The sequence below is a fragment of the Pleurodeles waltl genome, chromosome 1_2, assembly GCF_031143425.1.
Source record: "Pleurodeles waltl isolate 20211129_DDA chromosome 1_2, aPleWal1.hap1.20221129, whole genome shotgun sequence".
NCBI lineage: Eukaryota > Metazoa > Chordata > Amphibia > Caudata > Salamandridae > Pleurodeles > Pleurodeles waltl.
The window spans coordinates 304,573,047-304,645,135 of record NC_090437.1 but is presented as its reverse complement, the minus strand read 5'-3'; the positions used below and the strand labels follow the sequence as shown (position 1 = coordinate 304,645,135).

The 72,089-nt window shown below is 44.7% G+C and overlaps 1 protein-coding gene across 1 annotated transcript; it reads left to right on the top strand.

Moving 5' to 3' along the window:
* The first annotated feature begins 40,939 nt into the window (after positions 1–40,939).
* On the top strand, positions 40,940–49,682 carry LOC138254154 (mucin-4-like). The gene is made up of 5 exons (XM_069205810.1): positions 40,940–40,997; positions 43,501–44,174; positions 44,460–45,464; positions 45,800–46,997; positions 47,419–49,682. Exons 1-5 carry the CDS (start codon positions 40,940–40,942, stop codon positions 49,680–49,682), a joined length of 5,199 nt encoding a protein of 1,732 aa, XP_069061911.1.
* Positions 49,683–72,089: the final 22,407 nt, after the last annotated feature.

Genomic DNA, 72,089 nt, shown 5'->3' with positions numbered 1-72,089 from the left:
AGCATTAAGCGGCAACCGCGGCTATCTAGCCACGCTGGACTGGGTCAAACTCAAAAGTTCAAGTCTTCGGTGATGGAGCACGCATCAGATACAGTCCCAGCTTAGTCCCAATGAAGGTTAGCCTTCTCAACTTTTGTGCCAAGAGTCCCGTTAATGGGTAAGGAGCTCGAGAGGAGCAAGGAGAGCATCGCTGGTGACGGTCGACAGGGTGCGAAGAGAAGGCCAGGCAGACTGGAGCCTTGTGGTGGCAATGCACTCCACTGGACGATGCTTGTTGATTCTCTATGCAAGTGGCTTGGTTACTGTGTGATTGGGCTCATTTACGGTTGAAAAGACCCCAAAACCTTGAATTAAAGGTCTAGAGCCACGCCAAAGGCCCAGGACCTGAGAGACGCCTATTGGTGGTCAGAAACTCAATGAAGACGGTTCCAGGAGCTGTGATGAATCTGTTATATCCCCGAGGCTATGATCAGGAAGCCAACAGATGAGCCTGTTGAGTCACTCTGGGGTCCTGGTGCAAGAAGGCAGGTCCAGTTCTTCCCTGAGCAAGAGGGCATAAGGCAGCAGGTCTGCAGTTTCTTGTAGAGTAGGAGTCCAGCAGACAGGCAGTCCTTGTAGCAGCATATCAGTCCTTCTTCCAGGCAGAGTATCCACAGGTCCAGAAATGAACTGGGTTGGTGGTCTCATAGGTCCAAAACCTATACGCAGTTGGACCTTTTGAAGTGGGGGAGAGTTCAAAGATAGGCCCAGAGGTCCTGTCCTGGTTCCATACTCACCACAGGGGGTTATGCAGCTCTTCGTGTGGGAACAGGACACGGGATTTTCAGATGTAAGTGAGGCTGGATCCAGCTCCTCCCTCCCATCCTGCCAGTAATGGTCCATTAAGACCCATCAAGTCACATCTCAGCCCCCATTCTGTGTTGCTGTCTAGGGGGAATTCACAAAGCCCAGCTATCACCCACCCCAGACAAGTGATCAGAGGCAGGCAGCAGGCACCAAATGGCTAAAGTAAGACAATGACAACTTTCTAAAAGTGGCATTTTCAGAACTGCACTTTAAAATCCAACTTCACCATAAACTGTATTTTTTTTTTTTTAGACCCACATTTTTATTATTTTCGGTAAATTGAAAACAGTGCACTCACAATAAGCTTCAACAACGGCAATATTGTGGATACAGCGCATAGGATACAGGCCATCGCTGGATAACCAGAGCATTGCAGCACATTACAATAAAACACCATGATAGGCCCACCATTTCCCCCATATTTTGTCATGTTTTTCCAGGCACCCTCTAGCCTCATAGATCGTTTTTTTCTGACGTGCACACCAATCCACTCCCACCCCCCCACACCCCCCCCCACCCCCCTGCCAGAGAAGGAGCCCCGGTAAGCTTCCATCCACGAGCAATATCTGTTTTGGCAACCATGCACGCAACACCTACAAATGTCCGGTCAGCCCATGGGCCCCTTAATTCGTCCAAAAGCCCTAGCAGCACAACCTTAGATCTTAATTCTATGGGATGCCACAGGACCTCTGCCATTTCCTTACTAACCCCCTCCCAAAAGTCCAAGTCCAAGTCATATGGAGGAAATCTCCCCCAGGAGGCCACATTCAGCACACGCTGCTCCAGCCCCACCTGATATCTCTGACATTATTGCAGGGGACAGATAAGAAGCATGAAAGTAGTTGAACTGCAGCATTCGCAGCCTAGCCGAAATGGCTAACTCACAGGGGGCCAACAATGCCTCCTGCCAATCGTCCTCGTCTAATTCCCCTACCCAATGCGCCCATTTTGGCGCAGGTGGTCTAATCCATCTGGGGCGTTTGTAAGCAGCAATTTGTAAATTTGGGACGCTGCCTTCTTCCCCAGGTTCCCGGTTAACAACTTGGCCTCGATCGGGTTATAGAGGGGGAGCTGGGTGTGCGCAGAAACATTGGTACCCAAGGCATGGCGCATCTGCTGGTATCGGAAGAACTGTGTCTGGTGCAGCCCATAGTGTTCTCTCATGTCCTGGAATGACATAAGATTATCTCCTGTGTATACATCCCCTAAGTAAGTAACCCCAACTAAATCTCACTGTTGAAAGCCCTTTAGAGCAGTGAGCTGACGCAGCCAGTCTCTGTGCCACAGTGGGGTCATTCAAGTAAGCCTTCGGTCCCATGTGATAAGCTATAGGGCTGCCCTCCAACAATTCACCACCTGGGTGCAAGACGCAATCTGGACAGGAACCCCACTGCCATAAAGCATATCCAATAGGTTTCCAAAGCCCGCCTCTTGGATCTCAAGTCGATACGCCGGGTCATCCCAACCCCCCGCAAACCAATCATTTGTAGGGACCACCTGGACAGCCAGGCAGTAAATATATAAATCTTGGATACCCATGCCCCCCTCATATGGGGACTTCCGCACTGTATGAAATGCCACCTTGTGCCGCCCTCCATTCCAAATGAAGTTGGTAAACTTAGATGTGAGAGGGCGGAACCACACCTTTGCTAATTGGTAAGGATAATTCACAAGGGTATACAGGTATCAAGGTAGCCACATCATTTTAAGGAGGCAGTGCACCCCAGGGGGTTGAGAGGGCTATCTTTCCAATGCAGCAAGTCCCTGTCCACATGTGCCAACAAGGTCCCGAAGTTCAGCACCCACGCCAAGTCAGGTAGAAGGGAAACATGGACTCCCAAGTATTTGAAGACGTTCCTCCACACGGGGACCTGGGGACACCCCTGACCTCATCCAAGGCAGACTTTCGAGCATTAACACAGAGCCCAGACACCTCCCCAAATTGTTCCAGCAACTCCATGCATCTGGGTCCCGATGCGGGCGGATCACTAAGAAACAACAGCACATCATCTGCATGCAGCGCCACTCTGTCCTCAATTCCCTCTCCACATCTCCAACCCCACATCAGGGAGTCCCTCCGCAGCTAGCACGCCAGAGGCTCAATCACCAACACGAAGAGCAGTGGACATCCCTGCTGCGTTCCCCGACAAATTGGAAATTTCTGGGAGAGCATCTCATTCATCCGAACTTGGGCCATGGGGTGACGATACAGGAGACGGATCATCTGGCGGAGAGAGGGTCCCAACCCCATGCGTGCCAGGATAACTTCCATATATTCCCATAAGACAGTATCAAATGCCTTACAAAAATCTATGCGCAGAAGGGCCAAGGGGCTATCGGCGCAGGAGCTGTGGAATAAAGCCACTTGGACTCGCCGATACAGTGACGGGTGCTCCTGCTGGGCATAAAGCCACATTGATCCGGATGAATAAGGTGGGGCAGCGTACATGTGAGATGCAGAGCCAAGGCCTTAGCATATATCTTTATATCATCGTTGATAGGGGGGATTTGCTGATATGACGCACACTGGTCCTGAGCATAGATTGTAATTTTAAATTGTGATTCCAGAAACACCAATCTTGTAAGCATAATTGTGAATTACACTTTTAAGATCTAAGATGGTAATTCAAATGTTATCCTTGGGAATAGAAAGGCCTTGCTCTAGTGCAAAATGTCTTTGGGAGTTTTTCACTACCAGGTCATGTAAACGTAAGAGTGTATGTCCTGCTTTTGAAATACATTGCACCCTCCCCTTTGGGCCGTCCAGGGCCTACCCTATGGGTGACTTATATGTGTTAAAAAGGAAGGTTTGGGCCTGGCAAAACGTTTATTCTGCCAAGTCGACATGGCAGTGGGAGGCACGATCAGTGCTGCAGGCCACAAGTAGCATTTAATCTACAGGCCATAGGCACATGTAGTGCAGTTTACTACGGATTTATAGGTAAATTATAGATGCCAATACTGGTCTTGAGCAGGTGAACAGAATGCCCCCCCCCCCCCCCCCCTGGGAGTCACATGTGCGTGGAAGGGTCCAAGGTCAATGGGTGTCCCTGGCTGGGGAGCACCTCGGCGGCTGTAGGTCAAGTCTTAGGGGTAACGGTCACTAGTTAGTGGGTGCCATTTTAGGTTGCGTCATTTTACCGGTCATCACTTGAGAAAAATTCCTTTATATTTGCAAATTTTCACTTTGTGTTTCGCTGTTTGTGAGATTAGTGGTTGTCTAGTGATTTGATGGAGAACTTGCAGTAGCAGTTGGTAAAGCAGACGCTTCAGACCCTGCACGCGCAGGGAGGGCCAACTTGCTGTCAGCAGGGGTCCTTTGGGAGCTGGAGAAGGCGTGGCCGCGTCAGCGATCGGTCGTGGGAGTGGAAGCAACCGTTATGGCTTGCACTTACCCTGTGTGCAAGTTACTGAGGTGAGCTAAGAATTCCATAGGCAGTGGCTCTGACCAGTGTGGTGGGTCGGTCCTCGTGCGCCAATCTACCGTGCCATCTGGCTGGGTGGGATGCGGTGATTGAGCACACTGCCCCAGCACTGCTTCTAGTGCCGGGACCGGAGTGGTGCGGGCATCAGTTGTGGCTCAGGATCTGTTTACAACCCTGATACGCTGTGTGGGAAGCCACTCGTGGGGCTAAAAAAAGCGGCACACTGTGGCAGCTGAGGTTGCGGGCACAGTGGGGCTGCGCGGCCCCTGCCAGAAAGCTTACCGGGGCTGATTGCGACTTCCTTGGGCAAGTTTACAAGCACCGGCCCCTGCTTTTGATGGAGAGTGCAGTGGGCCGGCACTCATGCGGCTGGAGAGTGCGGTGACGCCTCTCAGCTGCGCAAGGAAGAAAGAGCAGACTCTGGGAAACCCCTTGGAAGCAGGCATTGCACCGGAAGGCGCTGGGAAACCAAGATTGCAGGGAGAGGGAGGGAGGGGAAGAGGGGCAATTTGGATATGGAGGTACATGTTTGTAGGGAGGGGAAAGTGGGGGTGTCAATTTGGAAATGCAGGTGGATTCTGCCCACAGGTAGGGTTTGCTAGAGTTGAGTGGGTGGGGTTAGGCTGCAGGTAGGAACTCCTTTGGAGACTGAGGATTTTGGGGGGAGTGATGTGTCTGGAAGGGTGGCAGCCCAACTAGTACAGGGGGACAGGTTGGCATTTTGGGGGATAGTGGGGGTAGGCTCAGGGGAAAGGTAGGGGTGGTATAGGGGGGATGGGCATGCTGTGCCTAGGGTGCATCCTATAACAGGGACCAGTGCTTGTGGGAATTCTGTAGGCACTGGCATGAATGTTCGAAGTGCGGGTGAAAACACATGCTTACCCAGTCTGGACCACAGGGTAATGGGTTTACCCAACACTGGGGTCAGTAGTCATGTCCCAGTGAGCGTGGCAGGGGATTGGGGGGCAGAACCATTTGGGCAAAGGCATATACGCCAGTTAAGTTGGGCAGGTCGCAGGTGTGGCTTGGGCTGTTGGGAATGGGACCTGCTGTGGTCCGGTTTTAGGTTTGGTTTTCAGTTGTGCTATGAAGGCCTGTAAGTGCAGCATTGGGCAGACAATTTAAAGTCGGTGAAGGGATGGGAACAGTTGGTGTGGGGCAGATTGATGAAGGAGGTACAGGAGGGGAGGATGGAAGGGCCTTTTTCAAATTGAGTTTTTGGAATCTGAGTTTTTGGAAAGGATTTTGGAGAGAAGGAAGGTACTGGTGAAAGACATAGAAGTTTTGTTGGGGCATTTGAATTTTGCTTGTAGAGCGTGTGTGGACAGGCAGGACGTTTTGCAGGTGGCTTGGTTGGGCTCTCTCGAGGACTGGCCTCCCTCATCACGGTCTTCGTCTGACGACAGGGGTTGAGGTAAGCTTTGCAGCTATGGCAACTTTTCCTGACTGAGTGTAATGGGATTCTCATGGCAGGATTGGGGTAGGAACTTAAGTGGTCTATCCAACTGTTCTAAGATGCAGCAGAAGGGCATGGCTTCAGTCTTTTCTGGCAGGGTCGTTGGTGTACAGAGGAGTGGCCTCAGGCTTGGAAGGGGGGGTGTATTGCCGTCCCCCAGTTCTTCCTGTTGAGGGTGGCTGTCTGTTTGCCGGGGCGGCATTTTGGCAATAAAATTGTGCTGTTCAACATTGATAGCATGGCAGGGGTGAACATTGTTAATTGGCAGTCAGCATGGGATCCAAAGGTATGGCAACATTTGCGTGTTTTTGTGCTAAAATGCTTGCGCACCAATGTCCGCTATAAAGCGCGTCATGTGGCAAGACCAGTCAAGGAGATTGCTGATGCCGTTTCTCGTTTTCTGTGGATGAGATTCCGTGGGCTTGCACCATGGGCCGACAAGGTGAAAACGAGGATGCCAGCCCACCTGAGGTCAGTCGGCGACAACGTGTGTGACAGCTGATTTTGCACTTAATGTTGGCTTCTACCCGCAAGTCATACAGGCTCCCATAGGAGGAGATTCTCCGGTCTGGGGCAGTGCAACGTAGCGGGGAGGACAGTAGGCTAACATGGCGGAATGATGTGACTTTCATATTGTCATTAATTGACAGGGGGCTTCCGGCTGTCACTGTAGCAGGTAGTTTGGACGGCGTCGCATTCTGTGGGAAGCTGTTGTGGGGGTACGAGCAGTCAGTGGGAGAAATGGAGAAGAGAATACTGGAGGGATGGGCCAGGGAGAGGGGTAATGGACTTAGAGTTAGGCGTGCACTCATGCTGGACATACTGAAGAGGGTAATCGCAGCGCTGCCTAAAGTTTGTAATAACGACGGGGTTTCACAGTGATCATGGTTTGGTTATTTTTCTGTGCCTTTCAGGTTACAGAAGTGGTGAGATTGAAGGCTCGAACAGGATTCCATTGGCAGAACGTCCGGGTGTTATAAGGTGCAGTTCAGGTGTTGATTCCCAGGTCTAATACGGATCAGTCAGACAGGGGCATGTGTGTAAGTAACACCGAGGGCATGCCCAGACCCAGGGATTTCCCCCGGACATGATTGATTACATTATATAGGTGGCGGGTAGGTTTCGGGGAGGTTTTTTGTCACAAGGATGGGTCGCGTTTTTCTGCGGCTCAGGTTTTGGGGTTCCGTGAAAGGTGCTCAGAGTTTTGACATATGGAATGCGAGATTTCAGGACCCAATCGTTATGTATTGGGATGACGAAGGAGGTGAATTTTGGGATTGGTCAGCGGCTGACATTTGGAGGGCAGGGCAATGGCTTTTGGACTTTTATCAGATCTATTGGTGTTTCGGTTGGTTGTTTCACAGTCCTTACTAATATGAGTTTGTTATCTTCTGGGTTGCATTGCAGGCCCAGAGAGAGGCTATATGGAGGTTTGGATATGTGGGCATTCATATGTGAAGTGGGTGGCGAAGCAAGCCGTCACCCAAAAAGGAGGATGACAATTAGGATTGTCTGACATGGTGGTCCAGTTGAAATGGTTTGGAAAAGGTGGCATGCGCTGGCACAAATTCTCGCCGAAAACTAAATTTCCTTGTGCGGGGTACCTCTTGTCTGGTCATATTGCTCCTACACCTAGGAGAAAATTACTTGGTCCAGCTAAAAAGTTTGGCTCTGGTAATAACAATAAAAAACGATTTGCTGGAGATCAAGGCATCATGGGCTGGCACTGCAGTGGTTCTTACAAAATTCATGCCGAGGAGGAGTTGGCAGGGGCTGTAAAACCAGGGGCAATTGATAGAGCACAAGGGAAGGGGATAAGAAACTTGAGGAAGTTCTGCAGGGCAGAAGGTTTCTTTTTATTGGCGCATGGTGATAACCAATAAGAAATAGTGGAGTTTTTTAGGGATGATGGGGTTAATCTTTCGGTTTTTGGTGTGGAGCTGTACTTCATGCAAATCAGGAATGTTTTAGCAGAGTTGTTACACTTACCTTGTGGGGGTGTGGATCTGTCTCAGGGGAGGGGCAGGCAGAAACAAACCGTAGTTTCTCTGGTGGTGCGTGTAGATAAATTTAAGTTTAAGAAGTTATTGCAACAGAAATGTTGGACAGTTTGAGACCTAGTTGAAATTTTGGGGGGCGAGAAGGAGCAACATTTTGAGGAACTGAACAGAGACAATAGCAATTTTGGCTGCACGAGGTCTGGGTGCAGAGATTTGATTGGTGAGATGGCGATTGGACTTTTAGTTGATTTTGGTTGTGAAGGGTTACTTAGGGGAGGTAGTTGGATAGTTAAGAAATGTATATTGAGGGTGGGATAGTATTAGGATGTGAGGCATTCGCGCCAAGGTTTTGATATAAGATTTGTGCACCTGTCTCATTAAAGCGGCCTTTTACACATGAGTAAGAGTCACTCTGGGATGAGCTGTCCGGCCTGATTGGGTATAAGCCAATCTTTACATATTTTAAGGAGGGAGCACACGCACTTTAGCATTGGTTGGTTATGGTAAAGTGCACAGAGTAGTAAAGCCAGCACAAACGAGGTCTGAAAAAAAAGGAGGAGGAAGGCAAAAGGTTTGGGCATGACCCTGTAGGAAGAGGCAGGTCCAACACCCATAAACCACCTGAGAATGGTGTGTTCTGGGCAAAAATCAGTCCTGTGAGACTCACAAGAGTATATATTGTTAGTAGGTGCCGAACCTCCCTTCTCAATGAATGAACACACACAAGAATGCACAACATTCTTATCACATTTATTTAAATCAAAATGTTGTCCTAGTACCTATTGTTTGTATAGCTGTGACTGTAAAAATAAAGAAAATAGCAGCTAATAAACAGTTTTAGCTTAAATTCTCCTTTCGGATTGTTTTGAAACGAATAAGCCTCTTAGTGAACGTTATCAACAACAACAATCAATATGCTCCTTCACCTTTTATTGACTAGTTGAATTTCATATAAACAATTGTTCAACCAAACATGAAACAATATAAGACATTGTTGACAGTTTGAAATAAATAGACAAATAATTTCTGAACTATCAAGTCATACTGCAACATTAAACAATATATGTGTGCTAGCAATACTAAATAGAATATGCATCTATAATTGAAAAATATGCACTCAAATAAATGAATATATGAAACGCGAAGGGAGGACATAAACATGACAAAAGTGAAGAGTGTGTCAACCTCAACAATGTAATTATTGACAATGTCCATTGTTAATTGCATCTTGCAGACAATGCCTGCAACAATACATAGCTTCTTCCAAGCGAATGTGTTGATTAACAAAGTTACATGTGTTTTTCGAAATTTCTACATTCTTAATCTCATAATTATTTTTCTAGTTGTTTTCACACAGACAATAACAACAGCAAGCACAATAATTCTGTATTTTGCTTACTGACTTCCATAAGCATTTCCCAATTTACCCAAACAATATCATGATACCAACTTCTAAAAAACTTGTAATATAAAATACACATAATGGTGAACAAGCGTAACATTCTCCTGTATTGCCATCTGCAGCAAAAAATGATCTTTTTTTTTTTATTTGCTCATGGAAGTTAGGAAAAAATGGTTTAGTGTGTGAATTGATGTGAGTAATGCTGTACAGACATGGTAACAAACATGTTGTATTCCGTCTTTATAGAGAAAAAAGAATTATGCTGAGGACTGTTGGTGAGATCACTGCGTTAATACCACCTGACTTCCCAGAGGAAAACACAAACATTTGCCGGAGATGAATATCAAGCATTATGACATACCAATGGAGCAAATTTTTGTAGCAGAGGTGAAGTTGAAGTAATGTATTGTAGTACACAATTCCTATCTTGAGTGAGAGGGGTTTAGATGTGTTCTCCTTACTGCTGCAAAAACTGTATGTCTAGGTGTTTGTAGCATAAAGTTGCAATTACTGATGCAGAACTAAAGCAGACATGCACCAAACCGAGTCTAATTGGGCTAATGTGATATTATATAGTGTCCTGGCAATTAGCTTTTTCTGTCTTGAAAGAGAGCAGGACAGCTGCTTCTGACATTGGCCCAGAAGCTGCATCTAAAACCCAGATTTTAGGAATAAGCTCGTGAGACAGACACCTATAATTAATCTAAATGGAAATCATCTAAAATAATAAAAAAATTGAAAGTTTGGCTTTTCTTTGGCTTTCATGGACAGTTTTCAGACAAGCCCAGACCAACAGAATTATGTGTGAAGGTTGTAATCCCCGCACAATCACATGGGCGAAAAAAGTACTGATACTTCAGCACAAAACTGGCCCTTCCACATCCCCTTTAGGCCAGTGCACCTACCAGTTCTGACCAGTGGTGTAACGAAACTTGAGGAGATCCCCCTGCAAAGTACATGGAGGTTCCCCCAGGCCCAGTCAGGAGCTCTCAGGCCAGGGGCCCGCATTTGCACAGTGCTGGCTGTGCTGAGGGGCATCCTGGAGCTCGGGGGCCCCCGCAACACTGGTTCTGACCTCATTGGTTGGTACATCTTCAGTGTCCTGACAATTAGAATGTTTGTTGTTTTATGATTATTTTGTTTTTTTCATGACCTCTTGTAGGAGGGCTTTGTTATCCTGTGCGTTTTCCTTATGTGTTTTAAAATTATTGAAGTAAATATACTACTGCAAAGCACCAACTAAGTCTTTCCCTATTCAAGATCTATTCCTGTATTTTCTCCTCCGAAACATTTTAAGAGATGAGTACACCAGTTTTTTGAGGCACTTAAAATCAATGCATATGGTTACTGAAAATAAACCCTGTTCTTCTTTTGTTTCTGAACAGTGCATGAGCAAAATGCTAACTTTAATGATAAACCTTAAGACAGGCACATTTGAGTGCTAGAGCAACCGCCCATGAATTTGTTCTTGCGGGTAAGGAATCATCGGAAGCACATGTAACCTAGTCATTTTAGTGAGGCATACCTTTGCATATCATACGTTTTTTTTAAATGTATACTTTAAATTGACTGTTAACAACTTCTTATGTGTTTGAGGTTGTTTCAACTCACAAAGTTAATACTTATGGAACATTTAAAACTTCCCTCTTCAAAATATTGTGAATATTGTGAGGTGATATGATTAGCTTTTATTAAGGTGTTTGCATGTTTCCTTGTGTCTCTATCAACCTTTTTGTAGGGCAGAATACTGAAGGAGTATAAATAGCAAAAAGCCAACACCAATGTTTTCTGGAAGCTTTTCTTTGCCACATTGCTAAAATCTATTAGCCAACAAGAGTACCCTTACCCAGGCGTCCTCAAATAAGAGTTGTACTGTTCCTACACTCGCCACACCCACATCGCTTGAGTTAATTTTTGGCTTTTCACCCACATATAAGGAAAGAGCCAAGGAGGCTTTGGTGAGACCCCATTTCTGTTGCAGACTTAGTACGTTTAGCACTGGTTTCCAGTGCCTCTCCTCTTCCTCTCTTTACAAGTGTTTAGTTAGCACTAAAAATTGTGTATGGTGGCAGAGCTGACCTGAAAATGCAAGGTGTCTAGAAGGTTTGAAAATCATAGGTTTCATTGTTGTACAGTTTTTTTGTACACCTGTTTCCAAGTAGCTAAGCTGTAACCTTAGGCCTAGTCTAAATGTACAATTGCACATGTTTCCTAATTTTGTCTCCACTCCCCATACCTTCAAAATTTATCAACATATTTAGAACACCTTTCCAGACTAACTGCATGCTTAATGCAATGTTAAATAATTGTCTTATGATGGTGGAAAAAGTTGCAATGTTTTTAAATAACTAGAGAGTCATGTCTTTGTAGACATGACCACCATTCCCACGATCCACTTCCTGCATCCTCTTTTGATGTTGATGTTGGTGTCATCCGCACCAATAATTAAGGGAAGACCATTTCCTCCTATCAAGATAAGTAATTTGAAGGTGCACATGACACCTATGCTTTACTTTAAGTGTGCAAAAATATATGTGGATCAGGCCCTTTTCACATTTCAAGAGTGGCACTTATATCGAAAATAGGTTGAAAGCCAAATCAAGCTGTGTGGTACAGTTATGGTTTTACGCATTCTCTGCCTCTGAAAAACACAACAAACCTCTCTCATCTAAGAGAGAGGGACTGATATGTGATAACCCAGAACCTTGTCGGACCAAGTTCCATTCTGTTCTTCTAGATGCACAGGTTATCGTGCCAAATCAAATGCTGTTAAATATCCAGTTCAAGCCCAGAATACACTGTAGGCATTCCTTTAATGCGAGTGTTAATTACTCATCTCTTCCTTAAGTTGTTGTGTGGAGAATTATGAGGAGAATCGAATTTCACAGCTCCTATCCCTCCATAAATTCATTCCAGTTAAGTTAACGAAGAAGAAAATCAATCACAATTTTACATCACAGTATCTAGTTGGTAGAACTACATATACAGCATGATCGATAATACGAGACAGCAGCAAAGAGGATGAGAGAAAGAATCTGAAAGAGAATGAATATGTGAGAGAGGGTGATGGAGCGCTTTGCCTCACGCAAATTCTTGTGTACATTCAGGTTCCTAAAGTACTCTTCGATTAATCTTTAGTTCCAGCTGAGGCCTGCAACAAAATTCAGTACATTTAAATAACGTGGAGCCCAATACGTTGCACAAGGAAGACAGAGAGTGGTTAAGGTTCAACACTATAAAGGTTCTTTAAAAGATTAGTAGAATTACAAATCCAAATAATCAATTTAGTCATATTCTATAATCAATATATGAATGTATTGGTCAATATATAGTTCAATGTGATTCAAAGCTATATTAGAAAAGGAAAACTATATAACGTTGTCTCCAAGGAAATGTTAAGTAAAACCAGTTCTCTCATAAAGAGAGTACCCTCCTCTGCTAAGGAAAGATGTTTGCTACCAAGTGAAGAAAAATAGTTCTCACTAAGAGTCAGACAAAGAGGCTTTTGTAGAATTTTCTTCATTGCATTAGCTTGAATCACACTATTTTAGCACATGGTACACCTGCACATGGTTCCCAGACAAATTGCTGATCACGTTAAGGCACAAGTAGCATCCCATTATTTTCTCAAGCTACTTTAGAACAAGGCTACTTTAAATGTCCTTCACATTTTTAGTTATCTGCAACATAATGTAATACAATGGTCCAAGATGTACCCTGCAGATGCATTGCAACAACTCCTTGGCAAATTCCACAACGATTGCATATAAGAAAAACTTGCACATAGGAACACAAAACAAAGATACATAATTTGAGATTGCTAGGCTTCTCTTTGAAGGAAAAAAGATACATGCCATGGAACAAGATGGGAACCAGGCGTTGACCATTTTAAAATACAGCTCTATATTACTTTGGTAAATTTAAACGTAACAAATACACACTTAGTTTACATGGAAGTTACATGGAAAGTTTGATATAAGGGCAAAGCAATTCATTACAAAAGGATTGCCATCGAGGGACAGACAGGTCACATAAGAAATTAATTTTCTTATATGTTAATACTGATTACTGGTCTGGAGATAACCATATTTTTTAGTATTTACTTGCATATTTTGGTTTAGACCCAGAAGATTTTGGCCCTCATTCCAACCCTGGCGGTCATAGACCGCCAGGGTGGCTGTCCACGGAAGCACCGCCAACAGGCTGGCGGTGCTTCATGTGGTATTCCGACGGCGGCTGTAAAGCCGCGGTCGCCCAGCCGGATTAGCCCCGGCTGGGAGAATCCTCCATGGCGGCGCTGCAAGCAGTGCCGCCATGGGGATTCCGACCCCCTTCCCGCCAGCCTGTTTCTGGCGGTTTTCACTGCCAGAAACAGGATGGCGGGAACGGGTGTCCTGGGGCCCCCTAACAGGGCCCCAGCATGATTTTCACTGTCTGCATAGCAGACAGTGAAAATCGCGACAGGTGCAACTGCACCCGTCGCAACCCTGCAACACCGCCGGCTCCATTCGGAGCCGGCTTCTGTGTTGCAGGGCCTTTCCCGCTGGGCCGGCGGGCGCTCCCTTGGCGGGCGCCCGCCGGCCCAGCAGGAAAGTCTGAATGGCCTTCGCGGTCTTTTGACAGCGGAGCGGCAAATTGGCGGGTTAAGTTTGGCGGGCGGCAATCGCCGCCCGCCAAACTTGGAATGACCCCCTTTGTGTTAGTAACTAATTGAAGGACACGCTTCTCTAAATGTGCCCCAAAGTTGGGATGTGAAAGAGCGTTTAGGACCCCACCTTTTACAGTAATGATACATTTTTTTAAATTGAATATATGGACTTCAGAGGGAGTGATCATTTATTCCTGTAGGTATAATGAGTTCATGTACCATTTGCAACGCCTTTTGAATTTTGGGACACAGCCCTCAGTTGAGAACCAACATATATAGCGTAGAGGTGTGCTGTGCTCCCAAGTAGGCTGCTTAGTGCTCTTTTTGTCTTCAGTGTTGTTCACATTTTTTCTCTTCTTTGTAGGCTTTCAGGGAGCCAACAAGAAGCTTTTTGGAAAAGGAAACCAATACTTTGGTTCTCAAAAGCCTTATGATGCTGGGTAGCCATAGAAATTACTGCTAGAGCAATATTTCTATGTTGTAGTTGATCGCTTGTTCTCAATTTACTTGCCATTGTATAAGTCAGAACATAGGATTTTATCAACAGAAGTCCATTTTAATGTCTTCTTCTAATGCCATCAACCTTCATCTTTAGCTAATCATTCCAAGGAGATAGTAGTGGGAGTGCTAAGAAAAAAAGCTGAACATTGCACAGATGAACAATGCTGAATTTTCTGCAGCCTCATTTGACAAAACAGTAGCTGATCTTAAGATTGCCTGACTTTTCAAAAACTCAACAGTTTTACTTAGGGTTGCCAGGCTTACCATGATTTGATAGTACCTTTTGACAGAAAAAACACTTCTACTTACCCAGCCATCACAGAACACACACTGCACAGTGCAGAACTGCATATAAATCGATAGTAGACTTATGCCACAACTGCCTAAAAGAACATATAGGGTTACCATAATTTGTTCGTAGTGTACAATATTCATTGTACTCTTCTGCAACCCAGACAATGAGCAACAACCTCCCAGGGCTGTATTTATGAACCATAGCACCCAGTCGAACAATTCAGATTGTCCACTAATGACACAAGAGAGCTGGGTCTGACCTGGGAACATTATATACAGTCAACTGGTTAAGCCTGTGTGTTTTTCAGGATAGGAACTGATAGAACTTCGCTGCAAGTTAATGAATTGCAGCAAGAGTGTCTTCACCACACCACGTGGAACACATAGGTAAATTGAAAGTTAAATGCACCTCTATGTGTAGGAATGTAAGAAATGGTCTTTGGGAGTGGTAATGGCACTATTCGGTGTCTGCAAACTGATGTTCTCTGGTCCCTTGACCTGGTTGGTTGATTTTTCCCCCCCTGATTCTCTCACAATTTGCCTGTAGATTGAGGTCCTATTGTGCTTTAAATTAGCGCTTTAGTTAGGATATGAACCGTGGGGTAGAGGAATATTGAATAAATGCATGTAATATGCATTTAAAAGAATAGCATAAAATCAGGCACATTTTATCAAATGTGTAACTAAGCTCCCCGTGTAAGATGTGTTTCATATGAAACAAATGAAATGGCTTAGATGAAGTGGTAAAGTAATCAGTGTTTGATGAATGTCCAATTAATTCCACTTCTCTAGTGCAAAGCAATCAACAGTAATTAAACCAACAACATATTTTTTTAGCAGATACATCACACTTAAACACGAAGCATTTAACAAGCACAAGTTACTCTACAGGCATGCAGGTTGTTTCACATTTTCCAGGTTTCATATATCAGCAGTCATAACAACCAAAGTAAGCCACCTCACCAGCATCTGATGAACATTGCAAGATGTCAACAAACAAAATATTTTGGAAGATTACACAGCTGGTAAAGTTAATTCAAAGTTTACACAGTATGAATGGGTGAAATTTCTCAACTTCATCGAGCCCAAATAACCAGTTCATGTTGACGTTTTTTTAAAGGAACACTAATGTAATTTGACAAAAAAAGATGGCAAAATATTTTTTTAAAGGACAGTAAAAGAGTACCAACAAATATAGTTTGCTGAATATGCTTGCAAGACCTTACACCATTTTTAGTGTGAAACTTATCCCAGGAGTCAATTCTGTTGGAAGTACACAACAGTGGCCATGAGTAGGCTACCATGGACTTGTAGACGACTGTTGCATTTGAATATCACAGAAATTGATGTGTATCCGCCTTCGGCCTTTCCAGTGGGTGTGGGGATGCTGTCACCCAAAAGGAATTGTGGTTCTGGATATTTTGGCATGACTGGGTTGTGATGACTCTGGAATTCTGCCCCCTAACAATGTAGCATGAGTGATGCACTATGGTATACATTTTGGAATATTCGATTCGAAAAAGAAGTACCTCCGCACTACTTCTTGGATGGAGGACAGTAATAATAGATACTACAGCATTGGGGTCTTATGAATACCTTGGCCTTAGAAAGTGACTAAGCACTGAAATGGTAAGTAGAACTGGATGCTTGCGTCACATTAATAGATGGTTTAAGTTGTCCGATGACCTCACCATGGTGATTATGGAATATAGAGAGCTTCTACACACTGAAAAAGTAACTCAAATATGATGTATGGTTCCAGATTAAATTTAATTTGTATCTGCTCTAGGGGTTTGCTGAATTACTTTCAACCCCTTGCAGGGGACAGAAGTAAATATTAGACCCCTATGGGAGGCTGTTTTTCTTTTACCAGAGAGGATGATGTCAGAGCAGCTGGCAAGGAAGAGGCTGTAATATCCACGAGAGGCCATGTTCCTGTCAGGAGTGTTCAGAGGGGGCTGTTCCTGCTGACCATCCATTGGTCAATATTATAGGAGTCATTCTCACAGAGGTCCAGGTAACACACAACTCAACCTTAAGGTGGTGCTGGAATGCTACCTTATAGGTCCACCAATATAAGTATTTCTTATCATAGTTTGATTTATAATCATAGTTGTATTCAGCATTTCCCTAGGAAGTAGAGTGACTTTCCCAGATCTTTGATTATATTCACACCAGTTTTACGATACAAACCTCATTTTATCAACAGTTTCCTTCAAACATCATCCCTGCAATTATATAGACCTCCGTTCCTCATCTGTCAAAAAGTTTGGAAGCGCTCTTCCTCTACAAAAGGCATAACACATGTACATCATTGAAACACAAACTCTGAGGGTGGGTGTTGCTCTTAGAAGGGTGAATCCAATCAGCACCAAGAGCACAAAACCTTGCACTGATGCTGTGGCCAGTCACCTTTTTAGTTGCAATTGATGGAACGTACATGATTTTGATGTAGTTAAGATCAGTGCTGTGGGGTGGAGGGTGGTAGGTATTATGACATAACTACTGTTATTTTGCAGTAAATGTGTAGTGCCTTTGACAATATTTAATGGGGACTGTAATAAATAGGTATTTGGTTTTCTGAATTTTGGCAATAATGATTTTGGAAATATGTTGCTCCCTTGGGCAGTGGTTGCAGAACTCCCTTTATCAAAACTATAGTGTGTCATTCATTGGCAAAGGTCACTTATGCACAAACACATTTTAATCAGCCCTGTTGCAACAAAACTCAGGACAACACCTGGGTGCAAAATATAGTAAATCTTGAAATTCTTATGAATATATCTGAGCATTTTTATCATATAATGTGTTTAGCACACTTTGCTGACAATGGTCAGTAATGCCAGTGATGCACAAATTTCATTTTAATTTCCAGTTTTCTTTGCTTTTCTGTACCTGACGACGGGCCTCTGGGAGCATATTATGAGTACGTTTTGTGTACTTTGAATATATTGATGACCCCAGAAGATGGATGATTATCATGCTTCTCCTGCCACTGTGAGAACCCTTTTAAAAATTAGACTCTATCCTAATTTTTACATATTTAATCTTAGCAAATTATATCAACTGCTATAACTATTCCAGAAGCTTTCAGGGCGCAACATCTCGGAATCCACTTTAACCGCCAGTACTGTATCCAGGCACCACTCAGCATGCCTGCTTCAAAGCCGCTAACTGTAGTAAATCCTCTTCCACATCAGTCTCCAGAGGAGACTCCATTTTCGATATTTACTGAATCTGTCACGTTAAAGGATCGGATAGCCAAGGGCAGGAAATAAGGTGCTTCAGGCCCCAGTGGACTTCCCCCTGTGGTCTTCAAGCACAACGGGTCCTTCTGGGGTATGATATTAGCACCTCTCTACCAGGAAATAGGCCGCACAGACATCATCCCCCAGTCCTGGAAAGGGCCCATAATTTCACCCATCTTTAAAAAGGGTGATAGATCACTCCCAAACAGCTATCGCTTAATATCCCTAATGGAGAATGAAGCAAAGTACTTTGCAGGCCTGCTGTTGGAGCATCTGTCGTCCTGGATTGCCGAAAAGGGAATAATCCCCAAGTTCCAAACAGTGTTCTCAAAACTAACTGGTACTATAATGAATATTATGGCCATCGGACTCCTTATCGACAAAGCAAAGATACAGAAACGGCAGCTCCACCTATGCTTTGTTGACTTTAAGGCTGCATTTGACCACGTGGAGAGGAATCTGCTGTGGAAGAAGCTCTCAAACTGGGGACTCCCACATCTGCTTCTACACCTGATTATAGCCCTTCGTACGGACACCTGGGTCCAGATAAAACTGGGAATGGGCTCTTACCTCTTGAGGAGGATACAAACTACTAAAGGTCTTAAACAGGGCTGTGTTCTGGCCCCCACACTTTTTAATCTATTCTTAGCAGACCTGGCAGGTTCACTTGCTCTTACAAACCCGCACACCCCAAAAATAGGAGACCTGTAATTACTATGTCTAATGTTTGCTTATGATCTTGTGTTGATTAGCCACAAGAAAATAGGGCTCCAGAGATTAATACATGCCACACAACAGTACTCGTCTGCCAACTCCCTGACCGCCAACTTTGAAAAAATACTCACGCTGTCAGTCACACCCAAGACTCCCTCTAGAAAGTTGTTTTGAGGCAAAACACAGCTTTTGCAAACAGAAAAGTACAAATACCTCGGCATCACCATTGACAAATCCGGGAATTTTGGGCATCAAAGAGGGTGTATTATGGGAAAAGGCTTTGCCTTAGCACTATCCTTAAAAAGGCTAAAACCAGACTTGAATGGTCCCTCATTTAGCCCCCTGTTACAGGTACTGAAAGCCACACTCTTGCCCACAATAACATATGGAAGTGAAGTACAAAGAGGCAGAGACTCAGAAACCCTCAACCCTCAGTGAGCAAAGCCTGTCGGATCATCTTCAACCTTCCTAAATTCACTTCCCCAGCTCAACTGAGATTTGAGTTCGGCCTACTGGATCAGTACCTGGCCAGACAAGGTGCATATGTAAACTTCTGTAGCAAAGTCCAAAGGTTCTAACTCAGACTCTCTTAACTACCACGTATGACAGGAGCTCGAATGTAAAAACTCCTCCCCATCCAGAGCTTACCTAGAGGGCTCACTTAGGAAGACTGAGCTTACCGATCTCTAGAAGGCCTCAATCTCGCACAGCGTTTTCAAAAAATCTGTCTGGAAATCAATCAGACTTCAATCCCTGCTGGAGAACAAAGCACCCTTCTCACGGAGATCTCATGCTTGGATGACTGAATACTTACACAACTCTGGTCCCACAAGCATATCTTGGCTATGGCTTTTCGAGGCAAACTAAAGCGCAATTTTTAAGGTATCAACTAGGGCTTCTATCATCTGCTTAAATGCTGCCCTTTGGCTGAAAAATGCGACAAACACTACCTGTTGTTTCTGCAGAGAAGGCACATAAGATCTTCCACACGTCCTCTGCTCATGTGAACATCTTGTGTCAGAAAGAAAAGCTTTACTAAAGAACAAGTTCAATGATAGATGCCTACGGACAAGGAGGCCAGCCGTGCTGGTGTGTTTTGCACTTGGGGACCTGCAACTGAACTGCGCCCTAGTGAAATTTCTATCCCAGGTAACACAGATACATCACCTAACACAACAAGCCATCGACTCTACACATCATCTTTCTCCAATCCTCAACACAGACCCTTAGGCACAAGACCTCTGTTAGCATGACAAACTGGGCTCTTAGTCTCCACACACGCCTAAGCAACCAACCAGTGAAAAACCTATGACCCAAAGACTGCATACATTTCAGATTCTAAACAAAAAGTGTGTACATTTGTGGTAACTATTTAAGTAATGGCTGTGCTAGCGTTTTATGCAATGGTTTTAGTTAATTATGCAAATAAAGTAAGTAAGGTCCCAAAACAATGATACACATAAATCTGTCTATGCAAATCCACACTAGAGGATCAAACAACGTACAACTGCATGGGAATACGCCGCCTTAGACAGGCCATTACAGCCTGCTTTAAATCAATGGTCACAAATCCAACTAACTGCAGGCTAGTGAAATACCTCATGAAGGTTGAGTGAAAAACTGAAAAAACTACCCCTGCAACTGAGACAAGCCTATATTCCTCACAGACGAAGTCCATTGGCTGCCAGACCTAACTTGAAACAATGAACAATAAAAAGACAGGAGGCCTAATCTCACTTTGCACTGGCAGATAGAAGAGCTTGGTCACTTTATTGCATTTTTGTACAGCATAAGACACAACAACATATGGGTATGGAGTTCACCTGCCTTCTATGACTATTTGCTGTTAGTCAGCCGACAACAGACTAGCAACACAAATTTAGATACAACTCCACCCCAAATTGAGTCTCAAAATAAAAGAAAGCAGTTTAACTAAGTCTGGCACAGATGGCTGCGGCTGGACCTTGCCATCACATTTAAACTGACACTTTGTTAAAACTGCAGAGAGATGACTGTGGCCAGCACTGATATCTAGGCACATCTGCACAGCCAAGCTTAACTTTGTACCTTAATAAATAGTGTGCAATTTACTTTTATTTCAAGGTTTACAAATAGAAATGAGTAAGACAATATTCAGTAATTATTAATGATTTAATGATAGCATGTTGCACTTTATTTGTATTCCAATGTCTTTTAACATAAACAAATGAGAAATTACTATGTAACTTATAACAGTTAATTTACCCATTTTCTCTTTCTCATTTTTAATACCTTCCTTGCTTTTGTTTGTGTAATGGTTTTAACTAACTATGCATCTCATAAATAAACTAACTAATGGGAAAGGTTAACTTTCTTCCAGCAGGCCAACTATCTCCAGGAGACAACAAAAATTACATGTTTAATTTTAAATTTCTTAGCATGAAAGCACACAGTACAATTACTTACCATTAATCTTCACTACCCCAATTTGTAGTCTTTCTTGTCCCAGTCCTAACATTCTGAGGGGGCTCTGCCTCTGACTAGACATAGGGGGTCATTACAACTTTGGCGGCCGCACTCCCGCGGTGCCCATTTGGACATCCCCACTGGGCCGCAACATGGGAGCCGGCTCCAAATGGAGCCGGCGGTGTTGCGGCTGTGCGACGGTTGCATTTGCACCCGTCGTGCTTTTCACTGTGTGCATAGCAGACAGTGAAAAGCTGCATGGGGCCCTGTCAGGGGGCCCCACGACTCCCTGTACCGCCAGCCTTTTCCTGGCGGTTCATACCGCCAAAAAAAGGCTGGCGGTCGGGGACTCGTAATCCCCTGGGCAGCCCTGCAAGCAGCGCTGCCCAGGCGGATTATCACCGCCGGGCCAAAAGTGGCGGAATACCGCCAGCCTCAGCGGTGCGACTGCGGCGCTTCCGCCACGGTCGTAATAGGCCAGGAAGCACCGCCAGCCTGTTGGCAGTGCTTCTGTCATTTTAGCCCTGGCGGTCTCGGACCGCCAGGGTCAAAATGACCCCCATAGTATGTTTTTAGCCCTGCAATATTACTCCTCCCCCCTCTTTATGAACCTTTACAAGTAGATTATTGGAGGTGCAAGGGGAAGGGATGGAGGGTAATGGCCTGGGACGAGGAGGGCTACAAAGTGGGGTAAGATAATTATGACATTAATCCTTCATTCTATGTCCTTCTCACCCCAGGCCTAACACTATGAGGATCTACTAAGTGAAGAACCGGGAAAGGCGGCCTCACCTCTCCCAGCGGTGGAGGGGACACCCTAAGTCTTCAGGGTCTCTTACCAGCAAAGAACACAACAGGCTGAGTCACAACTGATGAAGAAGAGAAGAGTTTTATTAACAAACAGATAATAGCTTGAGCTAAGCACATAGTCCCAGGACAGTCTGATGGACTTTCCTACGGAGGCTGGCTGCTTCATTCCGCAGCGTACAGTCTTGTATAGTTAAGCTGCCCCCCTTCAGTCAGGAAGCCACCCCTCCCCATCTTGTGAACACAAAAGCTTCAAACAGCTCTCCCTTTGACCCGGGAGCATCCTGCTGACGTACACACGTTAGATTAGCTTTTCCTGCCTGCACTCCCACCGTCTCTGGAGTATCCTGCTGATACACTGCAAAGTGACAGTTCATCTATCAAAAGTTAGTCTTTCAAAGCCTGTCTGATAATTTACAAGGATAGCCCGTGCTAGAGGCCCCTGGAATGTGGTGGTACGAAGTACAGTTTTGTTTGCGCACAGAGATAAGCAGGATGCAGCTGCGGTTCGGTATTTCTGAGAGTCCGCTCAATTAGATAAGTGGAGAGGCCTGGACCACGAGATGGTTTAGAAAAAACAGAGTTCACGGAAAAGTCAACTTGCATGGTTCAATGAAGGGTCAGCTTTGTCGAGCACATGGCAATAGAAAATGAATACTCAAAATGGAGCCTGAGGGAGACCATTTTGGATTACTATTTAACAATCCCTCCTTTTGCCATAGCGAGGCAAATCCCTGTTCAGTCCAATTCTATTTTCAGAAACTCAGCAATTTGTTGTTGAAGCATTGGCCGCTCAGTGTGCTTTTTGATATTGGCGGGTTTGGGCGTTAACATTGAAGCACAAACCCCACACAATGCCGGACCGCATTGTACGCACAGACGGGCAAGTGAAGAATGCAGCAGCTATAATGGCCAGGAATATCAGAACCTTCCAACCCCAAGAGACCAGCACCTGCCACAGACCTGAAGTCCAAGACCAAGGGGTACTGTTGTCCTCATGTATGACGGAGGCGATCTTGTGTAATCTTGAAATGGCTGCAAACACTGAGGGTGAATTATCCGGTATATAAACGCAACTGCTGGCCCCTATGATGCGACAAGCTCCACCCCTGTCTGCCAGTATGACGTCAAGCACCATTCTGTTCTGAAGAGCTACCATCGTGGTAGCTTGGAGTTCGGCGGTGTTCTTGGAAAGCGCTCCGGCTGTTTCATTTATTGTAGCCTCCAAGACTCGTGTTAGTCGTCGTATTTGCAAACTCTTCAGTGAGGGCCCCCAGAAGGGGAGTAGTCCCTTTGCTGTATCCATGAACAGCTGTGCAGAGGTGTCTGTCTGTTCTATCGTATTTCTTCTTTGCCGGTGATATGTGGATGGCCTGTTGAACGTTGGTGGGAGAAGGAAGGCAATGTAGCAAGTGCCGCTCCAGCCAGGTGGCAGCCAGGTGTAGGCCTTGCCCCCACATACAAAGTATAGTCCGGTAGGTGCATTGAGGTAGGGGGTGGAGGTGTTGTACATGATAGTGGTGTTACAGAAACTGACCCCGACAGGTATTCGTCCATGTCCGCGGATACAGAGCGGGGCCTGCTGGGGTCGAACAGATATAGTCTTTGGCTTAATGGAGACCGGACCAAACGTATATTCCATGAGTGGATAGCGGGGGCGGGGGAGGGTCATGATACTACGCATTGTTGGAGAGTCCGTACAATTGCATGCGGTGTGTATTTTGGCTTGAAACTGAAGGATGAAATCTTCAAACAGTGTGTTGTTCGTTATGATACCGGCTCTTCTCAGAGGCCTGGAACCCGGTACGGGAATCTGTATCGAAACATAGGACATTAAGGAACAGGTGTAGGCAGCCGTTACGGAAAAAACAGGGAACTGAAATGCGTGAGCAGCTGTGTGAGGAAAATGACCACAAACCAAACAGTCTGCCAAGTTCGTGACGAGCTGGTGTTGATGTAGCATCTGAATGAATGTATTATTGTCATATTCTGGTCTCCTGGCGTGCATCTCAGGTGGTAGAGAGACATGTGCATGCATGGGTGCAGACGTTGATACAGGATGTGGTCCTTTCTCTGTAGCAGCATGTATGGTCCAGCCGATGCATGCTAGTATTATGAGAAGCAATACTATTACCGCCAGGCATGTTGTGCGTGGGCCAAAAATTTTTTTTAATGTTGAATTTTTCTTTATTTTTGCCTTTGTACGCTCTTCTCGTAGTCTGGGTACATAGTCCTTTCTCTTTCTCAAGTCCGTCCTTCTTACTGGCAGTGATCGGTGTCAACTTCAGTAATGCAGTACCTGTGTGCAACCCAGCCTTCCCTAGGTGCTGCCCATGACTGGTGATTGCTTCACCAGTGGGTGATTCCAGCAGTCCTATTGACACTCTCTGGTCCACCACACCGGACAAAATCACGGCCCTGCAGCAAATGTTAGGCTGGATGCAACAGGTAAGCAATGAGTCATTTATTCAACAGGGAGGGCGTGGGCGGAGGTCATATCTCTCAGAACCGGGCTCAGTCTGATCCGGAAACAAGGGGACAATTGGGATACCTTCAGTTGTGGCACCCCAAAGGACCGAGTCACTCTCCTCCTGGGTGGCTGTCCACTCTATCTGCGCATCACTGAAGGGGACAAAAGTGGGTACTTTCTCGCATTCTTCGTCACCTTGACCCTCCTTCACCCACTGATCGTATGGTAAGGGCAAAGGCACCCTTTTGTAGTGTGAAGCGTGGATCTAGTTCTTGGCTCTCTTGACTTTCACCGCGGTCCTGGTGGCAAGGAGTACTTGACGGGCGCCTTTCCACCGGGGCTCGAGGCTTTTTTTGCGCTGGAAGTTCTTGGTGAGGACCCAGTCACTGGGCTCGATACAGTGGCCTGGAGTGAGGGGTAATGGTGACAGAATATCCTTCACCTGCTGATGAATGAGACATAAAGAGTTTGTGAGTTCATTGAGGCAATCCATTAATACAGGGTATGGTAAATCTGAGTACTTCTTTGGCGTTGGGACTCCCCACACGTTAGCCGGTCTCCCCATGACCACTTCATATGGCGAGAGTCCCGACTTGGAGTGTGGTGTAGCCCGCAGTGACAACAGGGCCAGAGGGAGCACATCCGGCCACGATATGCCTTTGTCAGTGCATATTTTGGACACCTTCAATTTGAGTGAGCCATTATATTTCTCAACCAGTCCTGCAGCTTGAGGGTGGTTGGCAGCATGGAATTTCTGTCTAATTCCTAGTCCTTCACACACCTTTTCCATCACCTGACCTGTAAAATGGCTGCCTTTGTCCGACCATGCAATTCGAGTCATTCCAAACCGGGGGAAGAACTCTTTCAAGAGTACCTTAGCTGGCGTGAGGGCTGTGTTGTCCCTAGTGGGGTAGGCTTCTACCCATTTGCTAAACATGCAGACAACCACCAGTACGTATTTCAAATTGCTACATCTTTCCATTTCAATGTAATCCATCTGTATAGCCTCAAATGGTTAGTCAGGGGGCGCGAAATGGCCAGGCGGTACTTTAACGCCCTTGCCTGGATTATGTTGCATGCAAATCATACAGTGTTTAACCAACATCTCAGCTGCCTTTGGAATATTTTTGTTGTACCAGACAGGGGCAAGAAGTTTGCATATCCCTGCTGGGCTGATGTGTCCTGGACCATGGGCCATTGTTACTACAGGAAGTACATACCCGTCAGGAAGCATCCATCTCTGGGCTTCTGACAAGTCTGTCCAACACCCTGTCTCGTCATCAAACCTTGCATGTGTCTCCTTCCATAATGCCAATTCAACCTCAGTTGCTTCTGCCTGTATACTTTTTACACTCTCTACTGTGTCCTCAGACATCCCGTTATCTGGGACCCATCTGGCTGGTCCTGCTACATACATCTTGCTTTTCTTCTGACATGCTGTTTCCTTCGCCACTTGATCTGCAAAGGCATTCCCTTTTCCTACATGATCAGTGATCTTTCTGTGTGCACTACATTTCACAATGGCCATGGTCCGTGGTAGGGCTAGTGCGGAGAGCAGTCTTTGTATCAACCCCCCATGTTGTATGTGGGTGCCGTGTGATGTGAGAAAACCTCTTTCTGCCCACAATCTACCAAAATTGTGTGCCACTCCAAATGCGTATTGACTGTCAGTGTAGATATTGACATCTAGGTCTGTGCTTATTTCACAGGCTCTAATCAGTGCCACTAACTCAGCTGCTTGTGCTGAATTATGTGGTATCCGACGTGCCTCAACTACTGCCGTTAGTGTTGTGATAGCATATGCAGCTGATGTAGTGCCATCAGGTAGTTTGAGACATGAACCATCGATGTACAGTGTACCTTGGGGGTTGCTTACAGGCATGTCTTGCAGATCTACTCTTTCTTTTGTTTCCTCTTCTGTCCTGATAATGCAGTCATGTATGTCAGTATGTGTATCTTCAGTGCTATCAGTCAGGGGTAATAACGTTGCGGGATTCAGGGTGGTACATCTCTTGATGGTAATGTGACTGGCAAGAAGTGTTAACTCATAACTGGTCAGACGGGCATTTGTAAGGTGTTGTGTCTTGGTCTTGTTAAGTAGGGCATCAACAGCATGTGGGACCAACAAGATCAGTGAAGTGTCCATGACTATTCCAGCTGACTGACGTACTGCTACTGCAGCTGCAGCTACAGCTCGTAGGCAGCTTGGGAGAGCCCTGGCAACAGGGTCCAGAAGAGCTGAAAAATAGGCACATGGTCGCTGTTTGCCACCATGTTCTTGTGTCAGGACCGAGAGAGAGCAACCGTCATGCTCACAGACAAACAGTGTAAAGGGCTTATGATAGTCAGGTGTGCCTAACACAGGGGCTGAACAGAGAGCGTCCTTCAAGTCTTCAAAGTTGGATTGGCATTCAGCATTCCAGACAACGTGTTGGGGCAGTCTTTGTGAGTGAGTGCTAAGAGGGGCTTGATAAGGAGGGAAAAATTAGGTATCCACTGGCGGCAAAAGGATGTGATGTCAATGAATCCCCTGACCTACCTCTGTGTCGCGGGGACAGGTATGTTATGTATAGCATGTTCCCGGGCAGGGGTGAGTGTACGTCCCTCCTTCGACAGTAGGTGACCAAGGTAGGTAACCTGCTGTTGACAATACTGTAATTTAGTGAGGGATACCTTGTGATTGTGTTGTGACAGGTGAGTGAGAAGGGCAACTGTGTCCTTTTTACAATGCTCTTGGGAGTCAGAAGCGACAAGGAGATCATCAACATATTGTACTAGGGTGGAACCAGCGGGGAATTGAAAGGAATCCAACTGACCCATGAGCACCTTGCTAAAAACACTGGCGATTCCGTGTACCCCTGAGGTGCGCGAGAGAACCGGAAACTGCGACCGTCCAGGGAGAATCCAAAAATGTGTCTGCTGTCTGGATGGATAGGTATACTAAAGAAGGCATTCTTGAGGTCAGTGACGGAGAACCAAGTGGCAGTGGAGGGTATCATTGTTAGCAGGGTGGTAATGTCGGGTACAACTGGGAATTGGGGCTCCTCTATTTTATAGACTGCATGAAGGTCAATGACAAAGCGTAGGCCAGACTGGTGGGAAGACTCTGCTGGCTTTTTGAGCACTGGAGTATGGGGCTGTTACATGTATTACCTCTGGTCTCCTCAACCACCCCTTTGTCAATCAGCTGTGTAATAATGTCCTTAAGGGCCTGTTCGGTGTGATGTGGTAGCTTGTACTGGGGCAGACGGGGAAGTCGTGCATGTTCTTTTAACTTAATGGAGAATGGAGGAATATCAAGACAGCCCACATCTTCATTGTCCGAAGCCCAAAGCGTGGCAGGGAGCATTTGTAGTTCGGGCGGGAGTGGTAACGCTATGAACTGAGTGGGTGTTACTTTAGGGCCCATGGTGATGTACACGCCATCAGGGGAACAATATATAGTGGCGTGCAACCTTTTCAGTAACTCAAGACCTAGCAAATTTTTACTGCAGCCAGAGGTAAGTATTAGAGGAGAATCAATAGTGTAGGGGCCAATTGTGAGAGCCAGTGGCTTGGATACAGGGTTAACCACTGGGATGCCTGAGAATCCTACAGACACATTGGTATTGCTGGACAAAGGGACCCCAGGGACCGCATCCTTCATAACAGAACTCTTAGTGGCTCCAGTGTCAATCAAAAAATTCTTGGAAGTACCATCAAGTTGTACTTCCACATGTGGGCCATTCTGTTTAACTGGAATTGGGACGGGTCCTATCCTCCCTTGTCCTACGCTGTCCTAGCAAGAATAGAAACCCTGACCTTCTTCCGGATCATAATTGTCATTATAGTACTGGCGTTGGGCAGAGCTCTTGTCAAAATAATTTTCTGCGGTGGCAGTGTTCTGATGCTGAGAGGCTCTGTTAGGTCCCTGTTGTGGGGGGCCTCCCCGACCTCTACCTCGGGGTACTCCGCGGGGCGCTCCTCTACCTCTTGTCGGGGCATAGAACCATATTTATTCGGGCAATCATTCTTCCAATGACCGTCTTCTTTACAATAGGCACACTGATTGTAGCCCAGGGAAGGGCGAGGCTGGTAAGTGTTTGGGGGGTTATTTTGATACTGGGGTCCACAGGAAGTTGACCTATTTTGAGGGTACGTCTGTTGCACTAAAACTTTTGTTTTTAACTCTTTTGTTTGCTTGTCTCTTTTGTCCCGCTCTTCATGAACCCTATTCTCATAATATTGGGCCATAGTGAGAATCTGGGAAGGAGTACTTGTTGACCAAGTACTCTCAGCCAACCGAATTTTCACGGCTACTTCAGGCGATATGCAGTTCACGAATGTATCTACAAACAGACGCATGCCTCCTTCTGTAGAGGTGTCCTGTCCACTAAAGTCAGTGTATGCCTTTTCAAACTGAGAGAAGAAGTCAGCTATGTGCTCATCTTTCTTTTGTTTACATGTATCTGATTTATCCCAGTCAACTAATCGCGGGGGCAAAGACTTCTGTATGAGCATGAGGAGTCTGTCAGGGAGAGCCAATATTAGGTCCATTGGCTCGTCACCAGGCTTCCTGTCTTTATCCTTGTCTTTCAGCTGATTCCAGGTACTGCCTAAGTCAATGGGATAGTCCTTCTGCAGGATATTCTTCCAAATATCCTGCGGTACTAGGGTACCGAACAACATTATAATGTCTGTGAGAGTCAATATCTGAGGGCTTATTATTTGGGTAAATTCTTTATAGAAGCCGGCAGGATTCTTGCGTGGTTCAGGCAAATGGGCTTTTAGCGCTAAAACCTCTGTTCTATTCCATTGTTGATACACAAATTGCTGTTTCCAGTGAGCAGGCACTGCTGTGTCGCCCTCTCCCGTGGCAGGAACATAACTGGGTGAGACTTCCCTTAGGGGGTGCTGTTTAGTGTGAGTGGAAGGACTGGCTGAACCTGTTTCTTTATCGCTCTTGCGGTGATAGATCTTCCTATAACTCAACAACTGGCGGAGGTAGTCCTTAAGGTCCTTTCCTTGATGATAGCCGGTGGCTACCTCCTGTTTTATTCTAAGTATTTGCAAGGGGGGATTGCTGTCTAAGTGTTCGTCCCACTTTTCCATCAATATCTCACACATACGTTGTACCATGTCTGTCTGTTGTACTGCCTGGAACTGGGCAACATTTTGCCAAATAATCTCTAGGCTCGGCTGGGTCAAGATATATTTATGCAACATTGTGTTCATTTTCCTCTCTTCTGTCAGTTTATTGCATTGTGGGTGTCCCGTGGGAGGTGGTACTATAAGGCCGTCATCGTCTGAGCTCTAATCTTTTATTTGTGACAAGGGGGCTGAAGCGTTAGGGGGGTCTGGCCTGAGGGTCACTGGGGCTGATGCTGGGGGTCTCTGGAGTTCAGACTGTTGTGGTAGGGCAAATGCCGCTGCATTCACCGGTAGGTCTGATGGCTGGGACATCTGAAGGATCGGGGATAAAGCTGGGTATATTGCTGGGGTGTAACCAGGGGGGCGGTCTAAGACATCTTGCACGAGGGATCCTTCTTGGGGTCTCTCTTCTTTTGTTCAGGGGCCTGTTGAGCCACATATACCCTGTCTGTATCTAACTGGTGTCTCCTATCTATTTGAGCCCATCCCTGCTCCGCATTCTGCCGGTCATATTCTTGGACTTTCTCAGCATCTGATTTTGCAGCATGTCTCTTAGTATCTTTTGCAGCTTTAATTCACCTTTGTCTACCCTCTTTCTGCCATAGCCTGAGTGAATCAAACATACCGGGCCTACTTTTGGTGGCAAATAGTCTTTCTTCTAAAAAATCAAGCTTCAGTTCATCAAAAGTCCCATGTAGTGGCCATTGTAAGTCAGCACTATGTCTAGTCTTTTTACGCCATATGTCAGTCCATATTATACTTCCCACCCCGAGTTTTACATACATTTCATGGCAAGGAGTTCCAATTGGGGGAGCCGGACAAGACTCCTCCAAGCGGGAATCCGCTTGGCAGCAACAACACCACCATTTCCTCAACTTACTGAATGCCGGCATTATTTTAACAGACAGTTATAACTGGTATCAGTGGATGGAAAACAGAAACAACAGGCAAATATGCAGTCTATATATTATGACAGTTAATTATTTAACAAAACATCCACTGACTTTGAAAAGATCGAATGATACCTACCAGACAGACACAGAAAAGACAGGGCTCAACCCTGTCCTTACCTTACTCTTGTCTTCCTCCTCAGTCAGGACTCCGAACTCAGGGCCAGATATGTCAGGAACTCCAGTCAGGGCAGAGCCGCCGGTGCCCATTGAGGCAAAAGGGGAAGCACCGCTGGAGAACCGCAGGTCCACGACGAAAAATATACTTCCCAGATCAGTTGTGGGGCGCCCCCTTTTGGATTACTATTTAACATAAGCACAACAAATTGCAAAGACAATAAATACTGACGAAAATATTTAATAAACACATCAACAATTGCCTTTGCCGAGATCTGACCAAAAATATTGTCAGATAAGTCAAGCCTATAATGTTTCACATAAGGTGTGAAGTCCAAGTCGCTGCTTGATATATGGATGATATGTTGCAATATTTTCAGACCATTATTGCATGTCATAGATATTTCATCACTTCAATTAATTTTCAAACTTCTTCCAAGGCTTCAGAACTCTTCTTTGACTGCACCATCATCTACTGAAGATGTTTGAGCTCTGTGAAAGGTGCAACTGACTGATGGAATCTGTCAGGATTCTATGTCAGGACCGGGAGGCGAGGATTAGGCTTCATACTGTCTTCACTTTAATTCCAGCAGCCATTGACCTTGTGAATAATTAACAAACAACAATACATGTCCCATGAATCCTTGAGAAAACAAAAAACAGTTTGTCCAATCAGAGCGCTGCACCACTCCATTGCAACCATCGAAGATCGTCCTTCTCCCTTTTTAGGGTCGAACCTGCGTTGCATGCGCTTGCGCATGCGTATCGCTAAGCGAGACACTTTTGTAATTAAAAAGGGCTCGGAGCCCTGTCCACGTCACGTCAGTGTTTGTCATTGGCTTGTGGGCTTGCCTGTTAGAATCTGCTTGATTTCATTAGTGGAAGGCACGCATACGTCATGCCTTTTCCGGTGGATAGCCCTCCTCGAGCGCATCGACCAAGTATAAAAAACATGTGAGGCTCGCTGTTTTCTGTCTGGCTCGTGGACTACTTTTTCTCACTTTTCCCAGCGTGATCTCGCTTGTTCTTTTATTGTTTTGGTATGTCATGTTGTAATTACTAGCATAGAAAAAGGGCTAAAATTCAGTTTCGGACAAATGGATACTTTGTGAGTAAGAGCGGGTATATTTTGTTCATGTTTTGCAGTATTAAGATGCCACTGCTGACTAAAACGTGTATTGTACTGCTACTATAATGCTAAAACACCGGAAACATATTAGAAAATCTTTTGTCATATCTTTGCAAAGGTAGTGAATTAAAGCGCTAGCATGCACGTGAGTGGTTGTATAGAAAACTGTCATCCAATAGTGAAACTATTTCATGATCTGATCGCTGAGAGGTTATTTCAGGCCAAGGACGAACTTAGATTGTTGTTAGCAGGAAGTGATTTATGGTGTTCCCTGTTCCATTTCCTTGGCAGGGGAGTAAACCACAGAAGAGAGGCCGGTCATAGCGAGGGAGATGTGTTATTGGCCCTTCTAAACCGACCAGATTACGATCCGGCTGTTCATCATATTCACTTGACCACTCGTTATTGACCTCTCCTGGTCTGCCCAGAGAGCATGAGCGGCCGGATAGCCGGCTTTACTGATCTGAGGCAGTTAAGTCTCGCCTTTCATTACTGTTTAAAAAAACACACGCACACACGGAGGCCAGTGCTCACCCTTCCATGCCAGGCTTAACGAGAAACAATTTATGAGAAGCTCTGGGCAGCAGTAGCAGCAGCGCTGCAGACACTTCTGACAGAGCAAGACAATTTAACAAGCATTGGAAAAGCCAATAGGTTTTGCCTATGAGAGACCTATTTGTATTGTCAGTGTTTTTAAAAGATGTTGCACAGCAGCATGGGCTGATGGGAAACATGGCTCAAAGTGAATACAAACACAGTGCTATTGACCAACCTAAATTTGCCGCATCATAGTGCTTTTAAGATTGAGTGCGCAAGCGTTCTGACGTGTTGTAATCTGTAGGCTTTTAACCACGCCCACCGCACACCTATCATTACCACTTGTTCATGGGCTCGCCTTTCAAAAATCTTTTCTTATCATTAGTGAATGCTTCACATTTGTCCCTGTTTGGGGCAGTTTTTTTACCGCCTTGGCCATCTACCCTGTTACATGGATAATTGCAAGGTTGCAGATTAGGGTGACCACCTGGCATTGAGGCAAATTCTGGACAGGACTGTAAAACATTCTGGACAAAGGGTCAAAATTCAGGACAGAAATTCAGGACAAAGGGTCAAAATGCAGGACAAATCTGTAAATCTTGTTCTTATCTCATCACATTTGCTGTGCATTCAAAGAACAAAGTCAAATGTCAGGCTCTTTCTTCGGTGGGAACTTAGTGTTTACTTTTCTTTCTCTGACTTCAAACTGAGAGTATTTATGTGATAATCTTGCTGGATACTGGGGTTAAGAAATTGTTTTTTCTATCACATGACAAAGTTTAAATAAACTTCAGAATATATCAGAATTAGGAGTACAAATGAAGCACATTTTGTTAATTCTGAACTGTGCTGGAAACAAATACATTTATATGATTAAAACAAATCATTGCATTAGGTGATGCAGATTCCCCACATCATCATTTGTGCACAGTATAGTCTGATTTGAAAAAGTGTATGTCTGTGCAAATGTAATAGTCATTTCAATCAAAAATGTGTTGTCTGTAATGGCAGTGTGTTACCACACCATGCATACTCCATTCTGCCTTGCGCCACTCCACACCACTGCACCATACTCTGTATCACTCACTTTACACCACTCCATGCCACTGCACTGCACTCTTCTCCATTCTGAACCACTCCACATTATGACACTGCACTCCATGCTACTTCACACTATGCCTCTCTACTCTACTCTGTACCACTCTACTGTATGCCAATGCACTTTATACTTCTCTACACCACTGCGCTCTATGCCTCTGCACGCTATACCACTCCAGTCTTGGCAACACCAATCTAGTCCTCACAACTCCACTCTATGCCACTCTGCAACACAGATTGTACTCCACTGCACTCTAAGCTAATACACTCTATGCTTGTGCACTTTACTCTGTAACACTCAACTCTATGCCCCTGCACTCTACATCAATACACTGTACATCACTCTAATCTACTCTGCACCTCTGCACTCTGTGCCATGGCACTCTACATCACTTTACTCTATGCCATCACACTCTATGCCACTCTATGCAACTCCACTCCACTCTACCCTGCACCTCTCCACTCTAAACCACTTCACTCTACTATGAAACAATCTAGTTTACGCCACTGCACCCTGTGCCACTGCATTCTATGCCACTGCACTCTACCCTGCACCTCTCCACTCTATGCAGTTGCACTCTACTCTGAAACAATCTATTCTATGCCACTGCACTCTATGCCACTCTGACCACTGCGCTCTAATTCAATGAACTCTACGCCACTGCACGCTGACACTCTACTCTGCAACACTGCACTGGCTGCCACTCTACTCTACTCTGTACTACTACATTCTGCACCAATACACTCTATGGCACTCTACTCTGCCCCATGCCACTCTATGCCACTGCACTCTATGTCAGTGCACTCTAAACAACTGCACTGTATGCCACTGTTTTTTACTCTGCACCACTGTACTCTATGCCACTGTTCTCTGTACCATTCTACACCACTGCACTGACTCTCTACTCAGAAACACTGCACTCTACACCACTATACTCTGTACTACTGCATTCTATGCCATTGCACTGTGCATCACTGCACTCTACACCACTGCACTCTAGGCATAATACTCTACTCTGCACTGCACCACTCTACAATACTCCACCCTGCACCATTCTACACCACTGCACTCTATGCCATGTGAGTCCACTCTGCACTTTATGACACTGCACCACTCTGCATTACTACACTCTCTGCCACTCTATTGTATGCCACTCTACTCCACTGCACTCTATGCTACTCTACCCCATGCCACTCTATGCCACTGCACTCTGCACCAATGCACTCTAAACAATTGCACTGTACACCACTGCCCTCTACTCTGCACCACTGTACTCTACGCCACTGCTCTCTGTGCCACACTGCACTGACACTCTACTCTGCAACATTGCACTCTCTGCCACTGTACTGACACCAATTGACTCTGTACTACTGCATTCTACGCCACTGCACTCTATGCCAGTCTACTTTGCCTCATTCCTTTCTACGCAACTTGCACTCTACAGCACTATACTCTGCACTTCACCACTCTACGCCACTACACTCTCTGCCAGACGAGTCTAGTCTGCACTCTATGCCACTGCACCATTCTACACTACTGTACTTCTTGCCACTTTATTGTATGCCACTGCACTCTATGCCACTCTACTCTGCCCCAAGCCACTCCATGCCACTGCACTCTAAACCACTGTATTCTACACCAATGCACTCCAAACAACTGCACTGTCCCCCCTGTACTGTACTCTGCACCACTGGGCTCTATGCCACTGCTCCTATGCCACTCTACTCCACTCCAAACACTATGCCACTAACTTTTAGCCATGAACAGCAGCCACTCTGGTGTATAACATGGCTAAAACACATTGGCAAAGCCAATAACTCTTGCGTAGACGAGACCTATTGGCTTTGCCAATGATTGTTAGTACTATGAGGTACTGAGGTCCCTGAAAGAACTGTGAATGTGTAAGTCTTATTTTATACATGCATTTGATGCCTCATCAGGGTAGTAAGCGCTATATAAATACTATTACATCATCATATAGGCTGCTACAAAATGCGCAAATACAATTTGGTTAAATTAAAAAAGGTGGTTCTCAAATACAGATTTGAATAATATACAGTTTATACCTAGTAGTAAAAATGTTTTATAACAGTCCAATAAAATCACACACTCCACATCTCACCTTGGAACACCCCTTACAGTACCTCTCTAAAAGAAAATAACTTTGCCATCAGAAAGCTTCAAGTGACTCCTTTGATTAAAGTAAATGCAGGTTTTCAAGCCCCTTTACATTTGCAGATTTAGCAGTTGCTCACATTTGCAATTCTTTAAGGAAGGAAACACCCTGGCAAGAAGGCCTTTTCTTTTCTGTATGCCCCTCCCTCATTCAGAGCACGGGAGACTCCCAGCCTTTCAGTCCAGCTGGGGAAGCGGATCTGCTCGTAATTTCGCCCTGCCCTCCCTTTGTCCTTTAGGTGAAAGGCAAAAATTACAGAAAAATGCTGTCCGTTAAGCCTTGGACAACGGACGGCAGGGTAAAATTACAGGTGGTCCATGAAATTTACAGAAGGGTGGTCACCCTATTGCCGATATGTTTGACTGCAAGCAAACTGCTTTCTCCTTTTGTATCTCTCCTTAGCGCTCACGCTTGTGGCGGCCGTGGGGCTTTGAATTTGCTTGCTTATGTCAACTATTTTACTTCTTATTTTCAATTTATGTGGCAAGGAAAGTCCAGTTACAAATTTACAATGCTAATAACTCTAACTTGAGCAAACACGAGACCCATTGTATTGCAAATGCTTGTTCTTCACTGCTTCAGCAGTCCTGAGGTAAGTGTCTTTCCTCTTCTCACTCTACTATACTGCCCTCTATCAAAACTGTAGCGATAACGAGCGAAAGGTTTAATCCCCTCTTCAGTTTAAGCCACTGGTTTGACAGAGGCCATTTCGTGACTTTTATGACTTTGTAGTTGTTATTATTGTTCCCATTACAGCGTGGCCGTGGGATAATTCCTGAATCCTATGCGGCTGCTTCACTCCATGTGACCGGCTTTGGTGCGCGGTGCAGTCTCCGACTGCTAAGGGGCCCGTGTTTGAACCATGCTTGGTCTGAACCTCTCAGTGGCAGGTGCAACACTTTCAATCGATGAGAGGAGTGAAGTGCGTCCTGCCTCATCCTTAAGTGTGGGCTGTATTTTGAATATTTGGCATTAGTTTCTCACATAAAGAACCTCCGCCTGAAAACTGAACACCTATGACGTGTATAAGGTCATTAGTTTGTCTACACTTTATTGGGACAAGTCCCAGTTGGCCTGTATTTACCCGCATTATACTGGATGATTGTCCCGGGCCCTCGTGGGGCATTTATCCTGAGATTTTCTCTCTTTCCACTTTTGGGCTTTGCCCTGAGTATTGCTCCCTGCATTTTGAGCCTTGCCGTTCTCTTATAAACGCCTCACCATCTTTTATTCCCAAATTCATTACTGCCGTGAGCCAGCATTATGGGGGATTTTGAGGCTTCTGAAACTTATATGGAGGAGGAGGGCATTTCCTACCTCCAGATAGATGGTCAGTTTTGTCATATAATGTATGCTTCCATCTTTAAGGTGGTTATGCAATTCGTGGTGCTTTTTGAGAGGAAAATTGTACATCCACACTCGCAATGCCTAACACCCCTGGGACAGAGGGAAGTCTCTACTGGGCTTCTAGCCTCTGAACCTTCAGGGCATCTGACCAACTCCAACCCAGAGGCCAAACACAAACGCTCAGATGACGCAGAAGTCGATCTGGATGCCTTTGCATGCCTGAAACAGGCCTTCATGAAGTCTCAATCCCTCTCTGTTGATTCTGAAAACCTGGCACATCGGGGGATCCCTCCTCGTCTCCCTTTCCTGATGGTCCTACAGATGGGGATGACTCCCCTACTGCCTCAGACGGCGATGCAGACCCTGGTGCACATCCTCTATACCTCCAGCATCAGACGTCCCTAACGGGGCCATTCATTCATCACCCTGACTGTGACATGTTGGACCCAGATGACCTCTTGCATCCATGTTCTTTTGAATGGTGCCAGGCCCCCAAGGTGGCCTCCTACATACCAGGTCAATTGAGAAAACCCCTGGATAAGGAGGTGAGGAGTTGCCTCCTGGCTGAGTGCCCCAGACCTTCCTTGGAGGGTAAGGTAGCTCTTACCCCGCAGATTGACTCCAAGGTGGCCACTTTCCTGGCAAAGTTTATCCAGGATTCCAATAAAGGGATAGATTGTTTCTGGCGTTCTTGCCAGGACAAGCTGCTAGATGTGGCAGGACCTTTAGCCAAAATCTTATACATGGTGGAAGATGCCAAGGCGTCTGGCTCCCTAATTTCCCCTGAAGCCCTGTCCAACGAGGCTCAAAGAGCTATCATTCTTTTAGGGAACGCCAATTGCGCAGTTTTCACAGAACGCCGAGGGTTGCTCCTAATTAAAATTGATCTGAAACGGGGGGATTTAGCCACTTCGGAGGCGGGTCCGGTAGCCCAAGAGAATCTATTTGGGGATCCATTTGTCTGGGAACTGGGCAAGTTTGTAAATACATTCACCTCCCTGGACAAGGCACAGTCCTCCACTAAACGAGTCTTCACTCCTCGTGTTTTCGCAGCAGCTGGTCATGAGAGGGGTCGCTCGTCCGGCCACGCAGTTCACCAAGCCTCTGCTCAAGGTGCAGATCTCCGCTGAGGCCAGTAGCAAGACATCTACAGGTTTTGGAATTTTTACCCGACAAGCAGTTACCTCCAGCATTGGGATTCCCGAGGTGGCTAGAGGTTTTGGTGTCCCTAGCAACTCCCAAGGTAAGAGTGCAGGACTCAGAAGGGTTACAACTTGGGGGCAGGTTGGAGCAATTCGTGCACTTGGGTCTTACAGACTGCGAGGGACTTACGAATATAATTGTACGGGGCCCACTTTCAACCCCAGAGACACAGACCCCTGTCCTTCCCTCCAGAACAATCACAATTAGTGGATCAGGAAATTACAAACCTCTTAGAGAAGGGTGTGATTGTCCTATCCACTTTGCACCCATCAGGGTTCCTCAGCAATCTCTTTTTGGTGGAAAATGAGATGGTGGTCAATGCCCGATTATCAATCTATGGGAATGCAACGAGTGGCTCGTTTACTGCCACTTCAAGATGGAGGGCATCCATCAGCTCAGAGATCTCTAAAAGACACCTCCCTCATGATTCACTTCTTTTTCCCGCACAGGCACTTCCTGCAGTTTCAGTGGAGATGTCAGATCTTCTAATTCACGTTCCTTCCCTTCAAGACATCTTCTGCTCCATGGTGTTTCACCAAACTGCTAAAGCCAGTGGTAGGACACTCAAGAGCTCAGGAAGTCTACCTAATCGCCTGACTTGACAACCGCAGTGGACTGTCCACCTACTGGAATCACTCAGCTTTGTGGGCAATGAGAAGAAGTCCTCCCTAATCCCATCCCAGTCTCTACAGTTCCCAGGTTTGACTCTGTCAAAGCAGTCCTCAATCTTCAGTCACAAAAATTGTCCAAGATTCAACATGGACTGAAGAGAACCTTGTCCAAGCCTCAAATTTCATTGCGTCACCTAGCTCAAATAGCGGGACTCCTTTCATCTTCCATGCAGGTGATATTTTGTGGTCCCCTCCTTTATCGGGAGCTTCAGCACCTCAAGATTTCTCATCTGAAACGGGGCCTTACCCACTCCCAATACATTCCTTTTTCTGCAGAAACAAGAGAGGAATTGCAATGGTGGATCCCTCCTTTGGAGACCTGAAACGGCCGAGCAATCTTTGGCTCCCATCCAGATCTAGTGACAGAGTCGGACAGCAGCAGTTTGGGAAACGCGTTGCAGAGAATTTTCCAATGTTGTGCCCTCCTCAAGATGGACAACGTAGTGGCTGTTCGATATGTCAACCATCTGTGTGAGACACGGTCAAAGACCCGATCGGATCTGGCACAGACATTCTGGGAGTGTTGCTAGTGCATAAAATTTTGGTGTCAGCAAAACACCTCCTGAGAAAGATTAACCAGGTGGCGGATTGGTAATCCCGTCATTGGAGAGATTTTAGTCTCTGGAAGCTTCATCTGGAAGTGTTCCACCAGATACCGGAGCATTGGGGGCCTTTCTCCATAGACCTCTTTGCCTCTCGACTGGGCTTTCAGTTGAACAGATATTGCACCTGCCATCCAGACCCCAATGTAACGTTCACTGATGCCTTTCTCCTGAATTGGAGCAAGAAGTAGGGGCATGCATTCCCACCGTTCACAATGATAATGAGACTGTCTGCTCAGGTCTGGAGGCAGAAGGGGGATATGGCATTCATCACCCGATTTGAAGGTCTCAAATTTGGTTTCCAGCTCTCATGTAGCTTTTTTGGGAAGGGGATCTGGTAGTCATCACCCCTATTTGGAGGTCTCAAGTTTGGTTTTCAGCTCTGATGGAACTTTCTTGGGATTTTATAATTCCTCTACCCCTACTTCTGGATCTTCTCTGGGATCCCCAAGGCACACTCTCCACCTGGTCCTAGCCTGCTCTCTGCACCTCATGGCTTGACAGATTACAGGGAACGTTGAAATGTCCAGGGCATTTCACAAGAAGCTGCCACCCTACTTGCCAAAGCTTGTGCAGATAACACCAATAAGAGATACTGTACCACCTGATCTTGATGGTTTGGTTGGTGTCTACAGTGCCAATTGGATCCCTTGGGGACAGATATTGTCCATATATTTAATTTTCTGGCTTTTTTTAGCCTCATACGGCATGGCATACAGGTCAATTATTACCTTCCAATTGGCTATTTCAGAGGGTCATTTACCCATAGATCTCAATCATGTTTGGGAGCATCCCTTAGTTTGTAAACTCCTGAACCCAGGTATTTCCTGTTATGGGATGTAAATAATGTTCTCAACCTGTTTAAGTCATGGCCCACTAATGAGTACTTAACAAGAAAGCTGTTATCATCCAGGTTGACTACTTTGTTATGTCTGATTTCCAGCTGAAGAGTTTCAGATGTGAGAGCTCTGGATATAACAGGTAGAGTATTTACCCCAAAAGGGGTTACTTTCCATATTTCTTGTTGCACAAAAAATAATTCAAAAGTGGTTTCTTATCCATTGTTTCTTGATGCTCAGAAATGATGTGTGGCCATGAAGGCGTATGAGGCTGTGACAGAACATCTTCGTCCTCCAGGGGAACGTCAATTTTTGATCACCCTTACCAAACCTCACAAAGTGGTTTCTTTCCCTACTATTGCCAGATGAACTATGCGAGAAGCCAGCATTGATGTTTCCCACTTTGGAGCTCACTCAATGAGGGGTGCCATGGCATTCAAGGCTTTTGCTTCGGGCACAAGACTGGAAGACATTGTCAACACAGCTGATTGGTCTTCTGACTCTACTTTCAAAAGATTTAATTTAAAAGCAATTACAAATCTGGCAACTCTAGTAGTGGACAAGCTTTGAACTAGTCTAATCCTCGCCTTCAGGTCCTGACATAGAATGAAAATTTCCTAGCTATTGTAATGAAATGTTTCAGTTCTATTAAGGACACAGAGGATTAACTCATCCCTTTCTTTCTGCTAACGAAATGTAGGCCCACCTGATACAATACAGTTCTATATTAAAGTAAAGTATTTCACTTATGCAACTGTTTATGTGGAATTGAGCATGTTCGTTTAGAGCGGAATGTCTTTATATTGTTTGCAACTGTAAATTGTTACTCTACGATTCTAATGTGTCGATGTTTGATTATTTTTAGGGTTAGATTCGGGTAAACATGAGTGATTTCAATGAAGATGGCTGTATTCGCACAAAGAGGAAGAAGTACGATCTTTGTTGGTTGTTATGGAGTGGTGCAGCACTGTGACTGGACAAACTGTTTTTTGTTTCCCAAGGATTCATGGGAAATGTAGTGTTTTTTGTTGATTATTCATATTGTTAATGGCTGCTGGAAATAAAGTAAAGTATGAAGCCTAATCCTTGCCTCCGTGTCCTTAATAGAATTAAAACTTTCCGTTACAATAGCTAGAAAAAGTTTCGGTATTCAACAACTTTGCATTTTTCTTGAGTCTGCAAGGTTTTTTCTTTCATCTGTTTTGAGTTTTTCCCTGAATGTAAAGATCTCAGCACATCCAACATGACGAAATTCTCAAAAGTTTCATACTTGGGCTGAATACTGTTGGAAAAAACGTGGCTCCAGGCAAATGCTTAAATATGAAGTCAACATTTTCCTCCAGCCTCAGTACCCAAATTGATTCATCTAAAACATCATATAGAATTAAAGTATTTCTAACATTTTCCGCATTTATTACAGATTTAACTGGGACCTTCTTGGCTTCATTTTAACTGCTGGCAGCCCGTAGTTTAATTGAAAATGCTCGTTTCCTTTTAACTGGTTTTCACTATTATATTTATCTATCTTTTTAGTAAGTATGCAATCCTGTTTAAATGTGGCTTCATAGTGCTTGCATCAGTCACAGTAAAATATTCAAAAAAACATAGACGAAGAAGGGCTTAGATTGTTGGCAAGTACCATTGCTTCAATTGTTTTAGGAATGGGACAATCACCTATTATGGCACAGGAGGTTTTGCTTTCTCAGGTGCAAACACAGTTTGCTTTGTTCCCTATTGGCCCAGTGTCATTGATACAAGCAGCCTAATTTTCAAAACAGTGCTCTTTGTGGTAAACCACTTACAATAATGTATTGCAAAAACAGAATTGACAGCAAAAAATGAATAGATGCAGGCAACTAGGTACAATAAAATAACTTTAAAATAATGTCTTTAGTAGTTGTCTTTTTCATCAGTGTTGCGAAATGGACAAATAATTCAATTCAATTGAAAGAAAAAACACAAAAGCAAAACATTATAAACATCAAATGTATGATTCAAAGTAACGTGTGTAGCAATTTCTTCCATGTATTTCATCTTTGCATTTTGATATAGCAAGCAATAACGTTATTGCCTAGTTTATAAAGGCATATAAAAGCTATATCTAATAAAGAAAAACAGTGAAAATCCAGTAGTCATCTATGCAGACATCAGTAATAGAAACCTAAATGCAGGTTTCCTCATTAGACACCTAAACTTTCACACTTAATCCTGAAAAGGAAAAGTGGGCAGAAAAGTGTTATAAGTAACGAAGGAATACTGTGGTCACAATGCCACTTTTCATAACAGGTTCTGACTACCAGCAGTGGAGGATGCACAAACCCAAACCAGAGGAAATACAGCCATGTTCTGTAATTCAGTGTGCGTGTTAAATACAAAACCACCACCAAATAGGTACCCAAGACACAGTAGCTAGCTTTACATTTGTCAACTGCTCATCAAATAGCATCACATAATAACTGTTAAGCTTTAATCTTTTTAGGTACAGTACCCCAGACACCGCTCTTTCTGGTTCAGACCTAGTTCTTGTTGTATTTCCAGGACATAAGATACCACGACAAATCGCAGGATTTCCAACTGTAGGTATTAGATTCCTGGTACAAATAGTAGAATGTGAAGTCACAGCCTTTTGTGCAGTGCTAAGGTACTGTAGAAAAAATGACTTCTATTTTGTGCCTTATCAGAAGTGATAATCAAGAAGAATCAAGATCCTCGTCCACTCACACAAAGCCCTCAACGACACCAGAGCAGCCTACCAGAACATGCGACTCAATTTACACGTACCCCACAGGATCCTACACTCAGCCCAGCTCTCTCTCGCCGAAGTACCCCACATCAGAAAAACAAGAACAGGGGGACGCTCATTCTCCTACCTCGCCACCACAGCCTAGAACGCTCTACTGCCCCACCTCAGACAGGCTACATCCCTCAACTTCACAAAAAAGCTGAAGACATGGCTATTAAAGACATGGATATTTGAAGAACCACTGCACTGATGGACGCTCTACACCCCCTCCTCCCCCTCTCAGTGCCTTGAGACCCTCACGGGTGAGTAGCTGCGCTTAACAAACACTGATTGATTGATTGATTGATTGAACCAACTTCTATCTGAATAAGCAATTGTTATGTAGGCTTCTGAACCCCCAGCACCATGCATAGGCCATTGTTACGTAAAGCTCAACATGATTTTGGTCCAGATAAGCAATTTGTCTGTAGCTAAGGAGCTTATGCATTGTAGACCCTTTGCCAATTACCAGAATTGAACATAACAGACTTTTCTAATCGACCCATTCAGTTATTCAATATAACACTTGAGTTGTGAAGAATTTCCAAGTAATGCAAAGAACCTGTCATGGAGTACCCTGCACTTCTCCTGCCTGTGCCATACTTCCTCTGATGCGGACAGACATTTTTACTTTTGCTGCTTTTCAAGTTCCTATCCTGCAGATCGGGGCACTTTCGTTGCCAGCACTACTGCTGCATCTCATGTACCAGTGCAACATGTAAATGATGCTAGCACTGCTGATGCCTCTCCTGTGTCAGCACAACATGTGAATGATGCTAGCACTGCAGCTTCCTCCGCTGTATCAGCACAGCGTGTAAATGATGCTACCACTGCTGATGCCTCTCCTGCGTCAGCACAGCATGTAAATGATGCTAGTACTGCTGAAGCCTCCCCTGTATCAGCACAGCATGTAAATGATGCTAGCACTGCTGATGCCTCCCCTGTATCAGCAAAGCATGTAAATGATGCTAGAACTATTGCTGCATCTCATGTACCAGTGCAGCATGTAAATGATGCTAGCACTGCTGATGCCTCCCCTGTATCAACGCAGCATGTAAATGATGCTAGGACTGCTGAAGCCTCCCCTGTATCAGCACAACATGTAAATGATGCTAGCACTGCAGCTGCCTCTCCTGCATCAGCACAACATGTAAATGATGCTAGTACTGCTGAAGCCTCCCCTGTATCAGCACAGCATGTAAATGATGCTAGCACTGCAGCTGCCTCTCCTGTATCAACACCACATGTAAATGATGCTAGCAATGCTGATGCCTCTCCTGTGTCAGTACAGGATGTAAATGATGCTAGCACTGCAGCTGCCTTTTCTTTACCAGCAGTATGTAAATGAGGCTAGTACTGCAACTGCCTCTCATGTATCAGCACAGCATGTAAATGATGCTAGCACTGCTGAAGCCTCCCCTGTATCAGCACAGCATGTAAATTATACTAGCACTGCAGCTGCCCCCGTGTCAGCCCAGCATGTAAATTATGCTAGCACTGCAGCTGCCTCTCCTGTATCAGCACAGCATGTAAATGATGCTAGCACTGCTGATGCCTCCCTTGTATCAGCACAGCACGTAAATGATGCTAGCACTGCAGCTGCCTTTCCTGTATCACACAGCATGTAAATGATGCTAGCACTGCTGAAGCCTCCCCTGTATCAGCACAGCATTTAAATGAAACTAGCACTGCAGCTGCCTCTCCTGTTTCAGCACAGCATGTAAATGATGCTAGCACTGCTGATGCCTCTCCTGTATCAGCACAGCATGTAAATGATGCTAGTACTGCCGAAGCCTCCCCTGTGTCAGCACAGCATGTAAATGATGCTAGCACTGCAGCTGCCTCCCCTGTATCAGCACAGCACGTAAATGATGCTAGCACTGCTGAAGCCTCTCCTGTGTCACCACAGCATGTAAATTATGCTAGCACTGCAGGTTCCTCCCCTGTATCAGCACAGCGTGTAAATGATGCTAGCACTGCAGCTGCCTCCCCTGTATCAGCACAGCATGTAAATGATGCTAGCACTGCTGATGCCTCTCTTGTGTCAGCTCAGCATGTAAATGATGCTAGCACTGCAGCTTCTTCCCCTGTATCAGCACAGCATGTAAATGATGCTAGCACTGCTGATGCCTCTCCTGTGTCAGCACAGCATGTAAATGATGCCAGTACTGCTGAAGCCTCCCCTGTATCAGCACGGCATGTAAATGATGCTAGCACTGCTGACGCCTCCCCTGTGTCAGCACAGCATGTAAATGATGCTAGCACTGCTGCTGCCTCTCCTGTGTCAGCACAGCATGTAAATGATTCTAGCACTGCAGCTGCCTTTCCTGTATCAGCACAGCATGTAAATGATGCTAGCACTGCTGAAGCCTCCTCTGTATCAGCACAGCATTTAAATGATATTAACACTGCAGCTTCCTCCCCTGTATCAGCACAGCGTGTAAATGATGCTAGCACTGCAGCTGCCTCCCCTGTATCAGCACAGCATGTAAATGATGCTAGCACTGCAGCTGCCTCTCCTGTATCAACACCACATGTAAATGATGCTAGCAATGCTGATGCTTCTCCTGTGTCAGCACAGGATGTAAATGATGCTAGCACTTCAGCTGCCTTTTCTTTACCAGCAGTATGTAAATGATGCTAGTACTGCAGCTGCCTCTCATGTATCAGCACAGCATGTAAATGATGCTAGCACTGCTGAAGCCTCCCCTGTATCAGCACAGCATGTAAATGATACTAGCACTGCAGCTGCCTCCCCGTGTCAGCCCAGCATGTAAATGATGCTAGCACTGCTGATGCCTCTCCTGTATCAGCACAGCACGTAAAGGATGCTAGCACTGCAGCTGCCTCTCCTGTATCAGCACAGCATGTAAATGATGCTAGCACTGCTGATGCCTCCCCTGTATCAGCATAGCACATAAATGATGCTAGCACTGCAGCTGCCTTTCCTGTATCACACAGCATGTAAATGATGCTAGCACTGCAGCTGCCTCTCCTGTATCAGCACAGCATGTAAATGATGCTAGCACTGCTGATGCCTCCCTTGTATCAGCACAGCACGTAAATGATGCTAGCACTGCAGCTGCCTTTCCTGTATCAGCACAGCATGTAAATGATGCTTGCACTGCTGAAGCGTCCCCTGTATCAGCACAGCATGTAAATGATGCTAGTACTGCTGAAGCCTCCCCTGTATCAGCACAGCATGTACATGATGCTAGCACTGCTGCCTCCCCTGTAACAGCACAGCATGTAAATGATGCTAGCACTGCTGATGCCTCCCCTGTGTCAGCACAGCATGTAAATGATGCTAGCACTGCTGCTGCCTCTCCTGTGTCAGCACAGCATGTAAATGATGCTAGCACTGCAGCTGCCTATCCTGTATCAGCACAGCATGTAAATGATGGTAGCACTGCTGAAGCCTCCCCTGTATCAGCACAGCATTTAAATGATATTAACAATGCAGCTTCCTCCCCTGTATCAGCACAGCGTGTAAATGATGCTAGCACTGCAGCTGCCTCCCCTGTGTCAGCTCAGCATGTAAATGATGCTAGCACTGCAGCTTCTTCCCCTGTATCAGCACAGCATGTAAATGATGCTAGCACTGCTGATGCCTCTCCTGTATCAGCACAGCATGTAAATGATGCTAGTACTGCTGAAGCCTCCCCTGTATCAGCACAGCATGTAAATAATGCTAGCGCTGCTGCTGCCTCCCCTGTATCAGCACAGCATGTAAATGATGCTAGTACTGCTGAAGCCTCCCCTGTATCAGCACAGCATGTAAATGATGCTAGCACTGCTGCTGCCTCTCCTGTGTCAGCACAGCATGTAAATGATTCTAGCACTGCAGCTGCCTTTCCTGTATCAGCACGGCCTGTAAATGATGCTAGCACTGCTGAAGCCTCCCCTGTATCAGCACAGCATTTAAATGATATTAACACTGCAGCTTCCTCCCCTGTATCAGCACAGCGTGTAAATGATGCTAGCACTGCAGCTGCCTCCCCTGTATCAGCACAGCATGTAAATGATGCTAGCACTGCAGCTGCCTCTCCTGTATCAACACCACATGTAAATGATGCTAGCAATGCTGATGCCTCTCCTGTGTCAGCACAGGATGTAAATGATGCTAGCACTGCAGCTGCCTTTTCTTTACCAGCAGTATGTAAATGATGCTAGTACTGCAGCTGCCTCTCATGTATCAGCACAGCATGTAAATGATGCTAGCACTGCTGAAGCCTCCCCTGTATCAGCACAGCATGTAAATGATACTAGCACTGCAGCTGCCCCCCGTGTCAGCCCAGCATGTAAAGGATGCTAGCACTGCTGATGCCTCTCCTGTATCAGCACAGCACGTAAAGGATGCTAGCACTGCAGCTGCCTCTCCTGTATCAGCACAGCATGTAAATGATGCTAGCACTGCTGATGCCTCCCCTGTATCAGCACAGCACGTAAATGATGCTCGCACAGCAGCTGCCTTTCCTGTATCGCACAGCATGTAAATGATGCTAGCACTGCTGAAGCCTCCCCTGTATCAGCACAGCATTTAAATTAAACTAGCACTGCAGCTGCCTCTCCTGTTTCAGCACAGCATGTAAATGATGCTAGCACTGCTGATGCCTCTCCTGTATCAGCACAGCATGTAAATGATGCTAGTACTGCCGAAGCCTCCCCTGTATCAGCACAGCATGTAAATGATGCTAGCACTGCAGCTGCCTCCCCTGTATCAGCACAGCACGTAAATGATGCTAGCACTGCTGAAGCCTCTCCTGTGTCACCACAGCATGTAAATTATGCTAGCACTGCAGCTTCCTCCCCTGTATCAGCACAGCGTGTAAATGATGCTAGCACTGCAGCTTCCTCCCCTGTATCAGCACAGCATGTAAATGATGCTAGCACTGCTGATGCCTCTCTTGTGTCAGCTCAGCATGTAAATGATGCTAGCACTGCAGGTTCTTCCCCTGTATCAGCACAGCATGTAAATGATGCTAGCACTGCTGATGCCTCTCCTGTGTCAGCACAGCATGTAAATGATGCCAGTACTGCTGAAGCCTCCCCTGTATCAGCACGGCATGTAAATGATGCTAGCACTGCTGATGCCTCCCCTGTGTCAGCACAGCATGTAAATGATGCTAGCACTGCTGCTGCCTCTCCTGTGTCAGCACAGCATGTAAATGATTCTAGCACTGCAGCTGCCTTTCCTGTATCAGCACAGCATGTAAATTATGCTAGCACTGCTGAAGCCTCCCCTGTATCAGCACAGCATTTAAATGATATTAACACTGCAGCTTCCTCCCCTGTATCAGCAAAGCGTGTAAATGATGCTAACACTGCAGCTGCCTCCCCTGTATCAGCACAGCATGTAAATGATGCTAGCACTGCTGATGCCTCTCCTGTGTCAGCTCAGCATGTAAATGATGCTAGCATTGCAGCTTCTTCCCCTGTATCAGCACAGCATGTAAATGATGCTAGCACTGCTGATGCCTCTCCTTTATCAGCACAGCATGTAAATGATGCTAGGACTGCTGAAGCCTCCCCTGTATCAGCACAGCATGTACATGATGCTAGCACTGCTGCCTCCCCTGTAACAGCACAGCATGTAAATGATGCTAGCACTGCTGATGCCTCCCCTGTGTCAGCACAGCATGTAAATGATGCTAGCACTGCAGCTGCCTATCCTGTATCAGCACAGCATGTAAATGATGGTAGCACTGCTGAAGCCTCCCCTGTATCAGCACAGCATTTAAATGATATTAACAATGCAGCTTCCTCCCCTGTATCAGCACAGCGTGTAAATGATGCTAGCACTGCAGCTGCCTCCCCTGTATCAGCACAGCATGTAAATGATGCTAGCGCTGCTGCTGCCTCCCCTGTATCAGCACAGCATGTAAATGATGCTAGTACTGCTGAAGCCTCCCCTGTATCAGTACAGCATGTAAATGATGCTAGCACTGCTGCTGCCTCTCCTGTGTCAGCACAGCATGTAAATGATTCTAGCACTGCAGCTTCTTCCCCTGTATCAGCACAGCATGTAAATGATGCTAGCACTGCTGATGCCTCTCCTATATCAGCACAGCATGTAAATGATGCTAGTACTGCTGAAGCCTCCCCTGTATCAGTACAGCATGTCAATGATGCTAGCGCTGCTGCTGCCTCCCCTGTATCGGCACAGCATGTAAATGATGCTAGCGCTGCTGATGCCTCCCCTGTGTTGGCACAGCATGTAAATGATTCTAGCACTGCAGCTTCTTCCCCTGTATCAGCACAGCATTTAAATGATGCTAGCACTGCGGATGCATCTCCTGTGTCAGCACAGCATGTAAATGATGCTAGCACTGTTGATGCCTCCCCTGTATCAGCACAGCATGTAAATGATGCTAGCACTGCTGATGCCTCTCCTGTGTCAGCTCAGCATGTAAATGATGCTAGCACTGCAGCTTCTTCCCCTGTATCAGCACAGCATGTAAATGATGCTAGCACTGCAGATGCCTCTCCTGTGTCAGCACAGCATGTAAATGATGCTAGTACTGCTGAAGCCTCCCCTGTATCAGCACAGCATGTAAATGATGCTAGCACTGCTGATGCCTCCCCTGTAACAGCACAGCATGTAAATGATGCTAGCACTGCTGATGCCTCCCCTGTGTCAGCACAGCATGTAAATGATGCTAGCACTGCTGCTGCCTCTCCTGTGTCAGCACAGCATGTAAATGATGCTAGCACTGCTGATGCCTCCCCTGTATCAGCACAGCATGTAAATGATGCTAGCACTGCTGAAGCCTCCCCTGTATCAGCACAGCATTTAAATGATATTAACACTGCAGCTGCCTCTCCTGTATCAGCAAGGGTGTAAATGATGCTAGCACTGCTGACGCCTCCCCTGTGTCAGCACAGCTTGTAAATGATGCTAGCACTGCTGATGCCTCCACTGTGTCAACACAGCATGTAAATGATGCTAGCACTGCTGATGCCTCCCCTGTATCAGCACAGCATGTAAATGATGCTAGCACTGCAGCTGCCTCCCCTGTGTCAGCACAGCATGTAAATAATGCTAGTAGTGCTGATACCTGCGTTTTACATTTTTTATGAGGAAAGTTTGTCATGGTACTACTGTCGCTATACACGTTCCTTGGCAGTTAGGTTACCTTGCACGGCTGGTCCGTTTTAGCAAAAATAAAAAATCCTTCTTTAGTGTATTTTCAGAAAAACGCAAGCAGATGTTTGAAGATAACATACGTATATTTAGGAAAAGTGAAAGAGTGTCATTTCCAGACTATCATAATGTGTTTTCAAACAATGCTCCTAGGATTGTATATAAAATGACTTGTACTAAAAATAAATTGTGATATTTAGTGATAACATTAAAATATTCCCGTGGCCATAAATGTTATATTCCTAACAATATTTATGACACAATATTGTTGTCAGATGATTTTTAGTCCACAATATTCTATTACCATACCAAGTGCTAAGTCATAACACGTAGGGTAATGTGCTACTTATATGAATATTGAAAATGTGCTAAGAGGCGGCCTTCAAATTAAGTCTTTTTTTAATTCATAGGCAGTATCCTGTAGCCCTAATAAAGGGGGTAATCAAGCTGCTTCTGCCCTGTTATTCATACTATCATCTCTGATATACCCTTGCATGAAGCCATTCTGGAAGGAAAAAGTTCCCAAACTACGCAAAAACTGAAAGGTAAACTTGGGATACGAAGGTTTGGAGGGTGCAATGGAGTTGCTGAACTTGACAGCGGCCATTCTTTATGATATGTGAAAAGGGCATAGCACAGCACCCTACACCAGTTAGAAGAAAGTGTTTACTTTTGCCCTCCTCCTCATTGCCTGGACATTGTGAAATCCTCTCTCTGAATTCCATTGTCTCCTATGGTGTGTTTTTTCTCTAGCAGGGATCGCCAAATTGCATTGGCTACCAGTGAGCAAACGCATTACCTTTAAGGCTTTAGGGTGGTGAAAATATCGGGCCCAGAGTACTGACAAAGATGTTCCCCGCTATGTCCCCACTAAACATCTTTGATCTGCCAGCTACAAGCTTGTAGTCATTCCCAAATTTAGGGAGACCAGGTATGTATGAGTGTGTATGTGTGTGTGGTTTTTCATGGTGATAGTTCTTTTCCTTCGGAGCTCCCTTTATGTAGTGCCTTGACGTCTTGTGGTAATTGTGCGCTTTATAAATGTATATCATTTTATTTCTATGTGTAGGAAGGTGATCGTACTAAAAAGCTTAAGCAAGTAGCAGCAGATTTCCTTCTGTTAAGTTGCAAGTCTATTCATATGTCCAGTTGTGGGATGTTCTCGAAGCACACAGAGAAAAGATTGATTCCCTTCCCCAAATTATTCTGCTTGGATCTAGGTTAACGATGGATAAGGTGGTTTGCAAGCCCAAACCAACAATATTGCAGACCACATGAAGCAACTTCAAGCTCTGCAGGGATAGGACCTGGGCTGCAGCAGCAGGGTGGCTGGTCAGAGGCAAAAATGGCCCACAGTAGTCATGCACTGCCTATGAAATTTTGTTTAATACCACTAAAGAATCTATTATACCCTCCTTTAACTATGGAAAATGAAAAGGAGCTGTGTGCTAACTAAAGAAGGGATGTTCACTCGCATAATATGTTTATGTCTCAAGATTCAGATGTATTGATGTGAGGTACACAACAGAAACCCACAGGCATTCCACTAATGGCATTGTTTGGATTAATGGAAACATGGGGCGAACCATGGGGTACTAACACTCTGGTGGCGATTGTTCTAATCATAGTAAAGAGTGGCATAGCAAACCATTGGAGAGATGCTGACGAACACCCATTGGCTGACTGGACCTGGGAAAAGGACTATTGTGCTATAGCAGAAGACTTAATCTATTAAGCCCTGGGGGTGCAAAAACAGCAATGCATCTTCTTAGATTTTTGTAGATTCTACTGTCTCCCCTTTCAACCATTCTAAACCCAACAAAGCCAGCATTTCTGTTATTTTTTAAGAATATCAATCAAGAAGCAGTATCTGTCTCAATGAGATGAACCTTGATGGCTTCAAATCTTCCTTTTTACTGAATGCTAATTCACTTGGATTCACCACACACTTGAGGAACACATAGCCAAATAAAACAAAGACGTTCTGGAACCAGTTCTCTTTTCAGAAGAAAATGAAACCGTTTTTTTTCCAGAAAGTCACTTCAGAACTTCTGTTCAAGCCCTTGCACACTTGAATCAGGGCAATGGTAACGCCCTTCTCCAAGACTTTCCGCATTCCACAGAGGTATCCCTTAATGGCATCCTTCTTGCCATGTTAAGTCTCATCCCATCAATGCCAGCTGCTGCATTTTTAAAACTAACTGCATAATTTCAAAAGCCATCATGACCAGCACCCGCTTATCTTTGGTGCCCTAGTCATACCTGCAGCCAAGATGCTTGAGACTGCAGAGTAAGAACTACGAGAACAGAAAAAACAATCCTGCAACTCTTTTCCCTCTTTGCAACCAGCATCTGTAACAACATTGGCATATCTATCAGAATCACCTCAACAGTGCTCCGATTTAGGAAGGAGTTGAAGACTCACCTTTTTAAAATAACACTAGATTTTCATGCAATAACCGTCCACAAACTAGCTACCTTCCCTATCCCTCGTTGTTGTCTTTTTGCTTCTTCCTGACCCTGTACAGAACTCCACTGCCTTTTGGCTAGGACTATGGTATACAAATACCATACAGATGTACATTCCAGGCAACACAGTACATTTTGTCAAGCAATTCTCCTGCCATATCATTGGAAGCACATTTGATTAAAAAGCCCAAAACCAGCAACAATCTCAAACTTTAACAGTCCACTATTGTGGCCATATTGCTAACATCCCAATGGTTCTGCAGCCAGCCCAAAGGACCTTATCAGTGATAGTCACTACTCATATCACTTTTATCTATAAGACATATGGGAGAGTCAAAGTGCAGGACCCGTTGGCAACTGTTGCCCAACAAGTAATTAGTGGGATTCAAGATACATCAATTGGGAAGTGGCGTCCAAGCAGTCTCTTAATGCCAATAAAATCGTCCAGTATATAGCTTTTGTGAACATAACCCCAAAGGATGTAAAGCAAAGTCAGATGGGGGTGATAACTGATATGGCTCTTATGGATCAGGTCTCACCTGAGGGAAATAAATGCCCATTACGAATGCCCTGGTTGAGGAACTAAGGTAGGCACGTCCCAACACCACAACAATGTAGGGGGAGAATGTGTACATTGGATCTGTAAGTAGACGACACGGTTCTGATCTTGAAAGCAGCCATTGGTTTGGGGCATGCCATGAAGTATGTTTTTTCACAAATAATCTAGGCCTTAGTGTTAGTGTTGCCAGATCCAAAACGATGGTAATCAGACCTACAAATACTCATACAACACTAATAACTGTGGATACGTCTGTGGTGTAAATGGATAGTGTCCTTCTTTGTTTGCATTTTATATTTTTCAACAAATGAAAGTAGGTATTCTCCTTACTGAGAGAAGTCCTAGAATGACTAAAGCCAATGGAGGGATAATAGGTTTTGGAGGGAAATAGGTGCAGATTCTTGTGCAGCCGATAACAAAAGTCTATTTAGTTAAAAGCATATTAATTGCATCATATGGGGTGGACATTTGGGTTTATGCAAAGGCCCAAGTATTGCAAATTATTCAGAAGGATGCTTCACTTGCCTCAGACCATCTCCATGTTTGTAGTCATTGAAGACTCAACTGCCTTATGTAAAGAACAAGATGATGTAATAACCTTTTTTCCTTTGTCTTTCAGTTTGGAGAAACAAACATGCTCATTTTGCAAAATTAATTGTAAGGGATGTTCTGAGCTTGGGAAATTCAAGCTTGAATCCATGGCTTAGTTTTGGATCGTAAACTCTCTATGTGTTGTATTTGGTAGAAAATGTCACCTAGAGAGAATTGTGGCAGAAGGTAAACATATATTGTTTGTATGTATGCATGTGGTATTTGTATACTGCAAACCCAGCCAAAAGGCAGCAGAGCACTGTCACAGGCAAGCATACAGTTGATGAACGATAGGAGAGGAAGCTGGATTATCGTTTTTGGACCATTAAAGCCCCACTTCTGTTGCAAATATTTCTCTCTCATGGTAGAGAATCAGTAGAGTTACAGCAGCCCTCTGTAACTGTCCGTGTCATACTTGAGACCTGCCCTGTGCATGTACCTCATTTAAGATGGGTCTTTATCCCCCAGGATTAATGTTTAATGGGACAGTTTAGAGTGGTTATCGCTGAAACCTTATTGTCCCTATAGTTATGAAGGATTACCGATCTGACATCTGCTTAGCACTTATGTGAGGTGGCTTCAATCCAGTCCCCTTACATTTTCTCTTTTTCTTAAACATTCTAAGATTGAATGGCATGCTTTTCTGATACCAGCCTTGCATTCTCCTGGTCTCCTTAAAGGTAAATCAGCTTTTTGAGCTCCATCACAGTTAGTCTGCTTCATCATCCCTTTTGGAGTTATACCTCAGCAGCCTGAGATAGATATAATATTAGAGCCTAGAATGTTCACTTAAAGCATAAAGCAATCTAGCTCATACCTCCCAAGTGATCAGTATTACAGTTATGGTATTATTGACATATGTATACATGTATGTGCTACCATTTTTATACGTTTTCACCATTTTATTGATTGAGGTGGTGGCCTGATTATTGGAAAAACCTGACACCAAGACTACCCCACCACAGAAGGTGTGTATCTGTCTATAGCCTTCTACTCTGTGAGTTGTTTTACACTTAGGGTACTTAAGTACCCGTATTACGTTTGGTTAAGTGTCACCACCAATGCTTTTGGAATATGCAGATGCAATCAACTACCTATTGTTAGCTAATTATTACAAAGCAGAGATCAATGTGGTTGGCAAAGGTGGAGAATACGTTATCAGAACTGATACAAAGGGAATGAAATCCAGTGGATGTGTCTACTGCTGGACCTAGTACCGATATTTCAATGCTGCAGACACATTTTGGATGTGCTCAGTCGTCATTCCCCACGTACCTCTCCTTTTTTGGGGTCTGGCCTAAAGACAGCTGTCACTGTCTTATAGCTTCACGGTTTCCAAAACAATCACTACAAAAATACCTACATATAAGAGTTTTCAGTCAACATTCTTCTGTTATTGGTCTATTCAAAATTCACTCAAATTATGCTCCATCCCTACACAGCATAAAGTATAGATTACAGATAAATCCACCTCAGGCATTGGATGTCTTCACTTTGACTGAATTTCATCATTGCACCTGCTCACATCCACATGAAGAACCTCTCCAAAGATTCAAAAGGCACTTGACTTGTATTTAGTAGTGATTGCTGGCAGGTGCCTATCTATGGTGGTGTGTCATCAATTATTTCCATGACAATTACGACTTTTCTTTAAAGTTTCAGTGTTAACTCTGCATCCGAAACCAGCATTGCATATTTATTTAGCAAACAAACAAAAAAACAAGCACAAACCAGAGTTGCAGTAGTGTAAATTAACATTTATAGGTAGATGCCAGGTACCATGATCTTTATGAATAATATTTCAAGTACTTGCATCTGGCACTGGAGAGGCATCTTGTAACGATTTGAAGGACTTCAGATTTGTGAAATACCTCAGAATTTTGCACTTGACTGAAGAACATCTTGTATCTAAAATAGCTTTCTATTTTATATTTTATGTATTGTTCTTCTCAACTGGCATTGATATTCTTTACTACAAACAACAGAGAAACAAGAACGACAAAACTTTACTAATTATAGCTATAATTTACTAGTCCCGTCATATAGTAATCATAGGTGTGATGACACTTGAACATACCACTGAATGTTAGTACCTGTTTATATCAGGGTGAGATCACTTATGCTGCATAGTAATCAAGACAATTATTGAAAGTTATAATATTGACTGAGCATCATAAACCGGCATTGGCAGATAGACACTATAAAATAAAAGCATATATTATTAATGTATGAACAGAGTAAGTGCAAAATTCTATGTTGAAGTCACTTCTTCTGAGCCTCTGTCTGTGGGGCTAAAAGGACACCCAGTAACAGCTAGAGGTATTGCACTTTTGTGTAGCCTTGATGTGGTTATCTCTGCCTCAAGAGACGTCTTGTAATCACTTCTGGTATTACAGCTTTATGAAGCCTTGTAGCAGCCATATCTGACTCATCAGGAACAAGTAGTAAGTATGTAAAGCAGTGCAGCTTTTTGAAATACTTCAGACTCTTACATGTACCACAAAAGGTACATATAATAAGAATTCCCTAACTACATATTTCCTAAACGAATTCATAGTGAACATGCATTTACATAAACATGACTAAAAATCATGTACTTTTATTTTTCTTTGATGGTGCTCAGCTGACCTTCACGCTTTATTGAATCCAACTACAATTTATCAGCATATATAAAATATCACTAGAAAAAACTGTAAAAAACTTTAAAACAAGTTTGAAGGCACTTGATGATACCACTGACCACTTGTACTTATTTAAATTAGAGTGCCATCACAAATATTGCATAATGTAGTCCATGCATATTTTGAAAGTACTAATTATGACTAATCATCAAAAACCAGTTTTGGTTTATTTATTTATCTTACAGAAAACAAACAAACATAATTAGAGGAGCATTCTCCTGAATGTTGATTTCTATGTTAGAGCCACACCCTCTGAGCTTTATGAATGACATTTTGAACAGTTGCCGTGGGGCTAAAGGGAAACCTAATAACAACTAATGTCCTGTTTTAGAGTGCAGTTACTCCGTCAGGACGATGGAGTATTTTACTCTTTTGCCCTACTCTATCACCCTGGCGGAGTAACTACACTCCAAATTTAGAGATGTGCAGTGACCCAGCAGACATCTCTAACACTGCCAGAAATCTCCGTCATGGCAGTTCGTGTCAATGCATTTAAAGTGTGCCATTTGGTTTCATCAATATGACAGAGCCAAACAGCATTCTTCCATTTTCCTTGTTATTTTCAAAAGCAAAATAAACAAAGAATTGAAATGTTTTTTACTTTCACATGCCACCACGTTTTTGGATGGCGGTAAGCAAAAGTAAAAATTTGCCATTTGTTTGCCAACTGCAACTAGGGTGAGCGGATACATTGCAAAACCTCCGACGGTCCTTACTTAGTCTGCCACCTGAGGGGTATGTCAGTGGCGGAAACAGAGCATTCTCTGTGGCTGACATAGTGAAATTCTGACTGATTCTAATTGAGGTGAGTGATCATTCAGTACGGTAGAAAAGGTACTCTTTCATCTGAGCTCCCTTCCTGAAGTTTTCAGGGTGATCTGTCAAGCAGGGGCTGTGAAAAAAGGGGAGGCCCTAAAACACTTTTTCCCCCATGCAATTTTCATAGGGAACTTTAGAAAACAATACAGAAAAACGATTGAACAGAATTAGATCAAATTTGGCAGATAGCTAGATGTTTAGATACAAAGTGTGCTTTTAATATCTGGTGTAAATCTGTGCAGCAAGTTTTGAGAAATTAAGGCTCAAAATATATTGATAAATAGACATTTGGTTACCAGTTATGTCTTAATTGGCCACTTTAAAAGAAAATGGTCAATACAAATTGATTGGTCACAGCCTGAGCAAAATGCTTTGGCAGCCATTACAGGATTCATGGACATCGTCCCTATGTTTTGAAATGAATACAAATGTAGATATAAAAGGACAGGGTGAGCGCACCCTGACAATAAGACCCCCTTTGAGTGACTGGTCACAACATGGATTGCATATTGTGGCAGCCATCACAGGACTCAGAGACATGGTTTCCTTTGAAATGCATTGTAGTGAAAGCCTGCTTTTGAGGGTCACAAAAAAGAGCACAGATAACAGATTTTAGTCTGACTATAAATCATTTGTTGGTGGTACCATACTAAGTTTAGGAATAGTGGTGTGTTTTAAGGTGATTTCTCTGATGAGCCTCTGTTAAGATTTGATTAACTATGTTTGACAGAAAACTGTTTTTTCTTATGATTTGTCTCCTAAATGTTATGGGAGGTGCACCACAAGCTAAATTGACAGCATATTTTCTGTAAATTCACAATATCTTTCTCAGCCATGGGAGAATAAAGTCTGACATGCTGAGTAAAACCTGTACTTACAACAGCAGTGGCAGCCTGTCAGTTAATCCCCCAGAGTTCTACTGCAGCATTCCAGAGTGTTCCACTGAACAACTAGAGCGCTAACATTCTTATTTATGACAAACGTGTGGCAGATCTGAAGCCATCTTGATTGAATCAAAGCTGTAAAACTAAAAGCATTTCCTACTGTCCCCCCTTTCAACAATTCTTAACCCAGGAAAGACAGAATTTCTGTTATTTTCCAAGAATATCAAGCAAGAAGCTGTATCTGGCTCAATGAGAGGAACCTTTATGGCTTCAAACCTTGCTTTTCATTGAATGCTAATTCAATTTGATTGACCACACACAAGCGGAACACATTGCCAAATAAAACAAAGACGTTCTGGAACCAGTTCTCCTTTCAAAAGAAAGTGAAGCAGTTTTTTCCAGAAAGTGCTTTCAGAACTTCTGTTGAAGTTCTTGCACACTTGAATCAGGACAATGGTAACGCGCTTCTCCAAGACTTCCCCATTCCACAAAGGTACCTCTCTATGGCATCCTTCTTGCTATGTCAAGACTCATCCCATCAATGCCAGCTGCCCCATTTTCAAAACTAACTGCAGAATTTACAAAGCCGTCATGACCAGCCCCCGCTTATCTTTCGTGCTCTTGGCATACCCGCAACCAGGATGCATGAGACTGCAGAATAAGAACTATGAGAACAGTAAAAAACCAGGCTGCAACTATTTTTCCTCTTTGCAACCAGGATCTGTAACAACATTGGCATAGCCATCAGAATCACCTCAACCTTTTAAAAAAAAAAACTAGATCTCCATTTATTAACCGTCCACCAACTAGCTACCTTCCCTATCCCTTGTTGATGACCTTATGCTTTTCCCTGACCCTGTATAGAAATCCACTGCCTTTTGACTGGATTATGCTAAACAAATACTATACATGTGCATACATACAGATGTACATTCCATGCAACACAGTATAGTTTTTCAAAAATTCTCCTGCCATATCATTGGAAACAATTTTGATGAAAAAGCCCAACACCGGCAACAATCTCAAACTTTAGCAGTCCGCTATTGTGGCAATATTGCTAACATCCCAATGGTTCTGCAGCCAGCCCAGCAGACCTTATCAGTCATAGTCAGTACTCATAGCACTTTCATCGATAAGACATATGGGAGAGTCAAAGTGCAGGACCCGTTGGCAACTATAGCCCAACAAGTAATTGGTTGGATTCAAGATACATCAATAGGGAAGTGGCTTTCTAGCAGTCTCTTAGTGCCAATAAAATTGTGTAATATGTAGCTTTAGTGAACCTAATCCCAAAGGATGTAAAGCAAAGTCAGGTGGGGTCCTTTACTAATATGGCTTTTATGGATCAGGTCTCACGTGAGGGAAATAAAGGCCCTTTATGAATGCCCTGGATGAGGAACTAAGGCAGACACATCCCAACACTGCAACAGTGTAGGGGGAGAATGTGTACATTGCATCTGTTAGCAGATGACATGGTTCTGATCTCGAAAGCAGCCATTGGTTTGGAGCATGTCATGAAGCATGTTTTTTCACGAAGAATCTAGGCCTTAGTGCTAGTGTTGCCAGGTCCAAAAACGATGGTAATCAGGCCTAGAAATACTCAGACAACACTAATAACGGTAGACACGTCTGTGTTGAAAATGGATAGTGACTTTCTTTTTTTGGTGGTTATATTTTTTGACAAGTGAAAGTGGGCTCTCTCCTTACAGGCAGAAGTCCTAGAATGACTAAAGCCAATGAAGGGATAATAGGTTTTGCAGGGAAATAGATGCGGATTCTTGTGCAACGATAACAAAAGTCTATTTAGTTGAAAGCATATTAATTGCATCATATAGGGTGGACATTTCGGTTTATGCAAAGGCCCAAGTATTGCAAGTTAATCAGGAGGATGCTTTTCTTGGCTCAAACCACCTCCATGTTTGCAATCAATGAAGACTCAACTGCCTTATGTAAAGAACAAGATGATATAATAACCTTTTATCCTTTGTCTTTCAGTTTGGATAAAGCAACATGCTCATTTTGCAAAACTAATTGTAAGGGATGTTATAAGCTTGGGAAATTCAAGCTTGAATCCATGGCTTAGCTTTGGACAGTAAACTCTGTATGTGTTACATTTTGTAGAAAATATCACCTAGAGAGAATTGTGGCAGAAGGTAAACATATTGGCCCTCATGACATTGGCGGTAAATCCTGCTTACCTCTGCGGTGACGGCCACCAACATACCGTCGTAGAGGCGAACATCCGTTCACCATATTATGACACACATACACTAAACCGACAGAATACTGCCACAAACAAATATCCGCCACATCAAAGGTAAGTGTTAAAGTGTTGGTACGAACACCCATACCATTATGCCAACAAAACAACACCCTCCACATTATGATCCACAAATCACCACAGTGGACATTCAACTGCGGTAAACCATTGGCAGTACACACCGGGGCAGTCAGAATGGCCACCTAAATATAAAACAACACAACATTGGCGAAGACTAAAAACACACATCTCACACTGATATACACACCACACCCACCCACAGCACTATAAAACACACGCCCACATTACCCACAACCCTTTCCTAACATAAAAAATAACCAAGAGATAGCCACGCAAGTCATAGACACAACTACACACACACCACAAACACCCATTCATCCATCACGCACCCCACACCCCACCACATTACTCAACACCTACTGCACAACACACACCACATAACACCCATGTCCCCACAAAGGCACCCCCGTTTCACTGATGAGGAGTTGCGGGTCATGGTGGAGGAAATACTCAGAGTAGTGCCACAGCTGTTTGGAGCACAGGTACAGCAAATCTCCATTTAAAGGAAGATGGCGTTATGGCAGAGAATTGTGGACCGGGTGAATGCCGTGGGACAGCATCCACGAACAAGGGCCGAAATCAGGAAGAGGTGGAACGACCTACAGGGGAAGGTACGTTCCATGGCAGCAAAGCACCAGCTCCCTATCCAGAGGACTGGCGGTGACCCCCACCTCCTCCCCACAGCTGGCAGCATGGGAGGAGCACGTCTTGGCAATACTGCATCCTGAGGGACTCACTGGAGTTGCCGGAGGGCTGGACACTGGTGTGTCAATATTTACTACCTATCCCCCCATACCTGCATGCCACCACTACCCCTCACCCTGACACCCATCACTCCACTCCATCCCACACAGTGTACCAGCACAAACAACAATCCTAAATGCCATGCCCTGCATGCCATACCCACAGCATGCACATCCCTCCCAGCCCTGCATTTACACCCACCACCAATGCATGCACAGCATGGAGAACTAACAATCCCACCATACATCACCATACACAAACAAAGGTGACAGGGCAACAGCAAAAATATAGATGAAACTAGGAATGCAGGATATGTCACAGAGATGTAGCATAATACACCACTTACATCCCCACCTGTGCCCAGACAATCTCAGAGGCAAGGAGGTGCCACAGCTACCCAGTCCCCCCCAGGAGATATTCCCCCAGTGATGACAGCAGCTCTGGACTACTTGATCTGGATGAACTCTCTGGCCCATCAAGGACCACTGGTCAGTCGGATACCCCAGCCCACACCCAGTCCACCACAGAGCCCCCCCATCAGGATCCAACACTACAGCAGCCACCTAACGCCCCCACAACTCTGTCCTGAGGACACGTTAATCAGCAGTGTCCCCACCTGTACAGGGACGCTAGTCCACACCTAACAGGCAAGACAATCCGGGTCCTGGGGTCAGTGGCATTGCGCACACTGTTCAGGGGACACAGGCATGGGGACAGGGACACACAGAGGACAGCTGTGCTTTAGGGGGAGGATAGGCCCAGGGAACCGACGGCCCAGGAGGCACTCACCAATGTCCTGGGGGCTTACCAACAATCCTAGGACAAGGTGGGTCAGATGTTAAACATCATGCAGGAGAACCAGCGGCTGCAGGAGGAACACCACCAGGAGATCAGGAAAGAATTGCAGGCCCTCAACACCACCATGGTCTACATATCAGGGGTGCTGGGTGATATGGCCAACATCATGAGGGACTACACAGCACACCAGTGGGCCCCTATCACTAGCGAACTGCCCTCCACATCTGCCTCAGCAAGGCGCTTAGTATCTGACATGAAGGCATGTGATCCAACTCAGTTGATCACAGACCCTACTCATAATAAAGGTCATACTATAGATCTTGTATTTTCTAAAACTTGGGAACTAAAATATTTGAGATTCCATAATTTGATTTGGTCGGATCATCATCTAATTGAATTAGAAATAACTGTCCCTAAATACAAGTTAAGGGCTGGTAAATCAACCGTTCGCACAAGAAAATGGCATCTATTAAAAGCTATGGACTTCAAGAAGTCTCTTGGAAAGTACAAGCCAGAGAATCTAGGAGACAATATGATCGTGCCTCTAATTAGGGATAATGACAGGCAACAGAATCTAAACAATATAACACTTTTGTCTCATTCATTCTATAAGTGGTTACGCGATAGCCTTGACAAACTCATACCCGTCCAAAATGTAAGTGATAGACCTTGGAGAAATGTTTCACCTTGGTACACTCAAGAATTACTTGAACTTAAAAGGAAGTGCAGAAGAGCAGAAAGGAAGTGGAGACTCGATCATGAAGTATCATCGAAAGTAGAATATAAGACCCTGATTCAATCTTACCATAATGAAATAAAGGAAGCACAGACAAAATATTATGCATAAAAAATTGAAGCAGGAGCTAACTCCCCAAAATAAATTTTTAAATCCCGCTAAGATCTCATTAAGACTCCTGAGAAGCCACGACACATGGAGGATCCACAAGCTCAGGTGGACAATCTAGCAACTTTTTTTCACAAAAAAGTACAGGATATTTATTTATCCTTTTCTAATATTTATACAGGAGAATTTAAGGCTAGAGCACATAAGGTCAAGGAAATAGCAATTTTTCATAATTTTACATCAATTCACAGAGAGACAGTTACTCAATCTATGGGCTCCATCAAATCAGGTTCACCATTGGACCCAGCAATGCCTCAGTTCCTCTCCTTGGGCTCGTCAATACTAAGCCCGGTGATTGCGGATCTAATACATTTTTCACTTCAGTCAGGCACAGTTCCAGATCTCTGGAAGCAGGCGATTGTTAAGCCCCTTCTGAAAAAATCTAATCTGGACCCAGAAATTATGTTTCCCATTATAGCCAAAATAGCCGAAAGGCATGTACAGGGCCAACTCTCCTTTTTTTTTGAGGAGAATAAGATTCTTCATCCGACACGACGTGGCACTGAAACTGCATTAATAGCAATTACTGAAGAAGCCAAATTGCAACTTGACAGAGGGATCGAAACTGCAATTGTTCTGTTAGATCTCAGCACCGCGTTTGACACGGTAGACCTGGATGTTCTAATGGAAAGGCTACAAGAGGCGGGAATAACTGGTACCGCTCTTGATTGGCTTAATTCCTTTATTAAGGAAAGATCCTATCAGGTACTAGAAAGTTCTTGCTATTCCAAATGTATTTCAAGTTGCTGTGGAGTTCCACAAGGTTCATCCCTAAGCCCGTTGTTACTTAATATTTACATGCTTCCACTCGCTGAGACTGTCCAATCATTTGGCTCGAAACTGATTTCTTATGCTGACGACACACAACTTCTAGTCTCCTTGTCCAATAAGCAACCAGACTTCAGGACAGCGATTGGGCCCTGCTTACGGGCAGTGGATGAATGTTTGGCATCCAGTAAACTAAAATTCAACTATGGCAAAACTGAGGTGATATTCTTTGGACATCCCAAGAACCCCTTAATAGGGTCCACAGTAATAGAGGGGCTAGGTGCTCTTCCACCGCCCAAGGACCTTGTAAAAAGTTTGGGAGTCTGGTTGGACCCCCTCCTGACAATGGCCCAACATGCTAACAGAACAGCGGGAACTTCCTTCACACTCCTGAGGATGCTCAGGAATATACTAGCAATTCTGCCCTTTACAGCTAAGAGATTAGTTATCCAGGCCATGATAGGCACCCGGCTTGATTATGGGAATGCCTAATTTACAGGATCTCCCCAATATGTGATAGACAGACTACAGAGGGTCCAGAATGCTGCAGCACGAGCACTTTTGAACATTCCTAAACATCAGTCTGCATGTAAGGGAATATCTTTGCTACATTGGCTTCCTGTGACCAAAATAATTCAATTTAAAACCCTATGTTATATGTACAGAGCCCTACATAATCTCGGTCCTGAGATGACCAGACCATTAGCCACCTTTTATATACCAGGCAGACAATTGAGATCCTCTTCGGCTAGTCTGGCTAAGGTTCCGAGAGCAAGAAAGGCAAGATGGGGAGAAAGAACCTTGTCCTTTCAAGGAGCAAAATTATGGAATAGTCTGCCGATGAATATTCAAGCATGCTCACAGGAAGTGACATTGCGTAAAATTTTGAAAACATGGCTATTTAGAGTTTGAAGTATCTGATGTTATGTTTCTTGCGATCAGGTTGTCAGCATAAAGCGCTACGAGGCCTTCGGGCAGATAATGCGCTATATAAAATCTTATAACATAACATAACATAACATCTGCTGCAGCCAGTGGACAAGAGGCCCTGCTGCAGGACCCAGAGGCCACCAGCACCCCTTCCCCTGCAGAAGGTGAACCACCCTGCACACGTTCCCTGTGACCCAGACAGATACCAGGGACACTTGCCAAGACCAAGACCACCGCCAGACAATGATACTCTCCTGAATGTCCCCCTTGTGTTCCACTCTGTCACCTTGTCCAATTTGAACTGCCATTGCTCCCCTTCCTATGGCCTATTGGACACTGGACCTTTGCTACAAACAGACTTGACCAATATCCTGTACTTTCCTCTACCATGACCCCATTCCATTGCACCATTCCTTCTCGTTTTCACTTTAAGAATAAACAACCTTGAACACAACTTGAGTGATAGGGATTTATCTGACAAAAATGTATCATCTTGTTCCAGAATATTGTGATTCCGTCAAAAAAATGGCCTGTAGCAGTTTGTAGTCATCACATCTGTAAACAGCTGTAACCACAGCAACATCTGCAAAATGGGAAGTCATAGGTGACAGTCAGTTGGGATGCTTAGGAAGTGACTGCCATCATGCTACAGCCACACACAAAAAATAATAATCAGATGAATGGTCAGTTCCACTGTCTTACCTGTGTGTCATTGGAAGTACTGCTGTATAACTGATGTCCTGCTGTCCACATCCTCTGCCTCCTCATCCTCACTGTCCCCAGGGTCCACTGCTGCCGCAGGAGCATTTTCACCCTCGTCCTGCAGATAGGGCACATGTCGTCAGATGGCCAAGTTGTGCAACATGCAGCATACAAAAACTATCTGGGGAGTAGCAGAGGGATCCACCTGTCAGATGGAGGCATCTGAACCTGGCCTTCAGGAGACCAAAGGTCCTCTCAGTTATTCTCCTGGTTCGCCCATGAGCATCATTATACCTATTTTCAGCCCCTGTCCTCGGATTCCTTACAGGGGTCAAGAGCCAGGACAGGTTTAGGTAGCCAGAGTCATCTGAAAGAAGTGAGGGACAAACATTAGCCTTGCACAATGGCATGGGTGATGATTCCTGAAGGCATACACTGACATGCCTTGGGTAGGGACTGGCCTCACCTATAAGCCACACCCTGTGCCTCTGTAGCTGTGCCATCACATGTGGGAAGTTGCTATTCCTCAAGACAAAGGCGTCATGCGCCGACCCAAGATACTTGGCAGTGACATGGGAGATGTACTGGTCAGCCAGTGTGAGTGGAAACTCTTCAGATTCCTGAACACCTGTTCATTGGCCCAGGGGTGACAATTCCCATATGTATTCCATCAGTGTCCCCAATAACATCTGGAATATGTCCCAAGGCATAGAAACCAGCATTCACATTGGCCAAATTATCCACTTGGGGGAAAGCGATGTAGCTGCACATGTGTTTGAGCAAGGCAGATGAAACCCTTGCTAGCACTATTACTCCTCACCGGCACCAGGGGGTGGGGCCAAGTCCCCCTTTAAACTGTTCAGCGCTACCCGCGAAGGAGAAGGAAGAACTCCTCACCGGCACCGGGGGGCGGGGCCAAGTCCCCCTTTAAACTGTTCAGCGCGCCCGCTTCGCGGGTCACGCACAAGGGAGAAGGAAGGACTCCTCACCGGCACCAGGGGGGCGGGGCCAAGTCCCCCTTTAAACTGTTCAGCGCGCCCGCTTCGCGGGATGCACGCAGGGCGTGCCCGGGCAAAGCCCGGGCCAAGGGCGGGCCTGTCCTTCACCCGTCATCGCCCGGAAGAAGCCGGGCTGGGCCACATCTCTTAATTTTTTTTTTTCTTGTTGTGCTTCTCAGTGGTCCTGAGTGAGCTTTTTTATTACTCAGCATGGGAAAGCGTAAGGTCCGCTCCAGCCCCGACCCAGCTGCAGCCAAGTCCAAAACCTCTAAATCCAATAGAGCAACGCAAATCCACTCTAATTGTGTCTCTAGAGAAATTGACAATTTAATTGAGGAAGTGGAATCTATCCTTAAGGAAAAAGAGGGCAACGCCCGCAAGAGACTGAAACCAGGAACTCTACTCCTGTTTCTAACAACAGGCCCTAACATCTCTACTGATGCTCAGCCTTTGAAAATTCCAGTCCAAGTCTCTGTTCCTTCTAGTTCGACTTGTTTGCTCAATTCTTCATCTTCGCCTGGTTTTGTTTCCAATTTGGATGTAACTTCTTTCGACCCCATCCTTAATGGGATTCCCTGTGCAAATCGGTTTTCTGTCCTGGATCAACCAGAATTGGCGGGTGCCAAACAGTCTTTGTCTCCTGTGCTTCCTAACCCCAAGTGTGATCCTCCCAGTGAAGATGTTTTATCAATGGTTTCTAGCCTAAAACGTGAAGTTGGGGAGCTGAAGGGTCTACTGTTTGAGGTCCTCAAACTCCTCAAAAAAACTGATTTAACCCCTCAGTGTATTTCGATCCCAGTGCCAGCTCAATCTCCTCGTCCTTCGGTTCCTGTTGCACTGCCAGTAGTTTTTCCACTGCTACGGGAAGTTGACAAGGGTCCCAGTTATAGGCGTCACCACGGAAACTATTCGGCCCCATTTCCAGCGAATTTAATATCCTCGTCTTCAAACCTTGACCAATCTGTGGCCCATTCTACTTACGCGTCCAATCAAAACTGTATTGACATGTGTAATGTCCCCCATCTTACATCTCACATGAGGGAAGATACTTCTTCTCTTATTAATAAGGTGTCGCATTGGATTCGCCACATTAGGGGCTGTGGCTCCATCATCCATGCTGATATTGTTTCTGCCTCACTTGTGCGAGGTTGTCCTGGTGGGCGGGACACCATTAAACTTAATCTTGTTAGCCCCGCTTTAGTTAAGGGGCTTTTGCAGATGGAAGCTCGCAACCTGCTAAGAACGGACTCTGATATATTTTTTAGAGAAAGTTTGCCTGCCATGGGACACAAGATCTTGTCCTCTCGTCCACCCAGAGTTAAGACAACTCCTCGCAATGTTCCTGTTTCTGTTCCCCCCCCCGGCTTGTCATCTTTCCCTGGTGATGGGGCTGCCGTGGTCTGCAACATTAAAGGTGCTAAAACTCGAGACCCTGTTTTTCCAGGGGATACATCCGATGTGGACTGACTACGCCATGCTATTTCCTGCAAACACAGCGCTCCATAACCCCAGGCCGTGCTACTTTCAAGATCTTCTCTCAGCTTGGGTGTTAACACTATAGGGGCTCCATCTTGCATTGTTCATGCGACTCCCAATTCAGTTCCGGATGCTGACTTTTGCATGCCAGCTTGTAGCACCATATACGCTCCAGGGAAATTACTGTCTTGGAACGTGGCTGGCATTAAGAGTAAATTATCTGATCCGGAGTGGGTGGGTTATGTTGAATCCTTTTCCATCTATATGTTCCAGGAAACTTGGGCTACGGATTGCGTGCACAGGCAAGGCTTTTGTTCCTTTACCAAAAAGGCGATCCAGTCCCCTAGGAGAAGGGCGATTGGGGGTCAATGTACCTGGGTTAAGCTGACTGAGGTGGGCAGGGTAAAGGAAATTGCTGTCGACTCTTGCGACATTCTAGCAATAGCAATATGGCCAAACTTACTCCTGTGTTATGCATTAATATTTATAACAGACCAGGTCCCTCTAATTATCAGTATGACACTATTCATCTGCTGCATAATCTTTTATCTGAACTTTATTTTAAATATCGTGTTATTATTGCAGGTGATCTTAATGTTCAAATTGAATTTGACTCAGCCTTCGCCGAGTCTATTCAGGCTGAATATGAAGTGTAGGAATGTTCCCCCGCTTTTAATTCAATCAGCGTCATTTACTCCTCCCCCCCAGGGTGTCGCAGATAATAGATCTTGCAATAACACATGGCCTTCATTTTGGAAATGGTCGATTTCCAATTGACAATCCTGTTAGACCTACTTTTTTCAGAGGCTCCTATAGCAGTATTCTGGATTACGTCATCTTTGATCTATGAGTCTGGCATTTTATAATTAATGTAGAGGTGGGTTCTCGGCGTACTACTGACCACGCCCCTTTACAAATTGTTTATAACGCAACTCTTTTTAAAGGGCACGCACCGCCTCACGTTCCGGATGCTTCCAACGATTTGCTGGAATTGTTGAGCAATAGTTGCATGGTGAGATGGACTTCGTATCTGAAATCCAATTTGCTTAACAATAAGCTCCGCGCCTTAGTTTCCTGCCACCAGCTCTTCGATGACTCCACTGTATTATCTCCCCCAGAAATTATGTCTTCTCATGTGGCTCTCTTTGCGGACCTCAAGGAGCTTTTTACTAAATCTCCTACAACCCAAAGGAAACCTTCTGTACCTAACTGCAAATGGTTCGATAAGGAGTGCCAGGAGGCCAAGATCCTTCTGTCTAAAGCTCTAAAGCTAAAGAGCCGGGACGCTATCATACATGCGAGAAGAAACTACGTTTCTACTTGCAAGTTATCTAAACGTAAATATGAGGAAAACCTATGGGAGTGCTTGGCGGAGGCGGCCAGTGCTCGCAATGCCTAACTTTTCTGGACTCTGGTTTTATGCATAGATCCTGCCCTTTCATTTATTCCTGAATGCCACATTTATGCAGAAACTTGGCTCTCCCACTTTGGGGAACTGTATGGCTCTTGCCCGGATTCGGACAATACTCCTACTGATTCTTTATTGTGTCTTCCTGCTGTGCCGCCCTTTACTCTAAAAGAAACAGAGCTGGCAATTTGTGCCCAAAGAACAGGGAAGGCTCCTGGCTCGGACGGTATCCCTTCGGATCTGTATAAATCAGACTTATCCGCATGGACCCGGTACATCAATAGGGTATCGAACATTGTCTTGACAACTCGATCTTACCCGGACTCGTGGTAGGTAGCAATTATTGTCCCCATTCACAAAAAAGGAGATAAGAGCTCCCCAGGGAATTATAGACCCATTAGCTTATTAGACAACTTGCAAAAAATATTTTCTTTCCAGCTGCTATCCAGATTAAAACACTGGATAACGAAAAACCAGGTTTTAAGCCATCTTCAGGCTGGATTTAGGGACAAGGTCAGTACCATCGACCAGGTCTTCCGATTTATTACCATCAAGTGGAAGATCGTAGACACAGATCAAGGCCAACTAATTGTGGCCTTTGTTGATTTGAAATCTGCGTTCGACCTTGTCCTGCGTACCAAGCTCTGGGAGGTCTTGAGCAATACTGGAGTCCCGGGTTCCATGATCAACATTATCAAAGATCTTTACTCTGACAACTATGCCAAAGTTCGCTGGGGTCTGGCTGGCGATCTGACCCCAGATTTTCCAATAGCCCGAGGTGTGAGGCAGGGGTGTGTTCTTGCGCCTACCCTGTTTCTTCTGTTTATCAATGCATGTATTCCATAGCTTTCAGAGTGCCATGGCGATGCCCCAAGCTTGGGTGGGCAGAAGTTCCCTTGTCTTCTGTTTGCGGATGACACCTTGCTACTCTCACGAACTGCCACTGGCCTTTCCAGATTGCTCTCTCAATTCACTGAGTTTTGTAAGGACCATGGGTTGGCAATCAACTCACGAAAAACGAAATAAATGGTCTTTGGGGATAATAGGTGTAAAATGAAGAGGCCGGTATACCTAGAAGGTGTTCCCCTGGAAAGAGTGGGCACCTTTGACTATTTAGGCATTAAATTGGAAGACTCACATCTTTTGCATGCTCACCGCCAGAAATCTTTACTGTGCCTGAAGCAAAGGGCAGGTGGCATCGTAAGATTTGCCTCTAGATCTCCCAAATTTGCAATGTCTCCCGCCCTTGAAATATACAAATCTCAAGCCGGGGGGGGGCCCTATATGGTGCCGAACTTTGGGGCCATTGCAACTTTGTGAATTTGGCAAGGGCAGAAAATCAATTTTCGAAAATGTTGCTAAAAGTTCCCTTCAGCACTCCATCTCTGCCCATCTGAATGGATCTAAACCTTTTTTCTATCTCGCAGATTGCCTCTTTAAGGCTCCTGTTATTCTGGATCCGGCTCTGGTCAACAGATGCTCTTATTCCATTTCGTTGCGGGCTTCTTAAATTGGTGGGCCGTAATCCTATCATCAAAACCAAATGGTGTGCTTATGTCAAATGGTCCCTAACTCACCTTGGCCTAGGGTCCTATTGGCTGGATCCATCCTCCATTCCCAAAAATGCTGTGCAGTTACTGAAGGATGCTTTTTGGCACAATGTCCAGATTGTTCAATTTACCAAGATTGTCCTGTTGTCTATGTCTGATAGTTATTTATCAGTCAAATGCCATTACGAATTTGAGCCCTTCATGGACGTAGCATTATCTCCATTCGCACGAGCCCTTTTTATCAGATTCAGAATAGGGTCTCTCCCTTTGTGCTCCTTAACGTACAAATGGTCTAGTTTCATCAATAGATCCAAGTTCTGTTCGATGGGTTGCAAAAGTGAAGAGTCTGTTTCACATGTTTTCTTTCATTGCCTTGCATACCACAAACAAAGAGCTCTTTGGATCATCCCGCTTTGTGAATACATAGGTGTCAGGTCCTATCTTCATGTTGAGAGAATTTTAAAATCTGACTCATCTGTCCAGAGAGTTTACCAGTGGCAAAACTTCTCAAATCAATCTGGTGTTTTAGATTAGCAATTTTAAAGAATAAGACTGGGTAGCTAACTTTTAGATTTATTTATGCATATTTATTGACCCTTGATGTTTGATTTTAGTTCTCAATTTTTAGTATAGAGATATTGTCTCACTATACTATTGATTATTTATGGACTTAGGGAATTGGTTTCTTGTTGAGTGGAAACTTCTATTATTAGGAGACATATACTTTGTTGTTTATCTTGTTTGGATCTTAACTTTTTTCAATTTTTAAAAACTTTTCTATCGTGTTTATATCTTTAGTGCTTTTCTTTTCTCTCTTAAAAATTCGATGTGTATTGTACTTTTATGGTATGTTTTTACTTACCAAAATAAAGTTAAATGATGATGAGAACATTGGCTATGACATTCCTGCAGCCAAGCCCACTGCCACTTGGAAAGAGCCAGTTGCCTGGAAATGGAGCACTGATAGGGCCTGCACAAGAGAGGGAATCCCAGTGGGTTGACGGATATCAGATATCTGATCAGGCTCCAATTGTGCACACAGCTCTGTGATTGTGGCCCTGTCCAGTCTATAGGTTAGTATTATGTGCCTGTCCTCCATTGTAGCCAAGTCCACAAGTGGTCTGTACACTGGGGCTTGCCTCCTCCTCCTATTTCTTCACAGTGGTAGGTACCTAAGGGATACAAGTGAGAAGGGAGTGACAAACTGAACAATGGAAGCACCACTTCAGTGTAGATTGACCATGTATGTTACTGGAGTATGTAAATGGCAATGTATGTACAACTGACAGCAATGACGCAGTTTTCTATTTAAGAATGTGTACCAGCACCATAAAATGGTGATTGCTTGTCCTGTATGTAGGGACAAGTGGAAGTGATGTAACTCCGCCGGCATTGGGCGTCATGGAAGAAGGTGGTTATGCACCACTGTGCTATTCCTTATTGGCTAAAATGTGGCTCTGGAGTACAGTGTCCAGTGAGAATCAC

Coding starts and splice junctions, on each gene's coding strand:
- LOC138254154 (XM_069205810.1), top strand. CDS start 40,940: ATGAGTGATTTCAATGAAGATGGCTGTATTCGCACAAAGAGGAAGAAG. Junction 40,998..43,500: donor GAGGAAGAAGTACGATCTTT/GTTGGTTGTTAT, acceptor CCTATCCTGCAG/ATCGGGGCACTTTCGTTGCC. Junction 45,465..45,799: donor CTGCCTTTTCTTTACCAGCA/GTATGTAAATGA, acceptor TGTATCACACAG/CATGTAAATGATGCTAGCAC.